The 72,089-nt window shown below is 41.4% G+C and overlaps 2 protein-coding genes across 3 annotated transcripts in view; one reads left to right on the top strand and one right to left on the bottom strand.

Annotated features, from left to right (window-relative positions):
- Window positions 1-7,757, top strand: part of crabp1b (cellular retinoic acid binding protein 1b) — a 12,562-nt gene extending 4,805 nt beyond the window's left edge. The window contains exons 3-4 of the mRNA XM_072671404.1: window positions 571-684; window positions 7,423-7,757. Of these exons, the coding sequence (XP_072527505.1) occupies window positions 571-684; window positions 7,423-7,473 (165 nt within the window). The 3' untranslated portion in view covers window positions 7,474-7,757. The remainder of the gene's footprint in view (window positions 1-570; window positions 685-7,422) is intronic.
- A 6,278-nt stretch (window positions 7,758-14,035) lies between these two features.
- Window positions 14,036-39,895, bottom strand: sin3ab (SIN3 transcription regulator family member Ab). Of its 2 annotated transcripts, none has more exons than XM_072671129.1 (21): window positions 39,691-39,895; window positions 33,426-33,636; window positions 32,867-33,046; window positions 32,621-32,727; window positions 31,328-31,631; window positions 29,259-29,510; window positions 28,938-29,090; window positions 28,229-28,384; window positions 28,012-28,095; window positions 27,773-27,891; window positions 27,272-27,482; window positions 26,911-27,027; window positions 26,513-26,751; window positions 26,160-26,343; window positions 23,768-24,341; window positions 22,202-22,371; window positions 20,932-21,105; window positions 20,482-20,574; window positions 18,295-18,389; window positions 15,610-15,811; window positions 14,036-14,295 (listed from the first exon to the last, which is right to left on the bottom strand). In XM_072671129.1, the coding sequence occupies exons 2-21, from the start codon at window positions 33,603-33,605 to the stop codon at window positions 14,074-14,076; spliced, it is 3,816 nt and encodes a 1,271-aa protein (XP_072527230.1). In that variant the 5' UTR covers window positions 33,606-33,636; window positions 39,691-39,895; the 3' UTR covers window positions 14,036-14,073. The 2 variants fall into 2 exon arrangements, with proteins under 2 accessions (XP_072527230.1, XP_072527229.1); XM_072671128.1 differs by having other exon boundaries at window positions 28,012-28,098.
- Window positions 39,896-72,089: the final 32,194 nt, after the last annotated feature.

The raw sequence follows: 72,089 nt of genomic DNA on the forward strand, positions 1-72,089 counted from the left end.
GTGGCCTTATGAATCACACTTTCAGATCAATGGCCTTAAAGTCTTTGATGTGCTGATGGAACGCCTGTGCAAACAGCATTAGCCTGCTGATATCATTATATCCTAAAGGGGCCATATCCTACAGTCCTATGTTTAAGAGTTTTGTGGGTTTATGGACCCAAAGCAGCCATAAATTATACACTATAACACTCAATTCTCTTAAAGTGTGACTCTCAATGTGCATATTTTAATCTACACACATTTTCACACACCTTCTTCTTCTTGCATTTGGGTAAAACAAGTAATTTGCCCATCAAAAGCCTTTTTACGCCAATAAATTGTATTTTTACTGTTCCGAACCCAGGCTAGTGCGCCCCCAAGTGGTCGAACACTCAATTCTGCTGTATCCGACAATAGACAATGAAATATTAATGATTTATTTTTCTCTTTTTTTGATTAAAATATGAGGAAAAGGTTTACTTCTGTGCTTCTGTGATATGGGCAGATTTCCCAGCTGTTCAATCCTCAGCGATTTGCTTCAGCGTGGGACTTCATTCCCCTCCAGTATTACTAACCAAGAGTTGTTCACAGAGCTTGGCCACATGGGAGACGGAGAATAAAATCACCTGCAAGCAGACTCTGTTGGATGGAAATGGCCCGAAGACCTACTGGACCCGAGAACTGAGGGGGGATGAGCTGATTCTGGTGAGAAACCTCACATTTACATGGTCAAAAGCTGTAGCATAGCGTGCTAGCATACGGGTTTATCTTCTATAGCTTACAGACACAATATAATGCACAACATAAAGAAATATTATGTGAAAATATGACTTTTGTTTTGCTCCTGGACTCCCCCTACAGGTGAGGAGTGTAATCCACAATTTGTTCTGCGAAATTTGGTGCTGGCAATTAACTGACCCATTCATAACTCCTAGCACTAGCAATACTGCCGACGCTAGGAGGGTAAGGTACTTGATCATCCGATTGATTGTATTCATCCGATACATGCTAAACCAGCCACCACTTCAGGTCTCAGAGCTCCACTGCATGACCTGTGCCAACCAACATCACTTCAAGAGTGCACGGGTAATTGTGCTCTCTCAGACTCCGATTGCTGGCTCGAACTTGCGACCCCCAGGCCGCAGTGATAGTAGTGTGTTAGACTGCTGAGCCACTCAGAGCCACTGTGTAATTCACTTTTACCCCAGAGCTGTATATACAAATCCAGCCATGAGCTCCCCCTTATGAACCAATGTACACGTGCATTTGTTGACAAGCTGAGAGATACAGAAATGACATCTGAAGTGAAAGAAGCATGTGGACTTCCATAGTGCAGTAGCAGCGTTACGGCCTGGTGTAGCAATGACAGAGAGGCCCTTCCCCCATTACAGTCAGTGAAGCATCAACGTGATTCGTGAAAATTTAAATTTAGAATTATAACATAATTGCTTGATAATGTTGCTCTAAGATACAAATATTTGATTCATACTGACCTATGGTCAATATATCCTGCTGCACCCTTATCCAAGCTTTCTCACAGTCATTCCTCAGTCGTGTCTGGTTTTGACTGAGGCAGACTGAGCCGTGCCCTTCCAGTCGTGCTCCTCGTCAAACATAAGGTAGTGATTAAGGCACATTCCTTGCAGTTCTGTGCGTCTGAGCCCATGTCTAAAACACTTCTCTGATTTCGTCCCATTCATTGCTTTTCTGACTGAATTGCGAGAATGCAGCACGGGTAAACATCTGGCCCGTTTGGTTTTATAGACCAGATGGACAACAGTAAACGGGACTAATAACCCAGAGCAGAGCTTTACTGGAGAAGAGGATTTCCTTTTTACTGCCTCTCCAGTCCCTCAGGGACATCAAATGTGTTCCTCTCTCAATGAAGTATCTGTGATCAGCCTAACAGGGGCTTTTGTGGAAAGGCTCTCTCTAGACGGGACACTTCTGCAAAATGCTGAATTCACAAGGACATCCACTGAGAATACGCTCAAAAACAGTAATGCCCTGAATTTACTCAACTCCAATGTCTGCATTATTATTTCCACATCAGTTAGCAGCGGGAGCATTAGTCAGGATTCAGTGAATATTTAATGAACCTCTAGTGTTTAATGAACCTCTAATGAACTTCTAATGAACCTTCCATTCCTGGTCATGAGCACAAAGCATGTCTCTAAGTCCAGTCATACTCCCCACATACTCTTTAAATTCTTCTATGTACAAAGATGCCACTTGGCCAGAGCGGGCATCAAACCCCCATGTCTAGGGGGCGTGATGGTGTTGCCCACCACAACATTTAGCTTCTTTATAGTGAAATTATAGCCTATAAACAATTAGAATTCATCTTATTACAATTTACTGTCTAATTTGTATCCCTTGAGTTTATCAGTCACTAACTGTGTTAGCTGGTTAGCTTTGTTAGCTGCAGCTGACCAGTATTGCATACATTGAGGTTCACCCAAAGATTTATTTTACTTTAGCTCTCGAAATAATAAAGATTCACATCCCGAGTCGTTATGTGAAGTCAGTCACTCAAATAGTTCAGTGCCTAATGCAGATTAACAGTGTTTACAACCCTGTAACATTGCTAACTCTGCGTCCAACTTCGTTCACTTTCTTCTGTAAAACGTCTCGCCATTTTGGAAAAGCACTTCTGGTCTTAACTCCTGTTCAGCATATTTGCACATTTCTTGTTGTGACTTTTTTTGGAAGCACAGATTTTTTTGCAGCACAGTGTTGCAGGGTGCTTACCAGCTTTAGCCATGTTGTTTAGGCCAAGCAGACCAATATGGGGTTGGAGTAAAGGGGTATTAAGGAGTGTCTCCTCAGTGCCTAGCTGGCCACTGCTTGAATGTATGTTGTGACGTCAGATGGCCAAAACCCAACATCTAATGCCAACGTCAGTTTGATGTAGGATAGTGACGACAGCTGACATTAATATTTTGTTGCTTTTAAGTTGTAATGTTCAGTAACCAAAATCCAATGTCTTATAAATGCCAAATGCCAACACTGTGAGTTATGGTGACCCATATCCAACATCTGCTTAACTGCATAATGTTAACATCCACACAACGTAAAACTTGGCTATACGCAACAACAGTATGCTTGGTTTTAAGTCATGATGTGAAGTTACCAAAATTACCAATTACATTTACATTCACATTTAAGGCATTTAGCAGACGCTCTTATCCAAAGCGACTTACAAAAGTGCTTTGCTATTTACTTAAGAAAAACCTCAGCTAGTTAGAATAGTCTAAAATTCAAAGATACCTCTAAGCTTTAGACATTACTAAACACAAGTCAATACACAACCACTCTGCTATTCGCAGAGTACTCTCTGAAGAGGTGGATCTTCAGTCTGCGTTTGAAGGCAGCGAGCGGCTCAGCCATTCGGACACCCAGGGGAAGCTCGTTCCACCACTTTGGTGCCAGGACAGAAAAAAAGCCTGGCCTGGACTGTCTGCCCGATGTTAGAGCTTGATGTCAACCTAATGTTGGTTTTTGATGGAAATGTGACGTGTGTGTAAAACCTTTGGTTTTAATATCAACCACATTTTTATTTTCAACTAAAACTCTCTAGTCTGATCTAGAGATCTAGTCTACGTCTGCTAGTTGGTCACTGCTTGAATGTAAGTTGAGACGTCAGGTGGCCAAAATTCAGTTGGATGTAGAAAAATGACGACAGCTGGTTTTAAGTTGTGATGTCTTATAAACGTCACATTGCTAACGTTATATTGACATAAAAAATACCAACATTTCATTGTGAGGTATGGTGACCAACTGTCAGGGTGTTAAGTAACCAAAATTCAACATCTGTCTAACATTGGTAATTGGATGTCAACCTAATGTCAGATTGACTTCCAGTGTCTGCCTGGTGTAAACAGACGGTCCAGGACACTGTTTTTCAAACAGATTTTCTCAGACATTTAATACAAGATTAAAAAATGATTCTTTTTCATGACTGCATATTTCACACGTTTGAATTAGTATTGAAAGAAGGACAAAAAAATTGCTCCTGAAAGTAAGTCAACTGAAGGGCACGGTTGTATTCATACATGTTTTATTCATTATTGCATTCAGTGCATGGCTTTATTCAATATGTGTACCGAAGAAGAGCAAATCACATCCATGCAGTGCGATTATGGGAGGGAATTTATCAGATACAGTGATGAAATTCATTATTGTCTCATTGCTTGTGCATATCAGCCTGACGCTTAGTGTAGTGGAGGAGGATTTATTGGTGTATTTTAAAAACTGATTCAGATTTTACAAAGCAAAGACATTCCTGCATTACTGCGTCCAATCAAACTGCGGTAAATCACTGAACACTGGAGCTCCACTGATGACCTCATGTGTGTAATGCATTGCAATGTGCAAGCCCCTTCCTCAGCCTGTATTACGACCCATTATATGAAGACATGTCTTGACTTGTCCCAGGAAATACAGCAGATACTGTACCTATAAACGCTGACAGCCGTCAGCTGCCAAGATCTATTGGAGCGCAGCCTTGGGTCAGTGTTGGAGTCGGTTTGCCAGTCAAACTGGGATCCATGTGGCCAACATCAAAGCTGATGGGGAAATGAGGCTTCCTAGGACAGGATGATTGAGTGCACGCAAATTTCTTCACTTTGCTTGATCCTCTATTCTTTCATCACTTCAGGGGGAGGAGATTCATTGATGTTTGCTGAACGGTTATCTCAGAGTATTCGAGCCATTGCAGGAAATTGTAGGGTTAGATCTGTGGCACATGGAAGCCATTCATTGGGGAAGAGCAGGCTTTATTAGAAGAATCAGGAAACACTGGATTTGCCATTTGGGAGATGATATGATGTAAGGGCATTAATGGTGTTGGGGCATGGACAAAATGTAGGCATTTAGCAGACGCTCCTACTATTTTGCTCTTCGCTATTTACTCAAGATACAGAAAAGGCTGGTAGGTGTATGTCTAGGTAAGTGAATATAGGATGGGAATCAGAATATTTATCTAATGATTAATATGTATGTTGTTGCCGTTATGTAAATGTCTAGTATCTCTAACAACTTTCCAGGAGGACCTTCTTAACCCTTTAATGGAAGTCACTATAATAGTCATTTTAGAGCATTTATACTTGTCCATTCATCTCAAATTTATGACATAATGTAAAGTACAGAAGCCACATTCACATTATGTCAGTGAGAAAAATGGCAAAAATAGCAGAAATAGCAAAAATAAGGGCACATTTTTGCATAATAAGGGCCTATATATACATATATAATCCAAATATTAAAATTTGTAATGCAGCATTGTAAAGCGTACAGAAATAACTCCTATCTAACAATCTTTAGATATGCCATAACATAAACAGCTACATAAGGAAACAGCTGTGCTAACTTGGTCAGTAAAGGCCACAGTGAAGGTTCTTGAGGTAGAACAAGTGAATCTGAGAAGTGAATCTGAATATTTATGAGATAATTTACATACAAGAAGTACAAAAGTGGCTGAAAAGTACAGGTTGGTGTAGTTGGTACAGTGTAAGGGGTGACAACATCGACTTCCCTTTTCCAGACTAGGGTTCAACTGCTTAATTAGGCATGTTCACCATGCTACACACTAAGAGTCCTTGGGCAAGACTCCTAACGCTCCCAAAAACTATAGGAGGTGTGTGGACAAAGGTAAAGAACATGTGGAAGGAGGAAGCAGCTCATTCAAGTAATGATAATGTAGTGTGAGGTGGTCATCAAGGCCAGAGGAGGACCTACCCAATACTGAAAGACACTCTTAGTTGTCTAGTGGTCATTAGTGATCATTTGAGCACTTGTTTCTGGCTGTAATTAAAATCCACCTGTGTTTACTTTTTAATATTTGTGACTGTGCATTATAAACAGAATGTCATAATTATCTCACTGATAACAAGTGTTTGCCACCCGGTACACTCTCTATATGTGTGTGTCCTCCCTTGGAAGAGTGTTTTCCCATAAAGCTGGCACCTAGCAGTGACCAAGCCCAGGCTGCACTAATGGGCCTCATTGATCATGTTACGTGGGGGAATGCTAGTGATGTGGAGGGCCCTGACACTCCTCTCGCTAATGTGTCCCAGGACGCCACTGCACTGGGCAGATGGCCTGTCTTAACACCGATTCTTTAAAGAGTGCACGAGGTGGGCCGGCCCTCTCTTCCTGCTCTGGGACGCAGATGGCGTTTGGTGCTGACAGCCGCCCCGTTTCATTCCTGCTGTGCTTTTCAAACCCAATAAATATGGCAGGCCAGCAACGAGCTGTCAGGCCAGCCCACTCTTCCTCTCCCCTCGCGCTGACGTGACTGACAGTTCATCTCTCTCCGACTGTATGTAGTCTCAGCTCAGAGCGGGCCGTAAGATCAAATGTGTGACTCTATGGTAGAGCGCTGCAGCAGACCTCAAGAACATGGTATTTTATGAGCACATATGGTAAGAAGTGAGAGTGTTATGCCATGCAGATAAGGATCTTTTATGCATGTGTGTGACTGTCATATTACTAATATTATAATAATAATAATAATAATAATAATAATAATTGTATTATTATTTATTAGTAATTATACTGTTAATGATGTTAACTAGTAATATTATTAGGGAAGCAGAAAGGGTACAGCTGAACCCCTCTAAATTCTGGGTATGTCCAGGTAAAGCAAGTAGTCTAGAACACCCCTGTACTGGACCATGATGCTACCACCACAATGCTTAACAGCTGATACTGTATTCTCAGGCGTGCTACCAGCTGTAGTCAATCATGATCACTAGCAGGAAGCTGGCCTTGGCAAATTAAAATACATGTTGGAACTTTCAGAACTACTGACTTGATAATCTGTAATCTAATATTTTGTATTCATGTGTTAACCCCCTCCCCACACACACCAAAAAAGTGCACACCTCAAAAGCTTTGTCTATTAAAAATGTTTGCTGTAACTTATTCCACCCCAGAAAAAGACAACTTAAAAAAATCCCTGAAAGCCATAATTAAAAATGAAAATTTACTCTGAAGACATTTAGCAATTATAACAAAAGTGTTTCCCTGTTTACTCAGAAAATACCCCTAGCTAGTTTGTAACATACACTAAAATTGACCTAAGTAATCTCGAAAGAGGAGGGTCTTCAGAGGAAATTCGTTCCACCACTTCAGTACCAGGACAGAGAAAAGCCTGGACGCCTGTCTCCAATAGAGCTTAAAGGATGGTGGGTCTAGCCGAGCCGTATTTGAAGCTCCAAGGGCTCTTGGTACAGATTGGGTTTTGACCTTTGCCATCAACATAAATATTCATATTCATGCCCATGCCTATGCCCATGCTTCTAATCTACAATAAATTTACAGTAAGATTTGTCCTTAATGAAGCCAAGTTGTCTTCTCTGATATCTCAGGATCACATGGAAAAAGATCAACCTTCCATTGCATTAATAACGACTTCCTCTCTGTGTTTCTATCTTGTAGATTTTCGGAGCTGACGACGTGGTGTGCACAAGAATTTATGTACGAGAATGAGCTCCACAAGGAACCAGTGGAGAGATCAGCGGCCTCGGCAGATTGATGCTTCATGTCTACTCACATTACAGGGCTTTTTCTTAACGTCTAGCATGTAGAGCAACGGGATGGCGTAGGGGGGCGTCTAGACAGCTGCACTAGGTACAATACTATAATGGAAGCTGAAACTGTTCATACTAAAAACCTGTCACATGTTCATCAGACATCTCATTTTTATTTCATCTATGTGTTCTTGTACTAAAACCTCCAGTAATTAAAGTCTCCATAGAGATATCTTACTAATATGGGCTTCTGTTTATTTCACAGTAATTATCCTTCATTAGAGCGCTTTACTGTACAGAATAGCCATGCAGTGGTAATACTGCGATATGTCAAGTCAAGTGCTTTTGAAAACCTGATGTTGATTGAAAGCAGATTTAATGGAAATCCAGAAATAAGACAAAAAAGAAATGAAACATGGGGGATCCTCCTCTGGTCCAAACTTTTTAAATATGACTAATAAATGGGATAACGCCACCTTAACACCACTTAAACTCATTGTTATGCACAGGTATACTGAGATAAGCACTGAACTGCCGAGTAACAGTGATAATAGTAATAATAATAGTTAATAATCAGACGTTTCACAGTTAGAGTCCATATAAAGTAAAGCTTCAGTGCAATTTATTAAAAAAACTGGAACACAGAGACACAGTTTAAAGGTATGGAGTGCAGCAGATGACAGAAATCAAAGGTAAGCAGGTAACCCTGATGGTCAGTCTTCCATCAGCATCAGGCTGGGCATGTGGGGTGGAATTAGTTCTATTTGGATTCATAGGTTGCAGAGAATATGAAGAGTGTGGCTCCCTGACTCCAGCAGACTTGACTATAACAGTCTAACTGAAAGGCTGGAGCCAGAAGGTAGCACAGACATGAGGCCACCCTGAAACACTGGCATCCATCTGCTCCACCGTCCCCAAACCTGAGTATGACCGCAGCAACATCTCAGCTTACCTCATGTTGAAGTTTAAGTGAGACGAATCAGCTCAGTGGTAAAGTGGGATCCAAATAAGCACCAAGTCGAAACCTTCAGACCTGAAACCGATCATCATCAGCAGAGCAAGAAATCTCTGTATATGCACTGGAACAGCTGCTGTCTCTTTCTCTCCATCTCTCTCTCTTTCTCTGTTTGTTGTCATGGTTACAATTACAGCACACACACTGAGGGTGTAAGATAAATCCGAGTCTGGTCCCATCTGAAATTGGTTTGGAGGGCTCCACCGTACTCGAGCATCGATGTTCAGACGCTTTAAACAAGCCTTAAAACATCTGCTTGGATCAAGAGCGCGAATTCATTTTTCTCCCTCCCTGTTTTGACCACAGAACACACCAGACATCTCTCTGCGGAGTGTTGTTTTGGGAGGGCATCCAGCTATCATTACAGAAAATCAAAGGATGGGGCAAATAATAACGCTCTTCTTTAAACCAGATGACTAAATGTAAAGGATCCAGCAGCAAAGGCGGTGTTGCTCAGGGTTACTCAGCAGAAAGGCCTGAAGTTTCCACACTTCATTTGTGGGAATCCACTCCTTTTCCCCTGACAGCGTCCATTTTTCAGCGCCGAGGCCGGCCCACCATGAGCCTGAACGCGCCTCTTCCAGCTTCTTTCAGCTGTTCCATGAGAGAATGGCCAACAAAAGCCTGGGCTGTGATCTGTGGGCTCCTAGCTGAGCTCTAACACCACCCACCACTGAGACAGAGATTCAGTTTGGGTCTGTGAAACAGTGAAATGCTAAAGTGGTCTCTGAGCTTTCAATGAATAGACATCTTAACTGGAGGTCAACCTTCTCTACACGGCTTAAATCTCACTGTAGGATCTTTTGTACTGTACATCCCTAGACTTTGAATGAGCTGCAGTAGTTTACGTGTCTTAGACACGTCTTACACATCTCAGAAAATAGGTAACACTGCATATCAGGGTGTATTACCATACATACAAACAGGGGCGCCACATGGGGTGGGAAAATGAGGACGAATCTAAGTGCCTGGGAGTGACATGGGCCTTAAAAATGTATCGAAAAATATATATTTTATGTATTTATTTTATTTTTGAGATTTAAAACTTTCATAATTTATTGAAGATTTAATTTAAATGTTTAAATTTTTATAATTTCTTTTTTTTTCTTGTTTAGCAAAAAGTAAACATCTAGAGCCTCTGCATTGCATGATTTGAACCCCCCCGCCCTTATATTGACATAAAAAAATATATATGTGATTTGCAATTGTGAGCAGTCCACTGCGAATGGGGAGGGAAGCAGCATATTGCATTAAAAAAAACCTGGTTGCCAGAAACACACAAAAAAAAGCCAGGAGAGAGAAAGACAAAGGACCAAGTCACCCAATTGTCCAAGAAGAAAGGTGGGTGTAGCCTGTGGACAGTGGAAATTAACCCGTTAATCCATCGTGAAACAGGGTGTTCAGAGTGTTTGCATTTCACTGGACACTGTATTATTTGATATTTAATCAATGCAGGAAAAGTGTTATCTGCTATTCATGCTAAATGAGTTGTCTCTGTGACGGCCCTGTGCCAGGACACAATACAAATAATTAAAACATTAATTACTGTAAAATTTGTTTCTCATATAGACTGTCAGTCTTGCCTTGAATTCCAGTTTATGCACAATGTCACGTTTTCAGGGTTAGAGTGGCCTGGGCCGTTAGAGTGATGGGGCCCAGTGTATTTTCTTTTCATGAGGCCCAAAATCCCCGGCAGCGCCCCTGCATATAAAAAAAACCATACATTTGTGATTTGATGTATTTGCTAAAATACTCAGTTCATACAGTTTTAGGGTCCACTATCAGTCACAGGCCCTTAGAATTGTCCCAACCAACCCCTCCCAGATGACTCTCCTGCTCATAATTGCAATACCACCATTCATGGACCCTAAAATAGAACCTTGTTATAAATAAAAAATATAAAGCATATATGCTATAAAATATGCTAAACTGTATGCTAACCCAAATAATTCAAAATGGTTCAGTCCCTGTTCAGCGCCTAATCAGCCCTAATCAGTCAGGTGAGCTGCTGGTGGAACTGAACTAATCCATACAGTGAGTGGCTGGAGTTCACAGAGAGGTCAGGAACCAAACCTGGGTTCTTCTAAGCAACATATTAATAACTTTACAAACAGACCAACACCACATTCTGAGATCTTCCACAGTGCTACGATCTTTATCATGTATTTTACTGGCATACAAGAGTGGACATAGGCTCCAATGCTTGCTTTTGATGGTATTTATTCAGGTGTTGGGATTAAAGTTTCTTAGGCTTTGCTAATCACACCAGTGTCCATGTATATGGTAGATGATTCTGATAAAACAGCCAAAGGGTGTAGGTGTTACTAATATGCTGGTATAATAATAATAATAATAATAATAATAATAATATTTATTCTTATATTGTGCTTTTCAAAAACCCAGACACTTCCAATTATCAGTACACAGAGCATCACAGACAGACAGACAGTACTAGACATGGACAAGACACACTGGAAGAGCAGGCAGATATTATATATACATACACATACACACATATATGTACGTGTATATACACACACACACACACTTATACACATATATATGTGTGTATATATATATATATATGTATAAACAGCAGTTCTGAGGCAGATATTATATATACATATACATACACACATATATGTACGTGTGTGTGTATATATATATATATATATATATATATATATATATGACACACAGACATATATACACACATATTATATATTATATATATAAAAATTGTGAGGAGATGTGACAAGACAAGATTGAGCTCTATAGCAAATATAGAAAATGCTCAGTCACCAAAGCCTTGGAAGTTACATTGAGTACAATGAGTAGTCTAGCTATAGAAGATCTGAGAGAGCGAGAGGGTCTGCAACAATGAAACAATGCAACTGAACACCTTAACCCTTAAATGTATAGAATAAGCTGCAAACCTTCAGTGTGTGTTTAATGTTACATTATGGCCAATGAAAACTGTCCTAATGCTCCCTCTGCTGTTTTTTGCACCCAATTACACCTTGCAAATTGCACACATGTATTCTGGCATGTGGGAACGTGGTGGAGTCCCCTTGTGGAGTAGAACGGGTTAAAACGGTTTACCAGCAGCATTTTGTCCAACTGGTTGGATCAACTGCATCAGGTGAGATAAGAGCAACACTGACTGGCTACATCTTCACTTTTCAGAACTTGAAAATCCAACGCTGTCATTTTAAGGGCAGCATATTATAACATCCCTTTAATATTAGACTGGTCACTTTATTAAAACCACCTCCTTTACAGTAGTCTATCAGTTTCTCTGCATAGCCTCCTTTACCCTGTTCCCTCAGAACTCCACTGGACTGACCACTACAGAGCAGGCATTATTTGGGCGGTGGGTCATTTCCAGCACTGCAGTGACACTAACTGACATGGTGGTGGTGGTGGTGGTGTGTTAGTAGTGTGTGTTGCGCTGCTGGTTCGAGTGAATCAGACACAGCAGTGCTGCTGCTGGAGCGTTTAAACACCTCAGAGTCACCACTGGACTGAGAACAGTCCACCAACCAGAAACATCCAGCCAACAGCGTCCTGTGAGCACTGATGAAAGGGGACCACAGGATGAGCACCAACACCAACATCTACAAGGTGGACCAACTCTGGAGGAGTGTCTAATAGAGTGGACAGTGAGTGGACCCAGTGTCTAACACACCACCACCCTGTCAGTCAATCAGTGTCACTGCAGTGCTGAGAATGACCCACCACCCAAATACTACCTGCTCTGTGGTGGTCAGTTCTGTGGGGTCCTGGTCATTGAAGAGAGAACAGGGTGAAAGATGGCTATGCAGAGAAACAGATGGATACAGTCTGGAATTAGAGAACTACACAGTGCTCCATTATGAGAAGTGGACCAACATAGAGGTGGCTTTAATGAAGTGGCCAGTGGTCAGTGTAAATAAGTACGGCGGAGGGCAGATTAATCTACTACAACTTTGTTTTATTTCAATCTTTAAAACAATGATGAATAATATAAAAGACTGTACATGAGAACATAGAAACATGCCGTTGTTGTCATTTTGTCATATATGCTTTTACATTACTTTAGGTTTATCATCCTCATCAACGCTTGGCGCACTAACAGAACAGAAGTGCCCCGGCTTACATGTCACAATTTGTATCATATTAGTACTGGTTGGGGAAGCAAAACAGGACAAGAACAGTGAATCGTTTCTAAGCTCTACTCAGCAATATAGGAGCACAGGCAGGGTCACAGATGTCGACAGAAGTTTGAGTACAAATTCTTCAAATAGGTCATGAAAAGGCAATTCTACATACAGAACATTCTTTAAAGTCCCGGACAACTCACAACCAAACACAAAGATAACGAGAGAGGGTCCCAAAACGACAACCACCAAAAAATCCCTTTGGTAAAAAATCTCAGTTGATCAGTTGTAATGTACAGACCAGCATTAGTCACCTCACCTCGGCTAAGATTAAAGTCTAAAAGGTGAACTACCATTTTAACGCAACCTGAATATAAACAGTCTGGAATATGTACAAGTTATTTACAGCGGTCCGAGACTCTGTGGCATCTCCTCTCTTCCATCCGTCCTTTTGCTTTCCGTGTTGAAGCTGGTGTGGTAGATAAACCATTAATGCATTAAAACATCCTCTCTCATGGGGTTTTATAAATATTTAAGAGTGAGTGCGCACACACACACATACACACACACACCTCTCCTGTGGCCCCACAAAGCACCTATACAAATTCACAACATCAAGCTAGGCCAGGCCAGGCCAGGCCAGGCCAGGTCAGGCGGAGCTGCATGATCTGAAGCAAAGACTGGTTCCCCACTATCTGACAAATTAACATCAGTGCTTTCGGTCTCCCATTAGTTCTACAAGGAGCAGGATCTGGCTGCCATATGTGATAGTGTTTGTGAGGGTGTGATTAACACTGAATCAACAACAATAACAATAACAACCACCATAACAACAAGAAAAGGCATATTTCTAATTATCTATGACAAAAATAAAATGGAAAGGAAGAAAAATAACATTTTAAACGTTACACAATGACCTGTGAAGTTCGCTGTACGTTTTTATGAGTAGTTCCACACGTTGATTGATTATCGTCTGGAGAGGTACACAAAAGTTTGTGCAATTAGGAAAAGAATAAAATAATAATAACAATAATAATAATAATAAAAAACACTAGTCTTTTCTTTTCTCCATCATGATTGAATGATCAGGAAGGCCTGCCGAACTTCGGCTTTCAATTGAAGAAAAAAAAAAAAGAAAAAAAAAAAAAAAAAAAAAAAAAAAAAAGCTGTTTCCCATCTAAAACTTTAAAAAGATAAAAAATGGATAAGAGCGTGAGGAATCTGTAAAGAGCTCCATGGCAACCAGCATTAAATTTCAGTGCTGCTTCAGTCAGGTATGCTTTCATTCTTCTTAAAAAGTTAAAAAGAAACCCACCTTCTCTACTGCCCCCCCCCGCCCGCCATATCCCCTCAAAGAAGACCCACCCACCCCAGAGAAAGAGAGAGAGAGAGACAGAGTGCAGTGTTACGCAGTGGTGCTGTACAGAACCCTGTATCTGTTGACGGCCTGAAAGTGGAGGATCTTGGGCTCGCAGCTGGTCTTACAGGGCCGCAGCCCCTCCTGGCGATCTCCCATCAGCCACTTGTGATTATCAGTGGCCATGTCGCTGGTCACGTGGGCCTTCCTCCAAGTGTCCAGCCATGCCTGGAAACGCTGGTGTAGGCGTGTGCTCACTTGCTGGTGGGACTGGAGAGAAAGGTAAACACAGTCACACCGGAACGTCACAGCATGGATATTCATGTCCGCTCTAGGTGCCACACTCAGAGACATACTCGCAGCCGTGGCTGCCGGCACAGCCATGTCTGGCCAATGAGGACTCTGTATGACTACTGTAATGTATCAAAAGCTAAATTCGGCATAGTCTTGCCCAAGCAGATTATTTGGGTTTTTTTTCCTGGACAAATCTGTTAGTACTCCCTCCCACCATTTTTGCCTTCTCCTGTAAGGTCACCATTTTGGAGATACATGTTTTTATTACTAGACAGCGACAATATATGTCCTTGATATGTCCTTCAGCCTCATTTGCGAAAGTCACAGACAATTTAGAAGGTCCAGATTCATTTTTTTGTATCTCAGTCCAAACTGATAATCTTAATGGTGAGTATCAGCTGATTCAATACGACTACATATTTGAATTTTCTTGGATAATACAGCTTATTATTAATTTTATACAATTATATTTAATAATCCATAATTTACTTTAATAATACAATAATATATTTGGCAATTCTAAATTAAAGATTGCACTATAAACACAATTTTAGTACAGATACGCTACTCTGCTAATTAATGCTACAGTAAAATGACCATTTTTAGAATGTGCAAAATACAACTTTTGGACTGATTGGCTTTGCTTACTTTTTTTAAAATAACTACAGTGTGATTAATAAATATTGGCTTACAAACAAGTCCACGCTCTCAACTCCTTTATTTACCTTTTTTGCCTTCTGAGAATGTTGGCACTGCTGACAACTGGGCTAAATGGGTTAGGGTTCAAATTCCACCTTCGGGCTGCCAGATGGAGCTCTGAACATCGTGGTTAAAACAAAGCCTCGGAACTGGACTGGATTTAAAAAAGCTGATACCCAAGCCATTAAAATATACCTGTGGATCCTGATACACTGCAACTTTTATTTATTTGAGCCAAAACTATCTACGGAGTATGTAGTCAGAGCTCTGTAGAACACATTACCATCAGATATTATAAAAATTATTATAGTTTTCATCTCAAAATCAAAATTCACAAACCCTGCGTTGTCAGATATTGCAGATTTCTACAGATTTCTCCTCTGTAATCACTGCAATTATAGTACCTCCACCTGTAAAACTAATCCTGCTAGAATAAGGCTAGTGCCAAAAAACTACACTGACTCCATTATTTGTGGACTTCAACTTTGTAATATTACTTAAATATCAAAAATTAATATATTTCTATATACTTAAATATATATAAGTATAAAATATCAAACGTTATTTAACTTAATCAACCTCGTCACATACCTGATGTGCTCTCGACAGCGCTGTGCGTCTGTACATGTAATCCTCCGACTTGATGACGTACACCATCTTGTAGGAGTTGAGCTTAAACATGCATTCCACTTTGGGGTCCTCCGCAGCGTCTGTGGATTTCTTAGCAGCTTCCTTCCCCTCCCTCATCTGTATGTCCTGCCCTCGCTGGCACTTTCGGATCCGCCGGAGGTTCCTTACAAACAGAATGGAACATTGCATTAATGTATAATGCTATCTGTAAAGCATCTACCTGCGGTATGTATTCCAGTAGATCACCTAACCCACATACCAAGGCTCAGCATCTCAAGTGTGATCAGAAAGGGGGAAAGAGAGAAAAAAAAAAAAAAAAAAAAAAAAAAAAAAAAAAACCCAATCAGAAAAGGACAGATATTGTGCAAAGGCAACTGTCTACAGTGCACCTGCAACTGTCATAGATTCCCTTAACAGGCTCATATCCTTGGCAAACCACAGTTTGAATTTTTTCCAAGTACATCAAAATCCAGATTTTGAGAAAGGGAAAGATATATCTAAAAAATGTCAAATAAATGAGTCAATAAATAAACAAAATAGAAAATAATAATAGAAATATTTCCCCGCTTCAATAAAGACTAAAATTAGAGGTGTACTTACCACACAGGTTACAGATGAGAGAGAGCGGGGACTGAAACCATGAATCATTTTTTGTATTCAGGGCTCCACTTTACAGAAATTGAGATGCACTAGCCAATTCTCAGTAAAAATAAGAGATGACAGTTAAAAAGCCAGGATATGGGTTGACACTTTGATGTCAGCATTAACAGTTCAAACATCATCACGACCATGCACGAAAAACCTCTTTCGGTTCTTTACTTTCAGTTGCATTGTTTTGTTTTTTTTCCTTGATAGGGCAAAAACTGTGAAGCAACAGAAATATGAAATTGGGGTTAATAGCCTGAATTGCCCAATCGCACACCCGTGATGAGATGCAAAGAACAAAAAACTAAAAAAACCCCAAAAAAACGAAAAACACTAAAACACAGCAATGTGGGTTTTTTCCTCTCCAACCACCACCACGTCAGTCAGTCAGCCAGCTAGTCAGTCATAAAACCGGTTGCCAGGTTGTGTGGATTAATTATTAAGACATGCATGGGAAAAAAACCCAAACAAACAAAACAAACAACTGAAAAGAACTGATGATGAATCAGGCCACAAAACATCCTCCCATGCAAGTGCAAGTGCTTGAACGTTTGGAGGGGGGAAAGAAATACACGCACATTTGAGGATACAATTCAGACCAGCATTTTATTGACAAGCCCCTCCCCTCCCCTCATCGGAAATACAGTTGCATGGGTGTCACAGACCAGGGCGAGTTACGACTTCTATCCATTGCACCACTCTGAGAACTCGGAGAACCCCGGGCAGAAAGAACAGACTGCATTTGGGAGCGCAATGGAGCTCTGAAATATGTAATACACAGTGTGGAGGAACAACTAACACTCAAATCTTAAAGACCATAAAATCATTTATAGGAACATATAAGTCAAGCATCTACACATTGATCAAAAATCACTTCCAAGTACAGAATCATTACTGTGGAAAAAATCAGTACGTGAACACAACAGGACACGGATGAGTGTGATTGGGCAAAAATGACGCTTCTTTTTCTATTGGATACATGATACTCTAACTGGGCTTTCAATCTGTAAGCCCTTTGCCACATATTAAAAAAAATGTTACGGAAAAATCCATCGAAAGGATCTATGGATTTAGGAGAGAGTACTCTACGCTATTTTCAGAATGAGCCTATTTCTATAATCTCAATGCATATCGTTTCACTCCCCAATGGAAAGATGCACTTCAAAAGGAACATGATTATCTGACAAGTCCCTGTTAAGAGTGGGGGTATAAAAATATTTTCCATACTTACATATATGAAGTACAAAGATTAAAAGCATATGCATTACCTTCCTGTTTGCCAGTTATTTCCATCACAATCGTAACAGAAGCAGTCAGAGCTGAATAACTGAATAACGTAGCATTTTCTTAATCCATCTAAAAAAAACTCATGTTGACAAAAAACGTCTTTAAATAAATAGCACTCCTCTAAACACAACATACTGTACTTACAATGCAGTTAATAAATAAAGCATACACCAACATCAATGTTCTGCGGCATCCCCTGAGCAAAAAAGAAACAGCCTAACAACTCCCACGTTCATTAAACAAATCTTCAGTAAAGTGCAGTCGCAAGAAGAGAAAAGGGGGGGGCTCGTCCTTGTGTGGGTGGGATACACAGTGAGGTGATTACAAAAAAAAAAAAAAAAAAAAAAAAAAAAAAAAAAAAAGAGGCAGTTAAAGAGTGGGACAGCCAAGTATTCATCCCCCTACAGCAGACAGAACTGCTGAAGTTTCCTGCGTTACACCCGCTCCGTTACACCATCTAAACCCCCTCAGGTCGGCATACGACACGTATCTGGTGAAATGCTTGGCTTGTAATACTGTGGCACCGTACTGTGCGTCCCACAGAGGGTCCCCTCTGACCAGAGCCAGCGGACCTTTGACTGGTAAAATGGCGGCTGATGGTTTTGTTATCTATCTATCAGGCTGAAGATATGAAGCCCCGCTTCACGGCGGGGCTTTGGTAAGAGAGCCGTGGCAGGCTCAGGGCTCAGGAGACGGGGCAGGGCCGAGCCTCACCTGGGCAGAAACACTGGCTTCTGGGAGAGGTGCTCCCGCAGCTCCGGTGACGCAGAGTCCGTGTTCAGGTACCGCTCCACGTAGTCTGACCAACGCTGTGGGAAGCAGAAAGAGATGCTTTGACTGAGAGACCGTTTCAACTGTCTTGGCCTAAAGTAAGAAGTATTGGGACACCTGCTCATCCAGTGTTTATTAAAAACTCTAGTCTATCCTGCTTTTGTTGGAGTAACTGTCTCTACTGTTCAGGGAAGAAGGCTTTCCACTAGATTTCAGACATGAGCGTTAGCGAGCTCAGGATGTTGGATGACCACCAGCCCACCTCATCTTCTAATTATTCCAAAAGTATTGGATGGAGCACCATCACCATCAATCCAGAGAACACAGTTACACTGCTCCACAGCTCAATGCTGGGGGGCTTTAAACCCCTCTAACCCACACCTGGCATTAGGCAGCATGGTGCCAATAGGTTCATGTTTATCTGCTCTAGTGTGTCCCATTCTATTGGCGGTACTTCTCTGCAGGGCCTGGACAAGATGTGTTTGTATTTGCACACAATCCATATATTAGAAGGGGTGTCCACAAACATTTGGACATATAGAGTATTTGTCCAATAAAATAAACTAAACTGCATAATTAAAGTCATGTGAAATACTTACCATGGGAATGTGTAATACATTTCATTTATATGAATTATATTTTACTAATTATTTTAAAGATATTTCTATTTGTATGTTAAGTTAAATTACCTCCATCCTCCAAGACTGTTCAAATGAAGGTCAAATATCCTTCAGGTTTTTATGAGGTGTTCTCATTTTTTAGCCTTACTGGAGCTACACAACTTCTACAAAACTCTCTCACAGACTTATCATCTGTATCAACATCTGCACAAACATTTCTTCATGCTTGCGAATCCTAGATATCGCTGTTCATAAGAACTCGCTTATTGAGTCACTGGAGGCTCTGATGCAGTTTGAGCCATTTATTGGCTACACTTGGAGCGAGTCACAGCCTGGTTCTCGTTATTCCCTTTTAGCATCACTGCCAAGAGGAGGTACACACCTGCTGTCTGTAATCAGCTCGTATTCAGAGTAACCACAGACTGGACTGCAGGCACCACTTCACAGTTTCGTTCAGATGACCACGGCACAGCAGCGGTTTGAGAGCTGGCTCAAAAGGAAACCAAACAAACTTTATACCCCTAAATATTTAATGCACCGACATTTCTTAACAGGATGTTGTTTTCAGTTGCTTGGCCGTTTATATTACACTTTCAATTACACTTTATACACAATGTAATTGTGTATGAGATCTGAGGAAGCTGATGCATCACACTGAGGTGGTGGAGAGAGGGAGACCCATCTTCTCACCTAGAGAGAGCATGGCCAAATGTGCCATGTAGCTGATGACTAATAGCTGATGGCTACTAATCGCAAACATATTTGAATAATTGGTTTCTGACCCTGTTAGACTTGCTTTTACCTAAATAAAATAAACTCAAGGTACATTTACATGTATGGCATTTAGCTGACCCTCTTCTCCAGAGTGACTTACAAGGTTACTCATATTACAGAGGTGGGCCAATGTAGTGTTAGGAGTCTTGTCCAAGGACTCTTATTAGTGTAGCGCAGCACCCAGACCGGGAATCGAACCCCAGTGTCCCATGTGGTGTGGTAGCTCAATGGCAGGTAGTGGTGTTATCTGTGGCGCCACACCAACCACCTCATGCCGGAATCTGGTCAAACCATTACTTTAAGCAATGATGCCTAATTATCTGTGAATATCATATTGAAAACCCTCCTTATCTGGGCTGTAAGCATTTATTATTTGTGTTCATTAAAATATCTCCAGAGCTCTCCTCATAATAGTCTAGTATTATTTATAGTTATCAACCAACACCTGGTTTGGTAAATCAGAGCTTAATAAGGTTGATTAGAGCTAAAATATCCATGCGCCGGCCGGGGATGTGCAGGAGAAATCTGGAACCAAGCTTACATCTACGAACTAGCTTACAAAATTGTAACTGTATTCATGTGATCTGGATATATTCCAGGCAAAAACACTCTTATGGCGGAGATACATGTTTTTAAATAATGTGCTTAGGTGCATGAAACCTCTGCACAGTACTCTATATCTCCAGAAATCCAGTTCGCTGTTAAGGGAGTAACGTTGAGAGGAAGCATTCTGTACCTCGGCCTCCACAGGCTCGTCCGAGTTCTCCTCCTCCGTGTCCAGCAGCTCCATTGCCAGCTGCACACTCCCCTTGCTCTTCTGGAACTGTAACTGCAGAGCGAGAACACAAACACACAGACACACACCATTATCACAGAGTGACAATGAGAAATACAGCCATTACTGCTGAAAGCAGCACCTTCAGCTGGTGAACGGACGTGGCGATTTATCCAATTTAATTGGAAGGCAGGCGGCATGGTCAAACGAATTTGCTTGAAAACCCGACAGAAAACGCAGGAACACTCTCCTCTACAGCCACCTTCTACCTCCCACATTCAGCTTACTAAATCAGGTACCTTCTGTACCAGCTTTAGTTCCAAAGTTCGATTGCTGAGAGGAACAAGCCCTCCCTGTCACACCCGCCAGTGACAAGCTCAGGAAAATCCTGTCATCTGGAGAATATCATACCTTGAAACAGTTTTCGTCTGACATTAGCTGCTCGGCTTTGCGCTGGTAGGCCGCCTCCGCGCTGGTCCTAGACGCCTGAGTGGATGTGGTTCCGCCAGTGGCTTTATTGGCACATTCGCTGAGGTAAAGATCTGTCACCTGAACACAGATCTCATCGCTCACTATGTGCTGGAGCTACAGGAAGAAGGAAAAAGGTGAACAAGAAGACAAAAGTGAGGTCAATAAGACAGGAAAGCCAGGACAAAAGGAACACTTTCGGTACCCAGTGTTCCCGCGATGCAATAGTGTAATAGCGCCAAAAAGAACATGAAATCAGGGTGGTGTTGAACATGCAGTAGGAAGCTTGTCTTTAGGGGCGAATCTATTGAATTTTCTCATTTTTAAACATTTTCTAAGGATAAAATCTCAAAATGTGCCTTTTTATATAATTTAATCAACAAAAAAACCACACAAAGTATAAAACCATCAATAAAAGCCTTTTCCTGATCAGGACTGCTAGCCATCCTGAACATTCTCATTAATTTTAGGAGAGTTTGCTAGCTAGGGGTCCGGCGTTCAGACTTATAAAAGCTCTAATAGTACATGTCCACTGCACATGAATTCATCATCCGAAATTTCCCCACCATTCTTTTTTAGTAGCAGAAAAATGTGTAAAGGATTGTGTGATTACAGACAGCGTGGTCAGCACATACAGAGCACAGCAGCTGCACCAACGCTCTTCTTTCTCTGGTGCAGGGTGTAGTTTAATACGAATGCAGGGTGTAGCAGGAGTGTTTAATCTCCATATTTTTATCTTTACATTTTTAGAGCACAGGTAAAACATCATTGGTCATTGGATGCTGCTAGAAGACAAAAATAGACAAAAAATAAAATATATATTTTTAATATGTTTTTTTCACAGAAATATTTCATAAAAAAAAAAATAAGAAGAAGAAGAACCAAGATTATAAGAGTAGTCTACTTGGGAAGATAATTGATTCAAAACCTATTTGAAATTCCTGCCTTGATTCACATGATTGACCAGTTTCTTTAGGTCCTGCATTGTAGACAAACACCCCTCAATTCGGGGGCGAAGGGAGCAAACTAAGAATTTCCCGCCCTGTGCAGCAGACACATACCGTAAAACACACGGTTTAACTATTGTTTTTATTGTAGTTTTATTGAATTTTAGCACTTTAGCTGTATTTCTTGTCCTTTCCTATAAACCAAACTATTTTTCATAATTCATTTGTATTGGTTTTATTCCAGTACAAATCCAAGTGCCTCTTACCTGCCTAACGATGCTCTGGATGAGCTTGTCCATGGTGAAGGCAATGTAGGCATGGATGGTGAACATCTCCCTCAGCTGGTCCTCATATTGAGATGTCTCCATGTTCCCATCCAGAAGGTTTCGCACCATTTCCAGAAAGGCAGAGTAGTAGTCCTCAACGTCAATGTCCACTGCAGAATAAAGCAACAGAGACAGGTCAGAACGCACAACTGTTTCCACAGCATAAACAGACTTTGTAAGGCATTGAGCCACAAGAGACCATGGGTTTTCAAGAAGTCTGAAAAAGCCGTTAGCCTATGGCATAAAAGTGGCTTATTGCTTTTAAATAAATAAATAAATAAGTAAATAAATATAACAAACAAATAATCTACATCATTATTAATAATTAACATTTATATATTACAGGTTAGTTTGTGCCTACTTTATTTCCGCAATTTACATTTGCTGTCAATGAGATTTCATGTGTTAACACTAATGGTGTTGTATGTCCCTGAGGCACAATCTCACATGGCTTCATACTCCTTATGTTCGGTCTTATGTATCTGTCTTTTTCAAGATTTCTCCACGTGTTTACAGATTTCCTGCTTGACGTTTTGACACTATTTGGGTGTAGAAGCCAAAATCTTACAACTCACACAGCGCACTTCATAGGGAATACAGAGCCAATTGAGATACAGCTTGGGTTTAATACTACTTGACGGAGATCTAACCGAACCACAGACATCCAAAGCTGGTAAGACATTCAAGTACCATTCTACTCCTCTTATACTGCAGCTTTACAGTGGAAACCTACATGTATATCAAGGGAGGAGCAGTTTATTTAATCTGCCAACACACTCGCTTGGCCATAGGAGCATAGGTCAATTAACAGTAATTCAGTGACTTGCCACATTAACACAGAATTCAACTCCTGTGAGGCAGTGATAAGTGTGAGAACATTGGGTAGAAAAGCTTGTTTCTCAACAAATGGCAACTACAGGAGAAAGTGTTTATCCTGAGTCACTTTGGAACATTTGTTTTGGTCCAGTAATCATAAAATGTCGACAGAATGTAAAGAATGTAAAGCTTAAAGTAAAAATAAAAAAAAGGCAAAAAAAGACATACAGGTTTTTGTGTAACAGAAAAGTTGTAGCTAGCTCACTCATTTCTTTTTGAAACTTAAAAAAAAAAAAGAAGGTGCACGTATTTGTCACTGTATTAAGTACAGCGAAAGGTGTCCTCCGCATTTAACCCATCTGTGGCAGTAAGTACACACACCCAGAGCGCCCAGGGAGCAGGGAGGGTAAAGGGTCTTGCTCAAGGACCCAACAGTGGTAGCTTGCCAAGCCTGGGAATCGAACCCACAACCCTGTTATCGATAGCCCAGCGCTCTAACCGCTAAGCCACCACTGCCCTAGTCCACAGCTTACTGATATGTCATACAACTGATGGCCAGATTATACAGAGAGCTAAATCAGACAGATTAGATCATTTGTTATAATTCTAAAAAAGTCTGAAAAATTACAATATTTGACAACATCAAAGCACTAAAGCATTTAAACATGCAAATGGAAACGGAGTACTTACTGGGTTCCCTCAGCCGCAACTGGACGGCTGGACTGTCATTCTTCTCTCTCTTCAGCCCCAGCACGTTGCGCTCCCACTCCCTCTCTCTGGTTTCTTCCTCGATCTGCTTCTCGGCCTGCCCGTAGATGCGCAGCAGCCTGGAGCACAAGATGTGGTGCAAGCGAAGGAAGACGTACCAGTTGTTGTTCACGTAGAACAGGTTATAGGCCTCATCGCAGGCGCTCAGCTTTTGCTGTGCCGGTGTCGTGTGGCTGAACAGCAGCTTAGACTTGGCTGGCGTTGTGCCATTGTGCTTTTTCGCCCCGTCTTCCTCTGGTTCTGGCTCTTCTTCTTCCTCCTCCTCCTCCTCGACGTCGGACAGCTCTCCGCGTTTGGCGAACAGCATGTCGGGAATGAAGTGATAGATAACCTGCTTGATCCTGTACTTGTCATCTTTGTGGATGCTGGACTGCCTCTTAACGTGATGGATGATGAGAGAGGCCGCATCTTCCAAGATCTGACCGTCTTCGTATGGCAGAGTCATGTGGGGTCCGGAGGGAAGGGCAGTGCTGTCTTCTGATGCCTGCTCCTGTCGCTGAAGGGGTTTTGAAGCGGATAACTATTATATGACGGTGAACAGTTGCTTGTGAAAGAAACGCACACACATACTGCCCATCAAAGGTTCAGGGACTCCTGGCCTTATGAATTTTTTAGAGGAAAGTCTGAAATTAAATGTTCCCTTTTAAACCCCCATTTTCATGAACTGCTTCAAACCTAGGCTTGTTGTGAGTTTGAATTTAAGACCTATTATTCAGTAAATACCCCAAGTGATTGTGTATCTACTATTAATGATTCTGTATCTATTTAGTAATTCAGTACTTGCCATAAATTAGAGCTGGGTAATAGGACAATCACTATACAATAAATTCTGTTATTGCGATATGCAATATGCTATTTTAAGCATATTGAGGATAATGGTAGGGCAGGTTTTATTACAGACAGTGTAGTTAGACTGGTTTAATTAGATGATGTTTGCAGATATTGAGTAAAAGTTTGTGGTTACATTTATTGTGATAAATACTGTGTATCGTAAAAAAGTCACCATAGTCATTTTTATCATATCGCCCAGCTCTACTATAAATTCTTGGTATTTACTAAAAATAATTATGTATCTACTTCAAATGACTCAGTAAGTATTCTAAATGATCCAGTATTTACTAAGGCTGATTCAGTATCTATTCTAAATGATTCAGTATCTACTATAAATGATTCTGTATTTGCAATGATACTAGTTTGTATCTCACGTTGTAGAGAAATTGTACAAAGGATTTTTATTTATTTATTTATTTAAATTTGGACAATTTTTAAATTTAATACAGGGGGTAATGGATAAGAGTCTTCCAAGCATTTTAACTTGTTGATTACTTCAAAATGTGCATTATTACTGTGCTTGGACCCCAATGATCACCACTCTCACTGCAGTTCATTGAAACTGTGAAACAGTTAAAGCAAAAACTGAACAAAATATATGTGTAATAATAATAATAATAAATAAGGCATACTAACTTTTTCACCCACTGTTTTAAACTATTAATAAAAGAAACCTAAACTTCATAATCAAGATTAGCTTCATAATTCTGATTAGCCCATTAAAATTAAATACTACTAATAAAATGTCTTTACTCGACTAATTAAACTGCTGCTGTGCTGAATTAAGGAGGTGTATTAAACATTTCTGCTGACAGTAGATCCTTCTAAACTTTTAACTTTCTAAAGTACAAGATTCAGAGTAATAGCACATTTATCACTAAAAACAGATACGTTTAAACAAAAGGAAACAAGCCTGAAGAACACATCACTGCGGTCTAATTAATGAACCATGTATCTCCATTTGTGTTGGCTTTTAGTTTTCTCCATGCTTTGAACCCTGTGGCAGCTTCTGTACACTTCACTGTCAATTCTGGATAAATGGACAAATAGAAATGATCTAAATTACCTGGAATAAACTCTTAATTTACATTGACTTCCATTCACAGCTAACAACATTTGTTTTCTTCTTTAAAGTCACCAGTCAGCGACGATATGAAAAACCTTGTATCTTCAAAATTGCACCTTTACAGTAGAAGGCAAAAACCATCCTGTGCTTTAATGAAAGTCAATGTAAAAATATTTTATTCCAAGTCCCTTTGGGGCATTTTTAATGCTCTGTTCATCATGAAATTTTAATAATATAAATGTAAAGAACTACAGACAGATTCCAATTATGAGATACAAGGTTTATGACAGAAACTAAATTCTCATTTGTATAAACACTTGAAAAAAAAAAAGCGTTTAAAACCTTTGACAGGCAGAGTATAACACTCAAACATTCAAACAAGAGATGTAAAATAAAAAGTGACTGGATATCTATTACCTCATCATACTGAGCCTCGATTTCATTGAGCAGCGTCTTGGACCGGAACACTTTCGTGTCATTCTGTTTGAAGTTAATGCCCTGGTGGTCCAACGACTTGAGGTAATACTTTTCGTTCTGCTCCCTCCAGATCTTGTTGAAGCCTCTTTGAGCCTCGCGCCACTCTTCCTCTTTCATTTTCAATCTAAAAACATAAACAGTGTGTCACTGCATATAATAAAGCTCAGGAAAGATAAACTCAAACAAAAGGAGATTCTCTTAATATCACCAGGGACTTTGGGATGCAGATGTCAACATTTTTAGCTGAACCGCATCTGTGAATAAATGCATTAGCTGTGTACTTTAGGCTTTACCTTTTCAGAACTATCGGTACAGAGACCGCAGGATTCCTCTTGAGGCCATCGATGATGTCTGCGGCCTTGTCCCCGTATATCCTCTGGATTGCTTTGCGGTGAATGACCTCGGAGGAGCCTCCAATAGTATTGTCCAGCCGGAATTTGGCCTGTTCTTCTGCCGACATCCGCGAGAGTCTTTTCTGAACGGTCTCCAGAACACGAATAGTGGCCAGGTTTGTCTCCAACACCACGTCCAGCTGCATAGAAGTACATTCATATTAGCAAACAATTAACTGAATTACAATTACAAAGAGCCTATTTTGATGCATGGTGTGGAGCATGAGTAACATACAGTACACAGACAGTGTACTGAATCAAACAACATAACCAGGTATACATATTAGGACCCTTCTTACCTCAAAGCGCTCATCCTCACATCGGTATATGTGCTCTTCATACTGAGTCTTTTTGGAGCTGACAAAGGTAGAGTCTTCAGACCAGGATGGGAAGGACACCCATGTATCATTAAGCACCTGAAATCGGTTATAAATAGTTAACACGTCAATTAAGTCCATTAAGACTTGTTGTGTGTAAATTAAATTATTGAAAACCTGTGAAAATGATAGTTAATAAAAAAGCCAGTACAGCTAGCAAGCACAGAAAGCAGGTCTGTAAAGAATAACACCAAGGGGAAACAAGTAGATAAACAAATCCTGCTGAAACACACAGATGATGTATGAGTGGGAGGACCTCATAATTCACTTTCACTATCCTCACCTCCTTGCAGAGTGGAGTTCTCCCTGTGCATTTGGGCTGCTGGAAGCTCTTGGGCAGAGCTCTGTAACTGAAGCCCAGTCTCTTACATGACGAATAGTCAATCTCCATGGCAATGCCCTCTGTGGCCCGCTCTTTGGGAAAGCTTTCAATGTGGGCACACTCTTTGTAGCCTAGGAAGTTCTTGAACCAGGTAAACAGCTCTGGAAACTTCCTGTGAGAAAGAAATATTGAGCAAACAAACATTAAAAATATCTTCATTTGGCACAAAGATCATGATGCTGGTGATTACAGTAATGGTTAATGGCTTTGATGTTCTGCTGTTTTTGGAAATTGTCTTAAAAACCACTCATAAGAGGCATCAAGCATCATTAGCAACCACAATGTTTTTAAGAAAAAGGAAAAAATGTAAATCTCCTTTAGATCTGAAGAAGTCCCCAATTGAACATTTTAATAACCACCACATCAAGAACCAGCCTTTACGTTCTAGCTTTTCTGACTCACCCCAGGAAAGGCAGCACTAGCTGCACTAGTTCTGCTTTTGAGATCACTTCTTGATTGAAGATCACCAAGCAGCGCAGGAAATTGTCATAGGCCTCTGCACTCCGCAATGCTTTTCTGACCTGAAGAAAACAACCATTGTACATGTACTATGCAAACACACCCCATGTATTCAAGCAATGCTATGAATATTAAGAAACCCTTCAGGACGCACAGAGGCTTCTACCAAACCTAAAACATACCTTTTCAAAAAACAAAGATTCAGTGCCAATTCCAAACTTGCTGCCTTCAGCTGCTGGATGCTCTTTCCCCAAAAACTTTGGCTTCTTCTGTTAATAAAACAGGACAAGTTCCTATCTTCAAAGTTCACATCTTCAAAGTGCCTTCAACAACAAAATGTGACTTTCGTATCAACCAGGCAGTCAAATTTAGGCCATTTAGGCCTACTAAAGTCTTTACCTTTACAGGTGGAGTAGAACCGGGCCCAGAGTGTCTGCGGATCTGGCAGCCATTCTGGTTAAATCTCTGCTTGTTGTTGAGCTGAGGCCTCTTTAGCATGCCACCAGGGTCCATACGCACAGACTCGGCCTTATCAGCTGTCGTTTTGCTTAGTAACTGTACAGCAAGGAAAAGCATTAAAATACAAACTTGCCTACATAATGAAATACGTCCAAGTAAACGTTGTATTTCTGACCACAACATATCAGACAAATATCCATAAATGTCTGTAAATTTGATATATCTGTTCTAAAGTGGTGGCAAAAATAACAGAAGCAGCTAAACTATTATTATAATATTTATTAGCAACACATTGCTGCTGTCCAATCAATGAACCATGTTTCTCCCTTTCTGTTGGTTTTCTCCATGCTTTGAACACTGTGGCTGCTTCTGTACACTGCGTCAATTCTGGACGAATGGACCAATAGAAATTATCTAAATGACCTGGACAAACTCTTAATTTACATTGACTATTAGTTTACTTGGGCCTTCTACTTGTTAGTTAGTCCTATTGAGTCTTGGTTTCTCTCAGTGGGTCTTTCTCATGTTCGTTAATCCTTTCACTTAGTTTACTTAGTAAACATTTACCATGGGACAACATTAGATTAGTACTAATGGTATAGCCCCTATAGCCTATATATTAACACTGCAGAAACACTCCTCAACGTACCACAGAACTATTGGCGTCAGGCAGGAACTGGCCAAATTCAGACAGAAGATCCTCTTGGTTCTTGAAAAGCCTTGCGACCTGAGCGTACACCTCCTGCTCAGTGAGAGCCGGAGTGTAGTTTCCTCCAGCTTCCTTAGCGTTCCGCTGCTCTTTCTACACAAACAACATTACTCTCAATTACACAAAATGATCAAAGAGGCAACATGTTTTACTGTGCTTTTTTGCTTTATACCCGACTGTAAAAGATACACCGTCATAAATAATGGCTCCACTCTTCAAAGCTTCTTCACTCAAAGCTGTTTCACTTGTCCTAGTTCTCACCTGGTATGTGTGCAGAATCTCCAGGAAGGCTTTGTAGATGTCTGGCTGGCCCTGAAAGCGGTTCTTGATCTTGTTCACATAGTTGATAGCATGATTGAACTCCACAGGCTGGTTGTTCTGCAGTGGGGGAGCACTGGCAGGTGTGCTGCTCACCGGAGTGTGAGACTGTACCGAAGGGGAGCGGGGAGAGGCGTAGGACGGGATAGACGGATTGGGCTGGCTGGTTGGGGTCAGTGCCGGAGACTGTATTGGCTGCAGAAGATACAAAGACTAGATTTTAGCACCACACATGACATGACAAAATATGTAAAATATGTATTTTTATACTATTAACACACTGAGAACACAATCCAGGAATTTGGTCTTTTAGGGCGTTTTCACACCTATAGCCTGTTTGCTCTGGTCCGAATCAGTTCACAAGCAATGGAAGCAAGAAAGTAAATACAGGAAGAAGGTCCAGGGTTCTGGACTAGCACAGATTTCTGTACATGGAGCAACGGCAGAGGTGGCAGGTGTTCATAGCTGTAGTAAATATCTGCAAAATAACACAAGGAACATCTGGCTACAGGAGCCTTTAACTCAGAACTGAGGAGTACTCCAGATAGTTGGCTCCAGAGTTTGTCTTTTTTAACCAAACTTCAAAGTGCAGGTGTGAAAACGTCCAAGTTAAAGACTACCACAGAGACCACCAACGTAACCTCTGAAAGTTGACAATGACATACGAATGTGGTAAACCTCAAGAGAAGAAAAACCCAAGTTAGAGAGCTAGGCAAGAACGTCTCGAAAGCCTCTGAGAGAAGGTGATAACCTAATCCAGTAATGCCTAAATGGTGTAAATGCAAATTTGTTAGAAAACTTAAGAGCTAATGATCCAAAGTAGGGGTGGGGAACAAGGTTAAACTATAATAATCACAATACTTTTTATTTATTTATTTGGCACCTGATGTGATAGAATAGAGAACAACAAACCAGTCATGCTATATAAACAATATTATCAATAACTAAGTCATTAAGTCATTCCATATTTCACACTATGCACTATGATGACATTAACAAAATGCCTCAAAATCCAATTGTAACAGTGTCATGGAAATGATCACAATACTGCTAAACATAATCATACCACCCAGCTCTAACCCAAAACATTAACTCAACCGTAAAACATGGTGGAGGTAGGGTCATGGCTTTAGCATACACGATACAGGGCCCACTGAAACCACTACTACTTGGGACGTGGGACACCTGGTCACTACGCAGAACATAACAACTCATGGATGGTGCTTCCACCTTGCAGTAGGGCAATGACACCAAACATACTGCAAAATCAATGATGAGGTTTTTCAGGACTCAAAACTCAAAGCCAATCACCAAACCTGAATTTCACTGAGCAAGCATTTTACTTTTTGAAGACTCATGGGGGGAAAAAAAGCCACCCGAACAAGCAGCCACTGAAAATGGCTGCTATGTATAACAATGACATAAGGTGTCACAGATGTGAAGCACAACTCTTACTCACAGCATCCCTGAGCTACAACAGCTTCTTCTTCACAAACACAGCAGATTTCAGCGAGAAGCAGTGATACATCATTGTAATGTACAGCCCATGTAGAAAAGCCAGCTGAAGGATAAGCCAGACTCTGCTAGACGGAACTCTTGGCCCCTGATTCGGTACGATTCGTAACACTGGGTTCACGTAAATCAATATATCACATTATTTTGAATGAAGAGAAATTATGACTGTGTCCATGTTGTTGCATAATCAACTAAGGAGTCTAGATCTTGGAGTGTTGATTAGCTAGTTGTTTGGGTTTTGGAACAATTAATGAAGCTTATAGTACTAAAGACCAGGCTTCATACTACTGATGATGGAGCAAGCTCCTCCGCTGTTCCACACCTGTGGAATCAGCTCCCTTATATGATCTGAGCAGCAGACAATTTCATCAAATAAATAAATAAAAAATAAATAAATCAACATCTGTTCCACTGTCCTAAAACTCCCAGGCGCCACTACATTCACTCCACTGGGACAATATTAAATACATGTTTAAAAAAAACATATCTAACCGTACCTTGCTGATCTTGGCAGGGGTTGGCTGGCTGGGGATGGCAAGTGCAGCAGTGCTGGTGGGGGCTGGTGTCTGGTTTTGGTTCTGGTTCTGGTTCTGGTGCTGAGTCGCAATAGGAATATTCTGTACTGAAATACCATGTGGAGTAATTTGGTGGATCTGGCCTGGGGTTGTCACGTTGACCAGGTCATTGGTCTGAACTTCTATCTTGTAGCCAGGGGGGAGGAAGGTGTTGAAGCCCATGATGAGGTCCGGGTGGCCCTTAAATAACTGCGAGACCCTGTTAATCACGCCTGGTGTGTCGATGCTGGAAGCACACAGGGACAAGTGTTATTCAACAGTGACAAAGCTCTCACAGACCAGCGAGAAAGATTAACGAGCGCTTACGACATGCTAATTGTACACCAATCCACTGACCGTTTAACAAGTGCGTGTTTAGTGTGTAACTGCACAGTAATTACTTAATGAATGTGTCCAAAAACCAAAACATGGCTTTAGTGCTAGTAACTGCTCTCAGGGGTGGATAGTGATTTGGCTACATTCATTAAATTGACTTAAGTCAACATTTAGTTTTTCGTTTCTTTTTTGAAGTGCATTGAATCAAATTCTGGAGATGACAGCATGTGTACTACTCTGTGATTGCTCTCGATCATCTTCGACATTTCAGTTTTTGTAATTTGTTTTAGAAAGTAGAGAAGAATAGTACCTAAACTTTAACCCACATATTTTTGAAAAAATGCTGCATGTTCTATGAAGCTCTTCTGTGTATTTTTATACAGGGTGCAACTTTTGTATTTACTACTATGCATTTTCCTTTCAAATATACTATACATTACATATAAATATATAATATTCTACATTTGGGAAGCTCTAACATTCCTGGTCAATAGGTTTCCATACTAACAGTGTAATTAGACTGGTTTAATTAGATGAAGAGCAGCAGATGTTGAATAAAAACCACTGTATTCAGTACAGGAGAGGATCTGAATAGTGTTGGATGTTTTAAGTCTGTGATCACATATATCATGATAAATATCACATATCGCAAAAAAAGTCTTTAAATATCGTGATGTAGCATTTTTACCATATCGCCCAGCCCTACTGTGGTGCTGTATTATTTATAGAAACAGAAAGACGGGATCTGTATAACAGTCGGCTAATAGTCAGCATCAAGATATTTGGATCAGGAGGCAACAAACCTTGATCAGGACATACTTTTACATGCTTAAAGTTTTACGCTACTCTAGCACTCTATAACAGCCCTACCACATATCATGTATATTTAGTCAAGCTTACCTCTGAGACTTAAATTCTTTCATTATATCCAGAAAATCATTGTACACATGAGGCTGATTTCCAAACTGGAGCTTTACTTGATCAAGATAGGACAAGGCATCTTCAACCTGTCAGCAAACAAACAGAATGGTGTAACCTCCACAGACGGGACAATTCAGGAGAATTCACACGGCAGCAGAAACATCTCACTGTGATTTAGTCTTTTACTCTGCTCTTGGTAAATTACATAGAGAGAAGCAGGCCTACCTTAAGCCTCTGAAACTGTTGCTGCCCTGTTGTTGGGGCAGAGGCAGGGGAAGCGTGAGCGTGGCCCTGGCCTACAGGGGCTCCCGGTGGCTGAACCACAGGGCTGTGGTGATGAGTGCCGCTGTGTACGGCAGGACTGCTGGTGTGCCCATGTCCTCCAGAGCTCTGAGCCAAGGGCACCTGACGGGGCAGCAGGGGACAAAAACAACTCTTAACCCACTTCACTACTAGTATTGAGAGTCACCGTTCTGCTGAACCGAGCACTACACGAATACGGTCAATCCTGCCATTCTGTGCGAATGACACTCCACATGAGTAACTGCCAATTCGCTATGCAAGTAATTAATAGTGCAGCTTTAGGTCACAGCATCCATTTGTGTCCTATTATGCGAGAAACATGAAGCTGTATCAGACTAAATTATTTGCAGAATTAATAATTATTTAAGAACTTTTTTTTTTTTTTTTAGAAAGAAAGACCTTGCTGGAAAGGAGCTGAATAACATATTTTAATCTGAGTTTCAGGCATTCAGGGCCACTGCAGAGAGAAACCAGCACATACCTGATAGGTCTGAGGGACCTGAGAGTACTGCACTCCAGCAGAGGGCTGCATGTTGTCTGAGGCAGCCTCGTAGACTGAAGACGCAGAGGTAAGGACACGGTGCTGAAAGCCTTCCGCACCCCCGGGAAGCCGCCGCTGAGACCCAAGCGTTGTATCCTGATCCTCCAAGCGCCGCTTCATTATGTACTCATACTCCACAAGGGAACGGAACCTAAAACAATAAAGCAGAGGCCTTTAAAATGATCTGAACCAACAGGCCATAGATACATCTGTACAATTAGGACTTCACAATATATAGTTTCAGTATCACATGTGCAATCTCAGGTAAGGCAAATAATATCATAAACATTATGCTTTAAAATTTACACTGTTCTCATTTACCATGTCATATCTACCAGAGGCAGATTTCAACTTCCCAATATCATTTATTTTACTCCAATATTACAACATGCTGGGTCATTGACATGATGGAGAAATCTGGTAAAAAAAAATTTGTAAATGTCGCAATATATTTAAAAACAACTAAATATGGCAATGTCCGTTTTTTGAGTATCGTAAAGCCCTAGTACACGTTAGGAAGGATTTATGTTACAGAAACAGAAAACTAGGGATGCACGATCCAGCTTTTTCAGTTTCGATACAGATATAGATACATAAACTTTGCATATCGGTTGATACCAGATACAGATCCGATACCATTGCTGAATTAATACCTCACCATGTGGAAGAAACTGAAGGCATCAGGATTGACTTAAACATTACCTTACTAACTTAATCAACTTGTAAAACAAAATACAACAAATTAACACAGATATTAATGTACTAAATTGCCATTTATTTGTAACTAAAATAAACAATGGTGCAGGACCTTCACAAAATTCAAATTCAAAATAAAGGAGTCAAACATCTTAAAATATTAAAATACATAAAATGTATCAGCCAAAACTGAAACTGAAAATAAGTAGCTTCACTTTGTCAAACACACAAACCGTAATCAATTATTTTTAAATATTCTGCGTAATTCAAAATAAAATCTAGCAGCTGAATCTACAAGCATCAATTAAAAATTGCAAACATGTAAGTGCAGTATCACACCAACAAATTCATGTAAAAGGATCAGGTGCATAGGTTGGCCTAATTATCCGATACCAGACCCAGCTAATTTTCGGTGCATTTCGATATCGGTGCATCTCCACAGAAAACAAGCACAAATTTCTCCAAATTGCACACAATACATACTTAACCATGTCCGCTACTAAAGTACTGAACTCTTACATGTAGGGAGGGTGTACCAATTTCAGTACATATAAAAATAATATCTTATTTGAAATAAAAAAAATGAGTGAATTGAAATTTAAAACTTTAGAACCAGAAATACGCCCTTCGGTATCATATGAGGGTCTCTCATATGCAACCTATCAGAGTTAAGTGGTGGGGAAAGAGGAGGGTCTTAAATTATGACCGCATTTTCTCAGGTGCAAATTTTTGGGAACGACAGCTTGTTCTATTAAAAATCATTTTTTAATATCTGTACAGTGCGGAATAAGAGCTCTAAAGAATTACTTTTCTAACATCAAGTAAAATCTGATCTTGCATCAGATACAAAAATATTGGTGCTTGTTATGCCACTTATGCACTCGTTTTCTAACATTAATACACAGATCAGTCATAACATTAGGACCACTGATGGATGAAGAGAACATATTGATTATCTTTATCTACAGAGGCATCCGTCAATGGGTGGGACATACAGTCAGGTCCTGATGGTGCTGAAAGCAGTAAAAATAGACATATTTAGCATAAGAATCTTTGAACCCACTTTGACAAGAACCAAACTGTGATGCTAGAGCACTGGTCACTGCTCTCCAAAACATCAGGCAGGTCTCGTGTTTACAGTATGCTGTGCAGGACACCTTCCCACAGGACACTTGCCGAGTCCTTTGTGTCGAATAGTCAGATCTGTTATGGCAGCGTAAGTGGGACCAACTCAAAAAATACTAATGTTATGGCTGATTGGTGTGTATTAACATTTCTTTTTACATGTTGTGTATCAGTAAAGTTAATTTTTAATATGTATCAAACACATAGAACAGTTAGTTACAAACTGACTAATTATGATACAATGATATGTAGAAATTTAGAAAGTTAAAGCTAGCTAACAAATTACATATACTGAAACTATGCTGAATTTATCCAGACCACCATGTGTAGAACACAGTAAACTGAATTTTAAGTTAAGTAAAATACAACTTAAGTTAAAACCTAAGTTAAGTTAAGTAATACACCTAATAACACCTAATTACAACTTTTGATGGCAATCACTGACACAATTATCTATCAAACACATTTAAAAAGCCTAAAACCTAAAAAGTATTCTGGTTGTAAACACAATATTATGCACAGTACTTAGGGCTCGGCGATATGGTCAAAATACTGTATCACGATATTTGAAGACTTTTGTTTCACAATACACAAAATTCATCATGATACATGTAATCAGACCAAAAACATCAGTACCGACAGATTCTTATAAACTACTATTCAGATTCTCTCATGTACTGAATACAGTGATTTTTATTCATCATCTGCTGCTCTTTATCTAATCAAACCAGTCTAATTACACTGTCTGTAACGAAACCTGCAGCTGATCAGTGTTTATTAAGCACCAACAGTCTCCTCAATAAGCTTAATAAAGCATATTGGTCATCATAATAACAAAATTCATCACAATACGATAAAACATTGCCATATTGCCCAGCTCTAGCTGAACTACACAGAGAGGAGTTCGCCCCTTTTTTCTTTCAGCACAAACCAAAAATCGAAAATCCCATGACATGGTTGATGGTCATGCAGGTGCTGCAACATAGATTTTGAAACCACTGCAGCACAGCATCTGCTCCACTCAACAGCACTGGCAACCACACTTAGCAGCGTTATTACGACCGAGGAGAAAACCAATGTTCTTAATATTGCAACCGTATGCAGACTGTTTAATTAGTGGAACATCACTAGTCTGACATACTGCTTCTATTCGTTATTAACATGCTGTATAATCGCCACAGAATAGTACGATCTCTGCAGCAGCCTAATGTCACTGTGCCCAATGCCAAGAACCAGCAAGAGGGGTATAAAGCCCACTGGACTGTGGGGCAGTGGAAATACGTTCTCTGGAGTGATGCAACTCCATCCGATACCTTTGGGCTGACCTGGAGTGGCGTTTGTGATCCAGAACTGACCATACAGAATCAGTACTTGACTTGCTCTTGTGGCAGAATGCAACTGAATTCTCATGGCAATGTAGAACTAGACCTTGAGTAAAGTCGTTCCTAAAGAGCACAGGCTGTTACTGCGGAAAATACTGGTGGTTAGTGTAAAATACATAGTGGCTAGGGTTTCAATCCTGCAGGTGCAGAAACTTCTCTCTACACCATCAAGAGTCTGTCTTTGGGCAAGACTCCCAATACTACATTTACCTACTTGTGAAATAGGTTTCTGGATAAATACGTCAACCCAATGCCATAACAATATCTGTAATGTAAGAATTACTTCAGAGGGGTTCAGCGGTCTAAAATGCATTTCCACTATGACCCAGGGGGGTTGCGAGTTCAAATCTCTAGCCATACGGCTTTGCCATCGGTGGCCGGAGTCGGGGAGAGCACAAAAGGCCGAGCTTTCTCCAGGTGGGTAGATGGCGCTCTCTCCCCATATCACTCTTAAGTGATGTTGGTGGGCACAGGCGTCTGTTAGCTGGTGTGGCGGTGGCGGGCACCCAGCACTTTCTTCTGAGCATGTTGGCGGCAGTTTGAAGAGAGGCAGTGGCTGGCTTTGCACGGAGGCGGCATGTGTTAAGTCCTTACCCTCCTAGCGTCGGGGCATTGATAGCGCTGGGGGAGCTACGAACGGGTGGGTTAATTGGCAGAACAAAATTGGAAGAAAAATTCAAGAATAAAATCCAGGAGAGACAGTGGATGAGCTGGTGTCCATAAACATTTAGCCAAGTAATTAATTAATTTTAGTTTACTAATTAATTCACATGCTTTAATAATGTCACTTGTACACCTTGTATCTCCTAAATGGCTTTACTTTACAGGAGAAGAAAAAACCTTCTATGCTTCTATGTAAAAGTTTTTATTCCATGTAATATTGATCCATTCATCATAAAATTCATGAAACACTTAAAAACAAAACAAACAACAACAAAAAAAAACTGTCATTGTGAAAAACATCAAAAATAGAGATACAAGGTTTTTACGACAGTGACGATATGGGAGTCAAGTATGAGCCTGTGTGTCCATGAACTCTCGGCACACACTGCAGCTGCCATTAAGACAACAGCCAATGTCAAACCCCAGCCCGGCCCACTACTACCATTACTCCCTCACCCTCTCCACAACCTCTACCAGTCAACAAACAGCCTTAAACAGCCCAAATGTGTTAATAATTCACATCCAGGCCGCACAGAATCAATCCACAGTTAGGGAAAACGTGTTGGGACGTGCAGACCGACTGTTAAAACTTTTGCCAGTAGCTGCAGTTTGTACACAGCGCTGGACTCCCTCCCTTCCCCTTCCCCCTCCTCCTCCTCCTCCTCCTCCTCCTCCTCCTCCTCTCTGGCCTGGGAAGACAGGGAGCCACACCACCAGCCACATGAGCAGCCGACTGAGCACAGCATGTGCAACCGACGGCTTTTTATGCTCAAAATAATTAGTCAGAGACGTCAAATCAGTTTCAGACTAGTGTGGATATTAGTGAACTCCATTTGGCTCATGTTGGCAAGCTGGCTGGAGCTGAAGCAGGACACACAAGCGTAACGTAGGTAGGCATGGACCATCGTTGTCTGATAACTTTTAGGAATCGTTTGATCCCAAGTAAGCCATGCAAGTTATATTGACAAAAGTATTCAGACACCTGTCAATTCGTTGTCGCTTCGGATTTATTGGAGGACGTTTCTCCACCGTCCTTGATTTTGGAGGAGCACGGCAGTGAGGTCAAGGCTGCTGGTAGATCACCACCCTACCTCGTCCCCAACTCCACAACTCATCCCAAAAGTGCTGGATGGAGCACAGGGCACAGTTCCTCCACTGCTCCACAGCTGGGGGTGCTTCATACCCCTCTAGCCCACACCTGGCATTAGGCATGTTGCTAGGGGGTCCTATTCCTATTCTTTTGGCAATACTTCTCTACAGGGACTACACAAGTTGTTTGCGTGCTTATTTGACACACATCTGTGTCAGAGATGAGTGCAACTTAAAAAGTAGCTAGCTGGATGCATTCATTAGAAGGGGTGTCCACAAACATTTGGACATACACCGTATGCTACGTTAACCTCATAGAGGAAGTGCTGCTGATGAAGATGATGAACGACTCCCAGGTCCAACAACTGAATGAACCAAGACAACACGAACTAGATGATTAAACCTCCAGGATCTCCATGATTTTGCTTTTGCCAGAACTCGTATTTTGTGGTGGGGGGATAAAGCAATGCTCGCCAGTCTGATGGACTTATGTCTTATGTAATGCTAGATAGCTAACTATCGTTTAACAGAGCCCAGCTAGCAGCAAATCTACACACATGCTGATCACTCCTTTCACATTTCACGTCGTTTGAGAGCCTAAAAAGCAAATAATCGTTTACAGATTGTGATATTTTTATGTTTAGGCTCCGACTGAAACAGCCAAGGCCATTAAAACGATGTTAGCTTGCTAAATACACGAGGCAACGAAAGTGGTGTATTTTTAGGCAATTCCCGAATAAACTGGTTTTCTCTAATAATACGCGGCTTCTCTAAAAACGTGGAGCTATTTTTGGAGATAAGAGATTTTAACAGCAGTCACCGACGGAATGCTCAAGCTAACATACTTTTCAAACGCGTTATTTAGCCCTAATGGCAGCGGCGGCGAGTCCAGGTCCGGGGAGTAGAAATCCACTCCGGGATTTCGCCGCAACTGGCTGGGTGGCTCCGCAGCCAGTTGTAGCAAAATCCCGGAGCGGATTTCTACTCCCCGGACCTGGACTCGCCGCCGCTGCCTAATGGCTAGCTAGTCGTGCTTAAAGTTAGCTAGCTTAACATGTTTACTACTGTTTATAAGGACGCACACATTTCCCAGCCAGTCCACAAAAAGGACAAAGGCTCCCATGCTGGCCTTAGTTTGTATAACGACGTGGTTTTGAAAGCCAAACCTTTGGGATTTATGAGCTTATGCAGGCTAGCTAGCTGGTTGTAGCTAGCTTCGCATGCTAGCTAGTAAACATCAGAAAACTCACCTCGCAAGAGTCCGACCTGAGACAAAGTCTCCTCCTTCACGCTTAATCACTCCAGTATCGTCTACCCGAGCAAAACAATGCTCCCCAGCGTCTGATAGCGTAAAGTCGGGTAACTAAATAAGAAAAGATACAGTCCAACGCGCCAGAGGTCCAATTACATGCTAACCTGCTAATCGGCTAACATCGGAAAACAAGCCCGGAGCGGCTCTTCAGTGGGAGGCGTGTCTACAGGGGGGAAAGGGGCGGTGTCGACACGCCCACGGCACGACGCGATTGGTTGTGTGCTGAACGTCGCAAGCTGATTGGTCGTTTGGCAGAAAAATATCGAATTTCTTCAAACGGGGGCAGGGTCGCAGCTGCGTAGCTAGTTGTCGTGTTTGAACACACTATATGTCCAAAAGTTTGTGGACACCCCTTCTCATAAAGGGCTACTTTCAGTTCATTCATTGCTGATAGAGCTGTGCAAATGCGTACTGACAGAGAAGTACTGACAATAGAGTAGGACTTAAAGGATAGGGTAAACATGAACCTATTGGCACCATGCTGCCTGATGCCAGGTGTGGGCTAGAGGGGTATAAAGCCCCCCCAGCATGGTGATGTGGAGCAGTGGAAGAACTGTGCCCTCTGGAATGATGGATGGTGCTCCACCCCGAGTTGGGGATGATAAGGTGGGGTGGCGATCATCTGACATCCTGACCTCACTAATGTTCTTGAAGTTGTCATCTAAGCATTTGTTGAGTGTTTGAAGTTGTCTTTGATGTATAAATAGTATGTGGTGTTGGTTAGGGTGAACAATGCTCAGATGTGGTTTCGCAAGCCTATTTGCTTCCCTGTTATTTTGCCCTCACCTTGTCAGCCTGGCATTTCCATTTTCTACCAGTGTGTCCGCTGTGTTTACGAACCTATTTACAACCTGTTATTTTGCCTGAGAATGAAACATGCTGACTTTCCTTTTACAGAAGGCTTGTGGGCTGGTTTACGTCACCATGGTGGCCCACGGCTGCATAGCATAGCCTTGCCCAGTCTAGCTGTTAACATTGTAACAAGAACCTTCTGTAATTATTGAGCTTGAGCTGACCCGTTGGTGTCTGGCTGACCCTACTATATTGTGGTTGGGTATGGATGGGTTAGCTTTTAGCCTAGCACTGTCACTCTCTTCCCGGCTGGCCCAGGGATACCCGCAGTGGTGCTTGCTCCAGTCCAATCTTCCTCAAAGGGAATGTCCCCTGGTCAGCATAGCGTTAGCTTTTACCGTTGCCCTGTTTCCATAATCTACCATAGTAGCTGTTGTGCTTAGCCTTGGAAAACAAGGGTTTTGCTGGTGAGCTGGGCCTATGTACATTCTCCAGGTATGAATATGAGTAAGGACTGTTTTGGGGGTTTTGAAATTGGCCTGTTTTACAGCAGTTTTGGCTATGATGGATTATTATACCAGTGAAGAGACAACAGTGGTTGAGGTTCATAATATGTCACTTCCATGTACTCCCTGAGCTCCCATTATTCAACTATGCCAGAATCCAGTTTTCCATTCCAGGGCACCTGTTTTTATTAAAGAGTTCAAAGCTAACAAACAAAATATTCGATCAGGGTTTGGTAGCCATAGGTCATCGATATAGTTTGTGTATTTGGAGTGACCTTTTCCATTGTAATATACAATATGCATATATTTTTTTACACATACCTATATGAGATACATGGCAAATCCTGGTACATCCCTACATTAATCACAGATTTCCCTGGGGCAAGAGTTCACTTCTGGGTGACATGTTCAACAGCAGATGGAGACAAAGTGCAAACGCCTCATCTGTTGCTTCTCTGCTGTAGTATAATGAGGCAGTTCACTCAGTGCAGGTGAAGCCTTCATTTTTGGCCAAATGGGATTATCTGTTAGCTGTGATATTCATATTAATAGCCATGATTGTTTATGTCCTACTTGATTCCCTTAATTAGATGAATTATGTGTGGCTATGTTTACTGGTATTTCCCAAATAAGAACAATATTTACAACTCTTATAATTGTGGAGCTACAGAATATTGAGGCCACATTTATATAAGATGGGTTTAAGTGATTTGGGACATCCTTCAAATACCTAAGTTTGTGAGAGCGAGAGAGTGGAAGTAGTAGTAGTGGTAGTGGTAGTGGTAGTGGTGGTGGTAGTAGTAATAGTAGTAATAGTAGTAGTAGTAGTATCAATAGAGGCAGCGGTGGTAGTAGTGGTAGTAGTAATAGTACTGTAGTAGTACTGGTAGTAGTAGTAGTGGTAGTAGTAATAGTACTGGTAGTAGTAGTGGTAGTAGTAGTAGTGGTAGTAGTAATAGAACTGGTAGTAGTAGTAGTAGTGGTAGTAGTAGTGGTAGTAGTAATAGTACTGGTAGTAGTAGTGGTAGTAGTAGTAGTGGTAGTAGTAATAGAACTGGTAGTAGTAGTAGTAGTGGTAGTAGTAATAGAACTGGTAGTAGTAGTGGTAGTAGTAGTAGTGGTAGTAGTAATAGAACTGGTAGTAGTAGTAGTAGTGGTAGTAGTAATAGAACTGGTAGTAGTAGTAGTAGTGGTAGTAGTAATAGTACTGGTAGTAGTACTGGTAGTAGTAGTAGTGGTAGTAGTAATAGTACTGGTAGTAGTAGTGGTAGTAGTAGTAGTGGTAGTAGTAATAGAACTGTAGTAGTAGTAGTAGTGGTAGTAGTAATAGTACTGGTAGTAGTAGTAGTGGTAGTAGTAATAGAACTGGTAGTAGTAGTAGTAGTGGTAGTAGTAATAGTACTGGTAGTAGTAGTAGTAGTGGTAGTAGTAATAGAACTGGTAGTAGTAGTAGTAGTGGTAGTAGTGGTAGTAGTAATAGAACTGGTAGTAGTAGTAGTAGTGGTAGTAGTAATAGAACTGGTAGTAGTAGTAGTAGTGGTAGTAGTAATAGTACTGGTAGTAGTAGTAGTGGTAGTAGTAATAGAACTGGTAGTAGTAGTAGTAGTAGTGGTAGTAGTAGTAGTAGTAGTTGTAGTACTAGTGGTAGTAGTAATAGTAGTGGTAGTAGTAATAGTACTGATAGTAGTAGTGGTGGTAGTAGTAGAAGTAGTGGTAGTAGTAATAGTACTAGTAGTAATAGTGGTAGTAGTAGTAGTGGTAGTAGTAATAGTAGTAGCAGCAGTAGTAGTGGTAGTAGCAGTAGTAGTGGTAGTAGTAGTAGTAGTAGTAGTAGTGGTAGTAGTAATAGTACTGGTATTAGTAGTAGTAGTAGTAGTAGTGGTAGTAGTAATAATACTGGTATTATTATTATTATTAGTAGTAGTAGTAGTAGTAGTGGTAGTAGTAATAGTACTGGTAGTAGTAATAGTACTGGTATTAGTAGTAGTAGTAGTAGTAGTGGTAGTAGTAGTGGTAGTAGTAATAGTACTGGTAGTAGTAGTAGTAATGGTAGTAGTAATGGTAGTAGGAATAGTACTGGTAGTAGTAGTAGTGGTAGTAGTAATAGTAGTGGGGCAGTAATAGTGTGGCTCAGTGGTTAGAGCGCCGGGATATCGATAACAGGGTTGTGGGTTCGATTCCCGGGCTCGGCAAGTTGCCACTGTTGGGTCCTTGAGCCCCTTGGGTCCCTTTACCCTCTCTGCTCCCCGGGCGCTGGAGTTGGCTGCCCACCGCTCTGGGTGTGTGTGTACTCACTGCCCCTAACACATGTGAGTGTGTGTGTGAGTGTGTGTTCACTACCAGATGGGTTAAATGCGGAGGACACATTTCGCTGTACAGTGACAAATACGTGCACCTTTACCTTTAGTACTGGTAGTAGTAGTAGTAGTAGTAGTAGTAGTAGTGGTAGTAGTAATAGTACTGGTAGTAGTAGTGGTAGTAGTAGTAGTAGTGGTAGTAGTAATAGTACTGGTAGTAGTAGTAGTAGTGGTAGTAGTAGTGGTAGTAGTAGTAGTAGTGGTAGTAGTAATAGTACTGGTAGTAGTAGTAGTAGTGGTAGTAGTAGTGGTAGTAGTAGTAGTAGTGGTAGTAGTAGTGGTAGTAGTAGTAGTAGTGGTAGTAGTAATAGTACTGGTAGTAGTAGTAGTAGTGGTAGTAGTAGTGGTAGTAGTAGTAGTAGTGGTAGTAGTAATAGTACTGGTAGTAGTAGTAGTATGCTATAATATTTGAATCAGTAAATTGTTTCAGTGAATACTAAAACAATACATACAGTGAGTCCAAGAAGTATTTGATCCCTTGCTGATTTTCTTCGTTGGCCCACTAATAAAGACATGATCATTCTATACTTTTAATGGTAGATGTATTCTTACATGGAGAGACAGAATATTAAAAAGAAAATCCAGAAAATAAATCTAAGGAATATATATTAATTGATTTGTATTTCATGGAGTGAAATAAGTATTTGATCCCTTAGTATTCATTAGCAGTTCTGGCTTTTACAGACCAGTTAGACACTCCCAATCAACTTGTTACCTGACCTGAAGCCACCTGTTCTCACTAATCACTTGTGTGAAAAACACCTGTCCACAGAATCAGACAGATCACACAGATTTCAAGTCTCCAACATGGGTAAAACCAAAGAGCTGTCACAGGACCTCAGAGTCAGAATTGTTGACCTTCACAAAGCTGGAATGGGCTACAAAAAGATTAGTAAGGTGTTGGATGTGAAAGTAACAACTATTGGTGCAATTATCAGAAAGTTTAAAGAGTATAACATGACAATCAACAGACCTCGGCCCGGTGCTCCAAAGAAGATTTCGCCTCGTGGGGTGGCAATGATGCTGAGAACAGTCAGAAATCGTCCTGCAACCACTCGGCAGGAGTTAGCAAATGACCTGAAGGCAGCTGGGACCACAGTTTGCAAGGAAACAATTGGCAACACTTTGCGCAACAATGGATTCACATCCTGCAGTGCCCGAAAGGTACCCCTGCTGAAGAGAGCACATGTGGAGGCGCGCCTCAAGTATGCCAATGATCATTTGAAAGATGAACCAAGTTATTGGGAGAAGGTTTTGTGGTCAGACGAGACCAAAATTGAACTTTTTGGCCTCAACTCCACCCGCCATGTGTGGAGGAAGAAAAATGCTGCCTATGACCCCAAGAACACTGTGCCCACCGTCAAGCATGGAGGTGGAAGCATAATGTTTTGGGGGTGTTTCTCTGCCAAGGGTACAGGGCTACTTCACCGCATCACTGGGAAGATGGATGGAGCCATGTACCGCACAATCCTGAGGGACAACCTCCTCCCCTCTGCCAGGGATCTGAAAATGGGCCGTGGTTGGGTCTTCCAACATGATAACGACCCTAAACATACAGCAAAGGCAACAAAGGATTGGCTCAAGAAAAATCACATTAAGGTCATGGAGTGGCCCAGCCAGTCGCCAGGCCTCAATCCGATCGAAAATCTATGGAGGGAGCTGAAGGTCAGAGTTGCCAAGCGACAGCCCACCAACCTTCATGATTTAGAGAGGATCTGCAAAGAAGAGTGGGCCAAAATTCCCCCTGGTGTGTGTGCTAAACTTGTGGTTAACTACAACAAACGTCTCACCGCTGTGCTTGCAAACAAAGGCTTTGCCACTAAGTATTGAGTGTGTTTGGCAAGAGGGATCAAATACTTATTTTCCTCATTGAAATACAAATTAATTAAAATATATTCTTTAAAATTATATTCTGGATTTTTGTCTTGATACTCTGTCTCTCCATGTTAGAATATATCTACCATTAAAAGTGCAGAAGGATAGTGTCTTTATTAGTGGGCAAACAAAGAAAATCAGCAAGGGATCAAATACTTCTTGGACTCACTGTATATAAATATACAAATACATATTTTTTGTATATTTAAGAAAGACCATAAAGACTCCAAATACGACACAGAGGGCTTCTGGGTTTCATCACACAATACAATAAGCAAAATGAGCAAAACAGCGAGGTTGCTATTTGATTGGTGAAAGCTCTTGTAGTAAGAGCCATAGGCAGACACAGTTCTGCTATTCATAGGATGCAGAGCAGAACAGAGCAAGGACAAGTAGATCAATGAGGACAGAAATGGCACAAATATGAATTTAGTTAATAAACAGGATACTGGTGATACGGGAGCTCTTTTTCTTGCTATCTGACGAAGAGCAAAGGCATCAGGGGCAGTCTAGCCCTAAGTCCACCCCCACCTCCACCCTCATGCAGATTAATATAGAATAAGAATAATAGTCTTTATTTGATTTGCTTGCTGATTTCTATTATATTTCTATTGTTGCATCCTTCTAACTCTGCCTTCCCATGGCTTATTTCTTTCATTAGCTATGCATAGAGGTTGGATTTGACCCTCAGAGTCAGCCGCTAGTCCTCAGATGCCAATTACCTAACATGCTGCTCATAAATTACTTCCCTGGCTTTATTCGTACTTGACATACTAGTTTAAATCCACTTGCTCTTTGGTCATCCACAAATTGTCTCCATGGGGCTCGTGTTGCGCTACATTCCCATCCATGATGTTCTAGTTTTGCTTGATATGACCTTCTCTAATGTTCCTCTGCTGTTTCCCGGTGTTCCGCATTTCCTCTCCCCCTGTGGGAACCAAGTAAGAGCATGTCTGGTGGTGTTTGTTATTGACTTTTCATTGTGTGCCTGGTCCAGCCTTGCTTTCTGCGTTTCGATTTGTTCTCGGTTTGTCTGGATAGATACCTGCTGCTTGCCTTTTTTTATTTTTTTCCCCCAAGTGTATGTCAAAGATGCTTCCCAGTTAATTATTCATGAACAGGTTAGGTTTCTTCTTGTGCTGTGCTGTACATATTTTTTTTGCAGATCTGATACACACCAATCAGCCATAACATTGAAACCACCTACTCTGCCTAGTAATGCGTAGGGCCCCTCCTTGTACCAAAACAGCTCAATTAGTCAATCGAGGCATGGACTCCACAAGACCTCTCAAGGCGTCCTGTGGTATCTGGCACCAAGTCATTAGCTGTTGTGAGGTGGGGCCTCCATAGGTCGCATCATTGAATACTGAGTGCCCTTGACCCTTGCCTCACTGGTTGCCCTTCCTTGGAGCACTTTTGGAAGATACTGACGACTGCATCCTGGGAACACTCCTGAAGGCCTGCCTGATGTTTCTGAGATATTGTGACCCAGTCGTCCAGCCGTCACGGTTTGTCTCTTGTCGAAGTGGCTCAGATTTGTACGCTCGCCCGTTTTTCCTGCTTTTATCAACATCAACTTTAAAAACGAACCGTTCTGGGCTCCAAGGGTTCTAATGGGGTACCACTATGGCCTGAGGGTCGCGAGTTCAAATCCTTAGCCATGCCGCTTTGAAATCAGCGCCTCGTGTCTGAGAGAGCTGTGTTGTGCTCTCTCTGGGTGGGTAGATGGCACAGCAGAACTGGGACCTGTCCTATTGGTTGCCCGGTTAAGCTGCATTGCTGGAAGTTCGAAAAGAGGCGGAGGCTGGCTTTGCATGTACCGGAGGAGGCATGTGTTATGTCCTGACCCTTCAAGTGTCCGGAGCATTGCTGGTGCTAGGGGGAGCTACAAATGGGTGGGTTAATTGGGTTAAAAGTACCAATTTGGGATAAAAAAGGGAAAATAAACCCTGACTGTATACTATCTGCCTAATGACAGGTGCCATTGTAACCAGATCTTCACCTGTCAGTGGTTTTACTTTGGTTTGCATACACCATTATACCAGGTTTGCATCAATTTGCAAAGTAGCCAAATGTAATACTGTCATGAGGAAGAACCACAAAGTATAAAGCATTTTATTCAACTTGCGGGTTCATCTGAAATCCCACCATTAGTAAAAACAACTCATGCAAATTCTGACGTCTGTTTTAGCGCTGCAGAGGTCAAACGAGTCCTCTTTTGTGCCGGTGACCTTTAAAAGCTGACAGTCACATTGATCCCCGGTTCACAGTCAGCTAGAATCAAGAGCTTTGAAGTGCCGCTGAAAAAATAAAAGCTCTTGAGAGCTTCTGACATGAAATTTTAGAAGAACAAATGACACCATCAAAAGGACTGAATTAATCCTATAAAAGAGAAACAGTCAGTATAATTAACCTGAATGGAAAGTAAGACCTCAGAAATCCATTTTAAAATAAATAAAAAAGAAACATCCAGGTGAGATCACAGCAGAGCTGGCAGAAGGAATCTTGGTAGAGGCAGCAGCCGAGAGTGTCCTCAAAGCCCCTGCATGCTTGCATGGCTTGGACAGAAGCTCAGGGGTGGAAAAGTGTTCTCTCCTTTCAATGTGACTTTTGCTCCCGTTGAGATGAGAGTCGCTTGTTTTTCCAGACTGCACTCTGTCCACTTTGCAAGTGGATCTCCCCAGACATCCGGCTGTGAACTCGTACAAGGCCAGTGCGAGGAGTGCTGCGCTGCAGGACGAGAGGAGAGCTGGGCAGTGTGGTGATAAACAGGGCGCAGGGTAACGAACGCTACTTTTCAGTCAGGTTGTTGCTTCCTGAAGTGAGATGGATTTGATTAGATAGATAGATTGTCCATCATCGTCCATAATGGAGAGCAGTTTGTGCAGGGTCCTGCTCCTTTTTGCGTCCAGTTCCACACCAACCGCTGACCCAGCACGTCTGACCAGCCTGATGTTGTTGCTTTCTATGAGCCAGAGACTTAGACTACAGTTTAACTTTCAATGTACATCCTAAACAAAAAGGGTTCTTGGGGGACTTTTCACTGGTAGAGGGAGGAACGGACACAATTAAAACCCAGCAGATCCTGGAAGCAAACATCACACCATCTGTACGAAAGCTGGAGATGAAAAGAGGATGGCTCCTATAGCAGGATAATGATCCTACACGCCCCGAAATCCACAATGGACTACTTTAAGAGGTGCAAGCTGAGGGTTTGCCATGGCCCTAAGAGTTCGTCACCCTAAACATCAGCACAAATCTGTGCATAGAGCTCAAAATAGAGCAGTTTCTGCAAGACGGCACAAGAATCTCACAGAAATTGAGGCCTTTTGCAAGGACGAATATGTAAAAATCCTCCAAACAAGAACTGAAAGACTCTTATCTTCAACAAAAACATTCACAAGCTGTGATATTTGCCAAATTCAGGCCCTTTGCCTTTTTATTATTAAAAAAAAACTGTAAAGGATGGAAATATAAATGTAATATTGCTTAAAATATCAAAGAAATATGATGCCTTTTGGAAGGGAGGTAATATTTTATTCGCTTAGCTATTCACAGAAACAGACATTGTGACCAGGGATGCCCAAAGTATATCCATGCCACTGTGTATCCACCTATTCAGCCTACAGCAGTTTTCTCTGTTCATTCATGCTGGAGTTATAAGGACTATTTTAGCCTGGACTGCTCTTTGAATGAGGTACAATACAGGGCAGTCAATCAGAACAGAGCTCATTTGCATATGTCCGTCTTAAAGCACAGTAAAAGAAAAATGGCCTTTTTAATTCTGGGAGATGAAGAGAAGTTGGAAAATGGCCGTGAGAAATGATTTACGATTGACTTTGGTGCTTAAAATGACACACATGTCACAAGTGGATGTCAAGGAAAAAAAATAATACAAGATAAACCTTTATCTAGTTGACCCAGTAATGTCATTAAAATAGACATTGGATTACTGCCAGCGTTGCAATATTAAAAGTGGTATAACTACTGCAATGCAATTTTTACTGTGAAGGAGAGAAGCCAAACAATGGCTAGTTTAAAGGAGAGAGCAACATACAAACCAATACTTACCAGTGTTGTGTTAGAGGCCAAGGCCTTGCTCCATTATCATCTTGAGTAATCAGATATCTGCAATCATCACAGGACTCGTTGACAAATGGCCCACCGTATCAGGCCTGACTCCCCATTTCCTCCAGTATGGCTCCTTCCTGTAAACCCACCCGTTCTAAGTGAGATGTATAACTATGCCTATCCTGTGCCGACAGAGATCCGAATGAGATGGGTGTTTTCTTTCCTCCTAAATATTTTGTTAGAAATAAGAAACAATGCTGTGTATCAGTTTTGAGTATGCTATCATTTCTATAATTTCCCAGCCAAACACAAAACAGCCTGAGCAGCACAGGGTTTAAGTTTGATGGTTTAGCTGGTCCAAGCTAGTCAACATTTATGACCCAATGACTGCAAAACGTCATTGGTATGACCAAGCTGGTTAACCAGAATGACCAACCTGGCCATGCTGATCCACCACAACCAGCTTTACCAAACAATAGTCAACCATTATCACCAACTTGGTCAGCTTAACAGTCCAACTAAGAGCTAAGCAAAAGCTAAGATGATCAACAAGCTTAATTGGCTTTGTAGTTCAGACAGCTAATGAAACATCTGAAAGTCACCAGCTTGAGTTGGATTTTTCAGCAGGGTTTTAACATGCAAGTAGTAGCCGGATGCGAGAAATCTGACTACTGAGCTTTTCGGATTTCGGATTTCGTAATCGTCAGATACCTGCAGACAGCAGACAAGTGATTATGATCTGATTATTAAGTGCACTCATTCATACATTCATATGGATGATTATGTTTTATTAACTTATTATGCTTTATTCTTTATATTGTTTAGTGTATTTTTCTCTCTTAGTGTCACAGTCTGTTTGTTTGGGGCTCAGCAGTTAGAGCTCCGGCCTGATTCTGATTTGCTTGTTAGATGGAGAGGTTAAATGTTTCTAATCCATATATAACAGTTATTAATAAATCCTTTAGTAAACACTTAATTTTGCTGCATAACTCTGAATATTCTTACAATCCAGAATTATACTCCATTAAAATAGTACAGTACAATGTCATTAATGTAGACAAACCTTATAGTCCTACAAACCTTATATTACTGTAACTATGGATTACATTACCTGGCGACTCGACCGCATATTTACAGGGTATTTTTATGGTAAAGAATATAAAAAATTATGTTTTTGACACCTTTTTATTTAATGTTTATGAATTTTGACCACCCGCATCGTCTCTCCCACATCAGCATTTTCTGTAGGCATGTCACGTTTTCTATGGAGCAATTTCCACTTCATTTTTTAAACATATATGCGGCTGGGCATAAACAATGATGTTGGAGTGCACAGACAAATAAAAAGGAAATTTAAATAGAAACTATGAGTTCAAGGATTCCTTAGAATTGGAGCTGAGCTGAAGGATTCCTCAGGGCTTTTCACACGCTTCTTCATATTAATGATAATTGAGTGTCGGTTGTAGGGGGGAGGGGGGTGTGTGGAGAAGGAATGAGAGCATGTCAGCAAAAGGCATCATTGTTATGAGCCCTAAGCTCAGCAAAGCAAAAGAAATACATTAGATCGGGATGTGATTCATCAGATCAAATCAAAATCATGTGATTAGACAGAGGAAGTCACGAGGCAAAGCAATTAGGCACTGTGAAAGTATGTTAAGAGCTTTGGCTTGCCACATGGACGGGGCCAAAACTGCCTGGGCTTGTAATATTACTATTAGGCCTGCATTATATGTGGGTGTTTCCCTATATGGCCTATAATCCTGTCCCAAAAACGATCCACCCATGCACATTCCCTGAAACGTGGTCTAGGACTATGACACTTCGGATCGGCTCAGTGAACGGACAAATTCTGCAATGGGCAGCGATGTGTCTGACAGCTTTATCTTCTGCTTACCAAGGTCTCTTCCCTTCAAGGGGAGGGACTTCTTAGGCTCCCTCTTCGAGCTGCCTACCATGCCTTCTCTCATCCTGTTCTTCCACTCCGTTTGTAGCACACCCTGTTCTGTAGGACGGCACAGGCGAGCGCTCGCTTCGGCACGACACGTATTAGTCCTTTGCCTCTAAGGTTTGCTGTGCAGTCTTTCGGCTTTCATGTTCTCTCATGGCTTGTGCCGAAGACTTGTTACATCATTTTTGTCAGTGAGGATCAGGCGTGTCCCTGACTGTTCCAAGCCAGCCCTGGCTGGCACTGGCCTGGAACTGGCTGATAATCATCATCACACCTGCTCCCTGTCAAAGGACTCATTAAGCCCTTAAAGGAGACCAAGTAAACAAATGTATTTTCCTTGTCAGTTAACACATTCATTACTTGTCATTGTAGGCCTACCAACCATCCGAGAAACATTTCGTGTGAATTTCTTTTTTTACAGAAGACGCAGACCAGGCCTTGTGGCAGCGACTTTTCAGTACACAGGTGTTGGGGGAATAGTTGCATGATCTGGTAATGGTTCACTGAAAGTCAAATTTGCATAATTCTCCAAATACAGACTCTAAATACAAGCAGTCGGCCAAGATGTCGTGTCGGAAAAATGGCTTCTTTGATTTTATTGCAAAGCTAATATAATCCAAGTCTATGGTGGAGACCTTTTACACCATCATACACCATACATCTTTCACCACCATAAGCCCTATTTGGGCATTAAGAATACGGGACTGTCGTGATGTACCAAAGACCGACCAAAGTACCTGATGCGATCAAAGGGATGGCCACTGCTTTTTAGTGGTTTCGCCTCTATATTGCATGTTTATTGCATGCACTGTTCTTATATTTCTGGCTGAATTTACCAATCGGTCTTGGTCATTACCTTGTGTTTATTGTATCTGATGTCACTGAAGCACCATTTCTAAGATCCTGTTATATAGTAAGTGGTGCAGTGACATTAACATCAACCCTCTTACATACATTTGTAATCCTTGGTAGCCCTGAAAACAATGCAACTGCACAAGCAGAAGCAAAGTGAGAGGATGCCAGAGACTGTCCATTGGATACATTGTCATTTATTGACAAGATTGACCACAACAAGCTGGAATGCTGTCACTGCCACCTCCAACCTCGTACTTGGACTGTGCACAGTTAGGAAACCATAAATCCCCTGAAGCCCACAGACATTTCATGGGTGCAGGATTTGTTTACATTCGGACCGAAAGACTGCGGCAACACAGTGCTAACAGTAAAGTAAACTTGTGCTTATCACAGCAGCCTTCACTTGCATTCAACTGTCCTTCCATTGAAGCAGGATGTTAGAAATCTATTACAAATTTAGGCCGTAATAAAGTCGATATAGTACTGAAGGACAGCCCTAGGCAAACAAGAGCATGTCGCATTACGATGGCATAGTATTAAAGCAAAGCAGAGGTCTGCAGGACGTTTTACAGCCTTAACAAGACCAGATGAACCCATTTCTGCTGCCCTGCATGGATGTCTGTGTTCTGGCATGGCTGATCCAAAACAGTGCATTGATGTAAGGGTAATGTTAGCTACTTTAGAAGACAGCCCAACACAATACGCAACACGTTCGTTCAATATCCTTACAGAAGGCTTATAAAAGTAAGCAAATGAAAAAGAAAAGCAGTCTGAGATGACTTCAGAACAGCACTGACCACAGAATACCTCATAAATGGTGCTTAACTCAAAATACACATGGTTTTATGCCATCTGTTGACGACCAGCACAAATACTCCAAAATGACGTCAAAATAAAATCTTGCGTTTTTGCTCGACAGCAAACAGTAAAAGCACCTCTCCCATTGGTCAGGACTCCATTGGTAGAACTGAAGGCCTAGTACATCATATTAACCACCAACACCAACAGCCGTCAGAGAAAATCCATATGAGCAGTCCATATGAAGTCAAATTTATTAGTATAGCGCTAATAATTGCTGTCACAAAGCAGCTTTACATAATCAGTAATTAGTAAAAGAAAAATAGAAATAGTAGAATAGTAATTAGAAAAATAAATATAGAAAAAGACATGAAAAACCTGCTGGTCGGACTGGTAGGTGGCAGCTGGTCTGACGCAGGTAGAGGGGACCTCAGCAGGTCGGACTGGGTGACCATTAACTTGGAGAAGATAAAGAGACAGAGTTAGTTCTGAATGGATTTATAGAGAGCAGATAATGTTGAGCAGTATCTTCAATGTTCCTAAATTCAGCCATGTCACTCCACTGCTGCGTTCTCTTCACTGGCTTCCTGAAGCTGCTTCCTGCATCAGATTCAAAACCCTGACTCTGGCCTACAAAGACCAGAACGGACCAGCCAGCCCCTCCGTACTTGATGGAAATGGTCAAAAGCCGAGCCGCACCTAGAGCCCTTCGAGCTTCAAGTACGGCTCGGCTCGACCCGCCATCCCTCAAAATCCACGGAAAACAAGCGTCCAGGCTTTTTTTCTGTCCTGCACCAAAGTGGTGGAACGAGCTTCCCCTGTGTGTCCGAACGGCAGAGTCGCTCGCTGTCTTCAAACGCAGACTAAAGACCCTCTTCTTCAGAGAGTACTTGGGCGAATAGTAGAGTGCTATGGTCTCCTTATTGTCTTGTGTTTAGTAATGTCTAAAGCTTAGAGGTATCTTTGAATTATTAGTCTATTCCAACTAGCTGAGGTTTTTCTTGGGTAAATAGCAAAGCACTTTTGTAAGTCGCTCTGGATAAGAGCATCTGCTAAATGACTTAAATGTAAATGTAACAGAGTGTGTCTTTTTTTCCATATATAATATGAATCTGGGTGTTGTTATTTACATTGTGTCCAAGTTTCTGGATGAATGGACCAATAAAAATGCTCCAAAATGACCTGCATTCAACTCTTTTTCAGTTGTACTCTCCCATCTCCTGTTTTTGTCCTGCTCCTGTAACGCTGCCACATGGGAGAAATGAGGCTAAACTGTGTGAATAGATGTGCATGTTTGTGTCAGTCCTCTGAGATGTCTTTACCATATGTAAGCAGTTTCCTGTGTTCTGCTCTTTCCTAATTCCTTGTTTGCTGTGTTTTGACCTAAGCTGGCTGTAATGAATATCCCCTGTTTTTCTTTATCTGCTGCTTTTTGACTCCCTCTGCCTGTAATGGCATTGCCTTGTAAAAAGGCCCTATTAATAGCCTACTAAGATATTCTCACCCTTGCAGCCACCCCCTTCTGGCTCGCCTTGCAGTTTTTTCCAAAAACCTTTCCAAAAAAATGTCAAGTCCTTGACTAGTAATGGTCTTCTCTGTTCTATCTCTTAAGGTCACAGGCAGGATATACAAAGTCTTTTTAATTAGTAATGGTATTTCATAAATGTAGGTTACGTAGCATTCAGTTTTGTCCTGACGTGCATGCAAAAATGAATTTGCAGAAAATATGTAGGAGTAGTCGAATGCAGGCTAGATCCCTTGGCATATTAAAAGTTGATGTATTTTAATATGCCCATGTCTCAGTTAATTCCCAATTTCAACTCAGTGTGATTTATTTATTTATTTATTTATTGCTCAGTTGTAACGCGCTGCAGCGAGTTTTTCTGTGCTAAATTTACATGATTGCTTTCATGTCACGCAGCACAGACAGCTAATTCTAAACAAGTCAACTGCTAACCTTCTGTTATTTAAGCAACACAAAGTACACACTGGAATTAACCAGTCACTCATTCACCACGGATCTCAGCGAATCTGCCCGCCCACAGCTTTAATATAAACCTATAATGTGAAGCATCTGCTGTGGCAGGTCTTCGCTTCTTCATATGCCCTCTAGATCTCACTTTTTTTTATTTTAAATGTCTAGGGCTTAAGAATACCAATTAGCCAGCCTTAAAATTGCTTGCAATGTGTTGTGCCTCAGGCTTTTCTTGGTGCAGGTTAAGGCATTTATACAGCAATGTCTTCATATGACTGTCATTTGTTCAAGACCCAGTTAAAAAAAGACTTCACAGATGGCATCGGATCAAAGTTTAGTCTTAAATGGTCAATAATACAGAAAACTTTGCTTTTTTTAAGAAACATTTTTCACATCGTCTAAAGGCTACTTGTGACCTGCCGATCAAATTAAATTAAAATGATTAAATATTAAATGCTATTAAAACCTTCTGATTCACTTTTGTTATGGGGTGTTGAGTGCAGATTGAAAAAAGGAAAGGGTCTAAAGACTTTCCTAATGCGTTGTTTGTGTGTGTGTGTGTGTGTGTGTGTGTGTGTGTGTGTGTGTAAAAAAAAAGGTTTTTTTAACTAAAAAATGTTAAATAGTTTAATTATTTAGTTAAGGCCTTTATACAGCAATGTCTTCATATGACTGTCATTTGTTCAAGACCCAGTTGAAAAAAGACTTCACAGATGGCATCGGATCAAAAGTTTAGTCTTAAATCTGTGTAAATCTATATAATTTTTTTAATAGGTATTCTGAATACAGTCTATTACATACATACATCCTATCCAGATGTTCTCTCACTCTACTTTCTCTGTACTGCACTTTTATTTATCTGATAGTGTCTCAGAACAATCTGTACTACCGTTTCAACCAGTGACTCCTCTGTTCTCCATATTTATATCTATTTAATCCAATCACTGTTCTTTACTGCTGCACTACATATCCTTGTATGTGTAAGCATACTTGGCCAATAAAGTCTGATTCTGATTCTGATATATTAAAGGTTAATATATATTAACGGTTAGTATATATTAAAGGTTAATATATAGGCTAAATAGATGATCAGTCATTGGGCTGGATTAAGCAAGAGAGAGAGAGAGAGAGAGAGAGAGAGAGAGAGAGAGAGAGAGGTGAGAGATGAGTAAGAGAGTGAGTTAGTTATGAGATTTAATCCATATATCAGCATAAATAAAGTGTAATCCAGCCTCTGAGCTCAACAGCAGCGACGCTGTGTTTACATCGCTAAACAAAACCGCTAATACGTCACAGGCCTCTGTAAAGAGAGAGACCTACGGGAGGAAGTTGGGGTCAAATCTGTGTTTAAAAAAGGTTACCGTGTTAAAGCTTGTGTGTATTAACACTAATGTTGTTGTTACCAAACCACAGCAGCAAGAACAGCTACTGGAATAAAGGGTAAAAAAGGGTCGAGGGTAAAAATGATGAGTTCATTGACCCACAGTAAAGTCATTAGTGGACCTGTGGGCTAGGGTACCGTTAAGCTTTCTCGCTGTAATGCTGTAAGATGACCTTCCAGTTTGTCCTAAAGTGTTTAACATGTATTCTTAGGTTAGCAGTGAAGGTATAGGCTTGTACTGAAGCCTTGTGTGTTTAAAAGCAATTTTTGAGGTCACCTGAATCTCAAAATAAGGCTGGAATCAGACAGCGGATTCTAATAAGACATTTTTTACTAGGATGTAAATTTTGGCCCCTAGATCAACACTTAACAAAAATGCCCTGTCCTACATTCGCCGCAGCCAATGGGATTTTTTAGCAGCGTAGTGGCTGGTCCCACTTGTCTGTGCCGTCCATAAATTACCTGAGCTGTAAGAGACTTGGATGTGCGAGGCAACCTTTGTTTGGTGATACAGATATTGCAGCCCGCGTGTAATGAGGTCATTCATCGTCCTTTGAAGCAGCGGAGCAGGGCGGCCTGGGAACAAAAGGTGGCTGGCGGCGAACCTGACTCATAATGACTGAACAGACAGAGTCGTCTGGGCTAATGGCAGCCTGTCATGGTTCTGATGATTTCTGCACCTCCATTTCGCCGGTTTTGTCCCTGAGCAGTTTGCCTGCATGATGAAGTGTGGATTGAATTCCAGACAGATTGAAGGCCGTTTCTGACTAACGTGGTGTGAAGTGAAAGAACGGGTTTTCGGCAGGCTTGTTGTGATGTACAGTACACAACACCATTATTTTGCCATCATTTGTGATATCGTTTTGGTGGTATTATGCAGATAGCACTGTAGTATTACATAATTACGACTGTTTGCCTCCTTTCACTGGGGAACGGCTGAAATGAAGTACATCACATGCAGTATTTGTTCAGAGCAGACAAGCCTTCCTCAGGGCTCCCACAACATGAGAGATATGACAGTTTTCCCACACTCATCCGTAACTGTGCCTCATTTCAGAGTGCTGCCTACATTACAGCTGGAATTTGACATTTGAGGTTTGAGAGAGTCCAAAAAACAACACGCTGCTTTACATTACTAAAGGCTCGTGTCATGGAAAAATGAAATTGCCATACTTTTTCAGGGACTTTCTGTATTTCAGTGAAGTATGTAAACACTGGTAAACTTTCCTCCGCTCTCCAGTCTATAAACGGAAACTGAGCAGGGGTGAGAATCGTGAAAGCGATTAATCTTGGCGAAAAACAAACCAAATAACAAAGTATGAGCTTCGTAAAGCAAAACATAATGATGCAAAAACAATAATCTTTATTATTATAATTGTTTGGAATTTGATTAAACCTAATTTGATTAAACTGATTCAGAAATCTGCTGTTATAGAATATATATATATTCTATAACCGCAGATTTCCAGAGCTCATGCATTATGTTTTGCTTTGCGAAGCCCTTTTTGGAAACTCTATATATATATATATTCTGTAACAGCAAATTTCTGAATCAGTTTAATCAAATTGTTTTTACCACATTTAAATGTTTTGTTCTAGTGTAATAATAATAATAGAGATTTTATTGTTATATATATATATTATATATATATATATATTATAAATCTACGAGCGACTTCCCGCAGTACTTAAGTTACAGAAGTTTTTGGGAAACACTTCGTTTCGTTTAACTAACGAATGTCCTTAAGAACTAGTCAACGAAGTGTTTAGCGTTACATAGCTTTTGGGAAACTCCCCCCAGTCCAATTGAATCTGTTGCTTTTGTGATGTCATAAAATCCCACACATTTCTATACAGTATATCCACCTATTCGGCCAACAGCTGTTTAGCCTCACCCAGTCACATCAAAGTGATATCTAGTGTTTCAGCTCGGACTGCTTTACGAATAGTGCTGAACACAAGGCGGCCGACCAGAACAGATGTTCATTTGCATATTGCCATGGATTTACCTTGGATTTAAATAAACATAAATGTAAAAAAGTTTTATTCTAAGTCATTTTGGGCCATTTGTATTGGTCCATTCATCATAAAATAATGCCTCAATGTACGGAACATGAGCCAGATCCATATTATGTCAAATAGTGAAAAACAGCAGAAATATATATATATATATATCGTATCAAGGGCAGTGCAGCAACAAAAACAGCCTGTTCTAAGGATAAACAGAGATTGGAAAACAGCCATAAACATCTTTTAAACATTACAAATCCAAGAAAATGTGGAATGTGGACCCATTTGCAAAATGTATGAAAGTTCTAAAGTTCATCCACCGCTCCGCCTAGCCAGAACACTTGCCCATGCTTACAGCCTGAGTGCCAGATGAAGTTTATATGACAAGCTAGAGCAAGCAAGGCTGTGTTGTAAAACAACCAGCTGCCCAAAAGATCATATCCACAGCTCCGTGCAAACTGTTAGGCATATGCTGCAAAGGGCTGAAGACTCAGTTGGGCCTAACAACTGTTGTTGTGTTTGTCCAGAGGGACGGGGCGTCTGCTGACGACCCCAGCGCCGCACAACAACTTCATTACGGGTGAATGCTAAATAAAGCCGGAATAACTCAGCCTTTATTTTATTTATTTAAGTCGTACAAAAGATCAGGATTTGCTGCAGGTGTTGTTTAATAATTCATGGCTTTGTGAAACTCGCTTCAAGTGAGGAGAGAGACTCCACAGGCCTGCCAAATCCATCTGCTTCCATAAACCAGCCTGGCCCTGGTGAAACCTCACCCTGTATTAAATTACCCTAATCTGAGAAGATTAGCGAGCACCCTCCATCGGCTAATGGAGACCCTTTTAAATAAACAAAGTGCTTCAGTAGGATCATGCAGAGTTTTTTGTTTTTTTTTTGGAGGGGGGGGGGGTTGGCTTGCAAATTTAAAAGAATTATTGTCAGGTATGTATTCCTAATTCTTTATTTATTTCACTATTTTTTTATACCTGCTCAATACCCCTCTTTCTCTGCTTTCTCTGTTTCACTTCCAGTGTTATATGTGTCATCACAGGAGTCAGTCATGCCGAGAGAAGCGTCGTCAGAAAGTAACAAAAGATCTTCAAAACGTGTGAAAAACGGTGGGAGAACAATAAGCAATATGAATATTAATGAGCGCTGGCAGTCTTCTTCTACAGCTCGGAGGAATGTTATAGAGGGATATCAGTGCACCAAACAAAACAGTATTTCTCATCACTGACTTTGTTTCACAGATGGGTTTAGAAAGAAATGGAGCTGGAAATGCACCTTTGAGGGCCTTCTAGGCCTAACTTAACATTTTTATTTACTTACAATTACAAATTACAATTTTCACACACATATTGCCTGAAGCTTTTTGTAAAAAATGTTCAAAACCTGACTAGAGCGCCCCAAGTGGTTGAAAATTCAGTTCTGCTGTGTTCGTAACTCCGCCTCAATTGAGGATATGCCAATCTATTATGTAGCAGTGGGCGGCAACCTTTTACATGTCTTCCACTGGTCGCCGTGGTGATATATGAAGCAGGAAAGCCTCTTAGCCCCATTAATAAGATAGTCCTTTATTAGTCCCGCAGTGGGGAAATTCACAATGACTGCAGAAGTGTGATAATGGTGTAAGTGTAAACAGTAGCCATTGTAATCAGTGGCTGAGGCTGCTGCCCTTTCCTACATACACTCATAATTCCCAGTTTAAGCATGCTTAACTCCATCTGAAAAACTCCACCCATCATGTGTCATTTTTAATGAGACGAGTGCAGGACAGATTTACTCATGTTTGTGTAAAAATGCTAGCACGCTAAACTCAGATCAGCGTTAATTCGTTCAGGATTCATTCAAACCTGGTCACACCGCTCAGTGCCGGGTCAGACCATTCAGTGCCGGGTCAGGCCATTCAGCGCCGGGTCAGACAATTCAGTGCCGGGTCAGACCGCTCAGTGCGGGGTCAGACCGATCAGCGCTGGGTCAGAACCCTTGGCGCCATGTCTTGGTGAAGTGTTTAATGTAGATATACGACGCTGTGTCTCTTCGCTAGTTGTGGTGTTCAGGGCGCTCTGAGTGGGAGGAGTTAACCTTGCGGCACTCTGCTCCTTCCTGCTCTACGTAGCCAGACCTGTCACAGGCTGATTTCTAGTGGAGCCAACTCTGATACGCTCCACAGTCTAAACGCCACTGCTTTCCACACAAAACAGTGTGCGGCAGCATGTTTTGAACATTTGCACAATGTCCTTCGTACCCCTTTGTCTGTGTTGTAAGAACTTCCAGATATGTTAACTCTGCCCTCTGGTTGGCTGTTGTGTGCTAAAGCCCAATGAGAGTGTTTGAGGGAGGTTGAAACCTGGCATTTCATCAAATGCATAACGTTACTATTCGGACCCGGACGTGACGGGTCAATTGGCTTTTCTATTTCTATACTGCCTGCTCCTCACTAAGGCCCACCTCCACACGCTCATTATTGACCCGCTAATGTACATTAGGTGTGCTGAAAGAGGGGGAGGCCAGCTGATATTGAGGGTGGATCTACTCTTTAAAGGAAAAAGCAACACAAAGGACCAGTTTCATAAAGCTCAGACATGTTGTCTGCTGTCAGTTTCAGTGGTGTTCCACCTGAAGAACACCCGCATGTCTGTTGATCTCTACATATCACGCTAATGTCCGAGCATCCCAGTCTTTGGATATGCATTATTGACTACAATTCCCAACCCTATGCAATGAGATGAGTTTTTATGAAGATACTTTGAAAAATCAAAATCAGGGTTGACTGGGCTCAGCATTAAAATAAATACCTCAGAGAAATGACAGGCGGCTAAGTGTTTTATTATTCAGTATTATCACCCGTCTGTATTTGTGGCCATTTTTAACATTTTATTATAGAAAGTCCTACAGCAAGGAGTTAGAGGGGAAGCGTTCTCTTTCACGCCAGTTCGCTTGGCACTAACTAGGTGCTAATTAGCTAATCAGGCCCCAGAGTTGTGCTGTACTGTGTGCTGTTGCTGACAAATGAGCTGATAATATACTCAGCCATTCCACCTTGCCAAATAAAACCTGACTTTTTCAAGCATATCAAAAACTTTAAAAGACAAGCTAATGTTAGTGTGCACCAAAATTGAGGACTCTGTCAGATCAGACAACCGGTCAGATTTTGCTCCCTGTCCTGCCATCTCACTGCCAGACTTACTATAACAACATCCTCTCAAATCACACAGGGCTTCAGAACTAACTTCCAAATGATGCATTTTTGATGCAAGTCCCGGACCTGCAACCACTATGTCCATGCTAAGAGCTAAACACATGCCCTGCTGTTGTTGGCTGCATAGACCAACACAAATCCCCATATTATAGCTCCAGCCTCAGAGGAACGAAGCGCTGAGTGGATGAAGTTTATATTTGAAGGGAACGTCCAGCTACAGTCATCATAAACCTGTGAATGTGTGCTAACCCCTTTTTTTTCTCTGACTTTTGCATTTCCAACCTGGGTCACAGCAATGCCGTATGGGCAACGAAACCTCCACTATAAGAAGAATGATTCAGTATCACTATCACCAGCTGATATTGAGGGTGGATCTACTCTTTAAAGGAAAAAGCAACACAAAGGACCAGTTTCATAAAGCTCAGACGTGTCGTCTGCCGTCAGTTTCAGTGGTGTTTCACCTGAAGAACACCCGCACTTCTGTTGATCTCTACATATCACGCTCATGTCCGAGCATCACAGTTTATTTTTGGATTAAATTTATTTTTGATGGTAACGTCCCGCTACAGTCATCATAAACCTGTGAATGTGTGCTAACCCTTTTTTTTCCTGACATTTGCATTTCCAACCTGGGCTTGAGCAGTGCTGTACAGGCAACAAAACCTCCCCTATAAGAAGGATGATTCAGTATCACTGTCTGTTGCAAAACTGCAGATAAAGGTAATGTAAGTAGTTTAAACCACTTAAATGTAATGTAAGAGCCAGTTTAGGAAGAGCCTGGCCCCGCTCATTTGCCAATTTTTATAAGCTTGCAGCCCAACGGCCTTGTAGATGTGAGGTAATGGCATTGAGCACCTTACTGAAAATCACAAAACATAAGTCCAAAGGCAGTAAGAGTGGAGGCTACAGGCCTGAGTCTGGAGCTGTAGAAAGCCAATGGCAATAGACACACTAAAACAGTGGGAATACTTACATGCAAGATTAGACTAGAGCCCCTGGGGCTGGGGACAGGAGAATAACAAACTACAAACAAGTAGGAACACTAATGACAAGGCAGGAGTAGGGAGGATACATGGGAGCAAGCAAGAAAGAAAACCTGAACAAAGATGTATTTGGTCAGAGACATGAGGGCAGGTAAATAAGGGGGAAATACAGATAAAGATAAGGGTGCACTACATGAGTGGCTGTCTAAGCGTTTGCCCTATCAGGAGATCGTTGGTTTAGTCCCTGGTGATGCCACAGCCATCCATGGCCAGGAATTCCCAACAGCACATTTGTCCTAGCTCTCTCTAGGTGTTTAGGATGGTCCTTTCTCTCCCACAATGACTCAACGCCATGCTAGCCAGTGTTGGCAGCTGTTGGGTCATGTAATAGAGTAGGTGATTAGTGTTCTCTTCCAAGTGTGTTTATATATGTCCATTGATTTTGCATTAGGAACAGTTTGGCTGTTATGGCTTCATGTGACTTGGAGGACATAACCTCATCCTAGCTTTCACCACTTGCTATTTTCTCTGTCCTATCAAAAAATAAATAAATAGAGCACAATGTCAGAGTGATTCCTAAATGAATGGGGGTAAATGAAGCTAAAAACTGCCTAAACACTTGTCCAGCCTCTCTCTTTAATTTCAGAAAGTAGAATGATGTATTAAAATGTAGCTGTAAAATTAAATTTTTCTACAGCAAACTGGTTTCAGGCAGTAGAGGGTAGGCATGGATGTCACATTCCCACTGGAATACCCCCTTTTAGTCGGACCGAGTGGCAAAACCTTCTGCAGCATGGCTTCAGTGTTTATTAGGGAAAACAGCCAAACCAGAAATAAAACAAGCGACTATCTGCTCAAGTTAAAGGCAGTTGGACTCGACAGCAGTCCAACCAAATGACCAAAGAACCAACAGCCCTTGGACAGCGATGTGTAGCCAGGAACGTCCAGCTAACTGAGGCTCAAATCACACCTATATGAGAGCACAGTGGAGTCGAGTAAATGGTCTTCCACTGTTTTCAGGCTTATTTAGTAGACTGCCTGATCCACGTTTGTAATGTCACTAATAATAACATTATAACCATTAGTTTGTTAGTTGAATATTTGTTAGATGAAGCTCATGAATGAATATTGCTCCATTTTTGAAAATATTTTTGTCCACACAGATGAAAGTACCCTTATAAAGAGGGACATCAAAACACCACAAAGAAGACAGAAGAAAACACAGAGGTTTCATCCCAAATTACACATTACACACTACTCCCCTATGTAGTGTACTATGCTAGTCAGGAATCACAGATTCAAATGTAAATAGAGCTTTGTATGTCTGTAATATAGCAGCATTTACACTTATTCATATGTGCAAATCCAAAATCTAGAGCTATCTATGCGTAGACGCTGTAGTTTTATGACTTATGTAGTTTACTATATAGAGAGCAAGAAGGTATTTGAGATTCAGCCAGAAACATGCATGTGTTGTGTGACCTCACAGTTTTTATAACGCTCAGTTTTCATCGCCCACATAACAACACCGAACGCAGAGTTCTCAAAAATCTCCACCTAGGAGAGCGTTTTCATGAAAAACTCCCTTTTCAATGACTGAAAACAGCATTTATTGTGTGGACAGGACAAAGGCTGAACTTAAAAATATCTGGATACTTGTGAATCGGGCCTAAGAAGAGCTTAAGAGGAAGAGAGATGAGAGCTGCAGCAGGGTGAGTTGTTGCAGAGGAAAGCCGAGCTAGTGAGTAAAGCTGTGTCCGTTTTAATAGTGGTGAATGCTAAAGTATGATAGTGTGTGTGTGTGTGTGTGTTGCTGATCAACTAAGAGACCTGACCTCAGAGCAAGCTGAGGTTTGTATACCTACAGCAGTGCAATCGCTAATTTCTCTCACCTGCTGTGCCGTAACGTTGTTGAAGTGTACATTAAAGAAAAATTAGCAATAAGCAACTCTTCAAACCACTCTGATACAGCTTGGTCATTAGTTTCAGCAATGCTGTTTCTTGCTTTGCCAAAGTTTTTTGCTGACTTGTAAAGTTCTAGGATATGGCTATAGATGTGCGAGTACTGCTGAGAATGTTGCTTATGGACTATAAGCAACTTAATCACTGTACCAACTGTGTGAAGTTTGCTCAGGCCCAATAACTAAACTGTAAAAACAGTAAAATTCTAATGGAATACTTTTCTATAAATGCTTATGAGATTTTTGTTTTGCTTTTACCCCATAGGCATAAGGGTGCAAGTGTTGAGGGTGTGGAGAACAAGGGGAGCGCCTCATAGCTATGCTATACTGCGTGGTTCCTATGAGCTGCTGCTGTGCTGTACACCAGCCATTACAAGCACAAGCCCACCATGAAAGGAAAAACACTGTATTTCATTCTGAGACAAAATAACAGGGTGGTAAACAGGCATTTTCATCCCAAACTAAGTCACATAGTATTAATACATCCAAGATCAACTCATTAAATTCATTGTTGACTCCAGGGAACTGTGGTAACTAGAAAATGGGTATAATGTATGTATTGAATAAATGAACTGTACTGTTTTTGCATGTTCAAACCAACCAACACTGACATCCATGCAGCTCACATCTGAGCATCTTGCTTCTGGTATTGAATTTGGCATCAATGCTAACCATGGACACGGCTCAAGGCCCCGCTCATTCGCCATTTTTTTATACGCTTGCAGCCCAACGGCCTTGTAGATGTGAGGTAATGGCATTGAGCACCTTACTGAACATCACAAAACATAAGTCCAAAGGCAGTGAGAGTGGAGGCTACAGGTCTGAGTCTGGAGCTGTAGAAAGCCAAAGGCAATAGACACACTAAAACAGTGGGAATACTTACATGCAAGATTAGACTAGAGCCCCTGGGGCTGGGGACAGGAGAATAACAAACTACAAACAAGTAGGAACACTAATGACAAGGCAGGAGTAGGGCGGATATATGGGAGCAAACAAGGAAGCAAAACCTGAACAAAGATGTATTTGGTCAGAGACATGAGGGCAGGTAAATAAGGGGGAAATACAGATAAAGATAAGGGTGCACTACATGAGTGGCCGTCTAAGCGTTTGCCCTATCAGGAGATCGTTGGTTTAGTCCCTGGTGATGCCACAGCCATCCATGGCCAGGAATTCCCAACAGCGCATTTGTCCTAGCTCTCTCTAGGTGTCTAGGATGGTCCTTCCTCTCCCACAATGACTCAACGCCATGCTAGCCAGTGTTGGCAGCTGTTGGGTCATGTAATGTAGGTGGAGTAGGTGATTAGTGTTCTCTTCCAAGTGTTTTTATATATGTCCATTGATTTTGCATTAGGATTGCATATGGCTTTATGTGACTCGGAGGACATAACCTCATCCTAGCTTTCACCTTCCCAACACTGGTGGCTTTGAGTGATTGTGGGAGATGCAGACTTCGAAAAATCTGAAATCTGAATCGAATGGCAATTCACCATAAAAACTCCTACAGTCCGGGAAATAAACATAAAAGTACGAAATAAAAAAATGAGGCGTGAGCGTATATATATATAAGATATATATATATATATATATATATAAGACCAATGTGTACATTTTCCTTTGGTGATCACTAGACATTCAGGCTGAATCTCTCAAGGCCTTATTGTTGTTTGTCTGAATTATGGTGTCCCGTTCTGTACAGAAGCAGAACAGAAGCAGAACCTGTACAGACGTTTGCTGTCATCTGCTTCCCCCCGTGGATCGGATATATTTGTTTTATGATTGCGCTGAGCATTGTGCAGAATCCAAATGTCACACGTTTGAAATTGAATAGCCCTTGAACCAAAGTCACGGTGCAGATGCAATTATGACAGGAAATGAGCGTTCTCTATAGCGAGAACCCACAGAACGATGTTTTGGGCTCCTGTTTCACGCCGAGAACTTGCAACCATCTTGAGTCCTTCTCTCAAATCGCATCAAGAAAGAAGAGCAGAAATTGCTTTCCCTTTTCTCTGAGCCAGACTCATTAAAATAAATGGCAGGATCAAAAAGCTAAGTTTGATTAAAGCAGCACTTTGATGTAGTCATTTGCCACCTGCGGCTGGGCGTCTATACCCGAGAGGTTCAGGAGACAATTGAGAGAGCGGGGAGGAAAGTGTCATTCCCTTTGAAGCACATCTGCACCAGCCACAACTAGGTGTGATGAAGAAACCCAGTGCAGGATTGTGATACTGTATAGCATAATAAATAAATAAATAGAGCGTGAGTTTTCAAGGTGAAGGAATTTAGTTTGTACAATTATCCATTGATTCCTGCATGCCTCAGACAACAGCACCGAAGGTTGGCGAAGAACACTGCAAGAAAGTGCAAAGATGCAGTGTGTATGTAACTACTTGAAATGCACAAACTAGACCACAATTAGCCTGGACATTGCTTTAGGGGGCCGCTGATGCATCAACAGCCCATAAAAACGTCTAGGAGAATATAACTCTCTCCCTAAACCATTCAGCAACAAACCTTGCATTAAATCAAAGGCCAGAGAGCGCCTCTGAATGCCAAAAGCCAGGTTAGTATTCTTTGTATTTAGCTGGACGTGAAACTTACCTTGCTAGGCCAGATATGAGAAATAGTTCAAACGATTGAAGCCAAGAGAGAAGACAACACTGAGGTGGAAAGTTTCCTTCAGTAAACAGACTCAGAAGAACATGGAAAGCCCTACCAGCGGCTACCAAACCCAACAAACATGATTAGCAGATAGACTACACTTACTCCTGCTGCTGTGGGGCTTTGCTTACCCCAGTAGAGCAGTGCTTTTTGATGCTGAACAGAAGATTTCACAGACGTTTAGTCAAGAAAACCAGATAGCAGGCACAGCAGCCCAGATTTAGCCTCCCAAATAGACATCCAGCTCATCATGGCCATGAATGTCATGCCAATATTGGGCTTTCGAGGATTTTTTGGAATAAATACTATGTCTAGCTAGTCTGCCAATAGAATAGGACTCTCTGGAGCAGATATACATGAACCTATTAGCACCGTGCCTAATACTAGGCATGGACTAGGGTGTCAGAACGCTGGTGCATTGAGCTGTGGAGCAGTGGAAGAACTGTGTTCTCTGGAATGATGGTGGTGCTGCATCCAATACTTTTGGGATGCAGTTGGCGAGTTTGGGATGAGCTGAGGTGCTGATCATGTGTTCAGACCAAAAGAGGTGGCATCAGTCTGGAACAAACAGAACCATGGTTTGGTTCATTTGCAGTGTGAAAGCACTTTTGTTAAAGATGGTGTGGACTTTTGGATCAATGACAGGAAGCTGAGGCAGGCTATCATCATCCACTAAACATCAGAAGAAGAAAAAGAACTGTTAAAAGTATAATATCCTTGAGAAACCTTTGGAAGTTCTTTCATTTACACTGTGGAGGATCCTTTTAAGGTGCTTCAAGACACCTTCAAGAAAAGGTTTTTAAAAGGTTCCTTGAAGGTACCTCTTGCCACCATGCCAGACATGGGTTAGAATGGGGGTATGAAGCCCCCCAGCATTGAGCTGTGGAGCAGTGGAACTGTGTTCTCTGGAATAATGGTTGGTGCTCCATCCAATAAAAGAAAGTTTGAGAGACTTTTGGAGGGGCTTCAGTTTAACAGTTAACCCATCTAGCTGAGGGTTTGAGGTTATACTGAAGAATTCTGATGTAGTCTTCCTTCTTCTTTAATCCATCCACTGGCAGCCAAACTTTCCCAGAGTGTGATGCTACCACCACCATGCTTAACAGCTGGTACAGTGTTCTTGGGGTTAAATGCCTCACCTTTACTCCTCCAAACATATTGTATATTATTATAGTCAAATTATATTATATTATATTACACCTCAAATATGTCCCAAAATATGTCAAATATCCAACCAGAATTATATATATATATATATATATATATATATATATATATATATATATATATATATATATATATATATATATATATATATACACATCTCTGGAAAAAATGAAAGTGTAATACAGTATATTTTGGTGGTGAAAGTATATAATATCTGATGTCTTCTCATGCTCAAAAGCTTCTGCACACAACAGAATCTGAAAGTCTTCATTTCTAAAGGATTTGTGTACGTGGTCAAAGGACAGGTTCAAGACCAGCTATGTGTTATTGACCTGCTGTTGCTGTAATGTAGCCTAAAGCTACATGATCCACTAAAAATGAAAGTAAAATGATCTGGGCTTGCCAGATTCTACAGGTTTGCCCTCCTCCCCCATCCCCCTATTTCTATTAGATTTAGGGTGACAGCTATGCAAACTATGCAGAACGAACTTAATTTACTTACTCACACACTCTGCCTGGCGGCTGAGACATCTAGTCACAGCAGAGAGAAAGAAGGAATGGCTCTATCAACAAGGAGCTGCTCAAAAACCCATTTTCCATTGTGGGACGGGCATAATGTAAAGTAGACCCGGCAAATTTGGCTTTTATTATTTTTAATTTAAGCAGTTCTTTACAGAGCTTTTACCATCGCTCAGAGGTTGGTTGAATGGCTGGTGTGTGAGGGGGGGAGGCTTCGAAAAGGCCCTAATTCTGATTGGTTTGAGGGATCTGGTATCATTCTACACAACAGAACATAAGTCCTTAAGACTGCTAAAGTTGAAAGCAGTATTCCTGAGTGGAAGTGGACAAAATATTCGTATAAATAAATGGTATCAGTGTTCTGGCGACCACATCATATGGCTTTACGTACTCGCATCACATGCACAGGCCCCCCTAATAGAGGGTCCGACACCTTTTGCTGGTTTCCTGAGCATCCACGGAGCCGATAATGGTGCTGATACAAACAGAAGGGCTGCAGCGAGAGCTACTGAAAAACACTGAGATATCAGAACAGTAAACTCAGCTGCTTAAATCAATGAAATAGGCAGTCGAAGGGGTTTGAGGCAATTACACATTCTGACCAGAGGTCTCACAATCCCCCAAATCCCCCAAACTTACTTAAATTCAACAGAGGAAAAACAAAAGGGCAAAGATCACCTGTGTGTACAAGAATGACCAGCACTAGTCTACAGCTGGAAGCATGGTCAGATGTTTTTTTAATGAACGTATAATTTATTGTTTCGTTTTATTGTCTACACTGAACAGGACCTTCTGAAGAATCGATCTGTAGAACAAGGCAGTGTACCCTAAGACAGAGCAGTCCTTCCCCAAGAACTTTGAAAAGCATAGCCCAAAACTGGGAACTTTTATGCCATGTCATCCTTTCAGAAACAAATTTAAGCACATGACCTATTCAAGGGTGCAAAGACCAAACAGAACAGCATGGATATTTGAAGGTCTGACATTTATTCATATTTTCTTCGGTGTCCTCCAGAGGCTTGATCCTACAAACGTATGGTCATGTGTTTGAAGAAGTTTGCAATTGCACAGCCGGCACCGCTCAAACCAAAGCTTCCAAAAATGTTAAAATATTTACGTTGTTGTCATCGCAGCGTTGTTGTGGGCCTTCAGACTGTGGAGAACTCCTGAGGAACCATTCGGGAGGCAAAGAGGTTTCCAGAGCCTTGTGCAGATCCCCGTAAAATAGGAAAACCGGAACCGAGCAGAATTAAACATTTGGCCGAAGGCTGAATACCAAACTGATTTTCATTGATTTGCCACTTTTTTTTCACCACTGCATAAATAAATATCCTAAATGTCTTGCTTTTCAAACAACATTAACATTAATATTTACTGAACATTCTCACCATCACAGCAGACAACCCGGCAAATCATGATCTAAAATAGATTTTTTATATACTAATATATAACATCAACTAATATATAACTAAATAATACATATTATATCAAAATATCATATAATAAAATAAAATAAATTAGTAAAACAAAATATGTTTTGCCGTCGTGGTGTTAGCATTGCTATAGCTATCGCTAGTGCCACAACCGCCAGCCTCAACCAGCATCGCTACCACGGCAACCATTCGCCTCAACCCCCAACTTTGCTACCATAGCATCGTTACCATGGAGACTGGTAGCCTTTTCCAGCATCGGCACTGCAGCAACCATCGGCCTGGCCCAGCATTGCTTTCGCACCATTAGCATAGCTACTGTGGTGTTAGCATCACTACCGCAGTGATACCTGTCGCTACTGTGGTGGTAGCATCGCTAAGGCTGGTCTTGCCTAGCTATTGCGGTTTTAAAATTATCACAATATTGGCATAACTTCCACTAAAGTGCTGACCGCCAGCCTTGTCCAGTTGTGCTATGGCGGCGTGGAGAGGATGTTCTGGGCCTGGAAGGCGGAACTTTCCTTGTCACTGCTGCTGACGCCGCTGCATCTTTCTCGTACTCTGTGTTCTGTTCGGGGGTTTTGATTTAGAGTGAAAAATGAAACTTGAGGTGCTGTAAGTCTCCACCGATGGTCCTCCTCTTAACAGTTCAGCAGAAGAGTGTCTGCAAACGGCCGTTCTCTGGTCATTCTCTGACACTTCAGCATGCTGGTCGTCATTGTCCATTTTCGGCCCATTACTTTGGGTTGCCAAGTATTTAGTGCATCCCTACTGTAAACCTCTGAAAGACCCAATCAGAGGTGTTCATCAGATCTGATACCACGCATAGAAACAGTACTATGTGATGGGAGGTTATTCTTGCGGGTCTCCTAAATAAAAAACTCCTAAATTAACGTTTTTATTAATCACGATTAATAAGTAATATACTCCAATAATCCTCAACTAACCCAGAATTAGTCTCTGCCCCACACTCCCAGCCCGACGCTCTCCCTGTCTCCCACTGAGAAAGTGTTAATGAGCTTATAAAGGATTGTTATGCTCTTTCAATCGCATGCTCGGGAGGAAATCTGCAGAGATTTCCGAGCTTTATAGCGTTCCTGTTGGAGATATGTGTCAGTCTGGGACAATAAAGCCTGCTGTTAGGATGATAACATGTGCCGCCAAGGATATTATTCCAGAAACGCTTCCTTAGGTATACTAATACTATTGGAGCGCAGTGCTCTAATGTGTAGGAACAACCTTGACTGTCACCATAAACCACATGTCAGGTCTCGCAGTAAGTCACCGCTGTGCTGGTAGTGCTGGTGTTCCGAGGACAGATTAGAGCGCTAACAAAATGACTGGGACAGATTGGAGATGGATCACACACACACACACACACACACACACACACAGTGCTCCCTCATCTCCCACACGCAGGCTTCAGCTGCTTTAACTGTATGGAGATAAATCCCTCACACAACGTGCATTGCTCTGCACTGCTTGCTCGCTCTCGCTCTCTCTCTCTTTCCGCAGTGAGGAATGGGAGAGCTTCCCTCCAGCCTCTGCTGCTAAGGAGCTCCTACACTTCCTGCTCGACACCAGCCTTTTTCCCTCCTGCCCCCTCCAATCTGCATTTGATTATCCCTGCACAGTAATCTCGCTCATCCTTCAACCTGGTGCTCCGCTGCTCCCCTCTTATTGTTTGGAATGATGGTGTGGGGACTTACAGGGATTTACACCTGATTATTTTCCCACAAGGCGAATCCTCGTGGACTGACCTTTCAGTTCCCGGTGCAGTAGCCACGGCAGCCTTCCTCCGCCTGACACTGTGTAACCCAGACTCATCCTCCCTCTCTCTCCCTCTCGC

The sequence above is a fragment of the Salminus brasiliensis genome, chromosome 25 (genome assembly GCF_030463535.1).
Source record: "Salminus brasiliensis chromosome 25, fSalBra1.hap2, whole genome shotgun sequence".
NCBI lineage: Eukaryota > Metazoa > Chordata > Actinopteri > Characiformes > Bryconidae > Salminus > Salminus brasiliensis.

Bases quoted from the DNA above. Each gene is read 5' to 3' on its own strand.
- sin3ab (XM_072671128.1), bottom strand. From the start codon at position 33,605: ATGAAGCGGCGCTTGGAGGATCAGGATACAACGCTTGGGTCTCAGCGG. The intron at 32,728-32,866 runs GTAGGCCTGCTT...GTTTGCTGACAG, and splicing joins AACAGTTTCAGAGGCTTAAG to GTTGAAGATGCCTTGTCCTA. The intron at 18,390-20,481 runs GTACAGAATGCT...TGCTTCCCACAG, and splicing joins ACGAGCCTGTGGAGGCCGAG to CGTTGGTCAGACTACGTGGA.